General features: G+C 51.4%; 7 protein-coding genes and 1 pseudogene across 9 annotated transcripts; 5 read left to right on the top strand and 3 right to left on the bottom strand.

Annotated features, from left to right (window-relative positions):
• Positions 1–9,125: 9,125 nt before the first annotated feature.
• LOC120692196 (zinc finger AN1 and C2H2 domain-containing stress-associated protein 16) lies at positions 9,126–12,095 on the bottom strand. Its single transcript, XM_039975443.1, has 2 exons — positions 11,811–12,095; positions 9,126–10,119 (listed from the first exon to the last, which is right to left on the bottom strand). The coding sequence occupies exons 1-2, from the start codon at positions 11,907–11,909 to the stop codon at positions 9,346–9,348; spliced, it is 873 nt and encodes a 290-aa protein (XP_039831377.1). The 5' UTR covers positions 11,910–12,095; the 3' UTR covers positions 9,126–9,345.
• Positions 12,096–20,344: 8,249 nt separating this feature from the next.
• Positions 20,345–22,015, top strand: LOC120692182 (chaperonin-like RbcX protein 2, chloroplastic). Its single transcript, XM_039975428.1, has 5 exons — positions 20,345–20,726; positions 20,956–21,047; positions 21,143–21,200; positions 21,317–21,382; positions 21,488–22,015. The coding sequence occupies exons 1-5, from the start codon at positions 20,442–20,444 to the stop codon at positions 21,611–21,613; spliced, it is 627 nt and encodes a 208-aa protein (XP_039831362.1). The 5' UTR covers positions 20,345–20,441; the 3' UTR covers positions 21,614–22,015.
• Positions 22,016–22,171: 156 nt separating this feature from the next.
• Positions 22,172–28,405, bottom strand: LOC120692189 (annotated as a pseudogene).
• Positions 22,638–25,266, top strand: LOC120692174 (L-type lectin-domain containing receptor kinase IX.1-like). The gene has a single exon (XM_039975416.1). The coding sequence runs from the start codon at positions 22,759–22,761 to the stop codon at positions 24,946–24,948; it is 2,190 nt and encodes a 729-aa protein (XP_039831350.1). The 5' UTR covers positions 22,638–22,758; the 3' UTR covers positions 24,949–25,266.
• Positions 28,406–39,982: 11,577 nt separating the features above from the next.
• On the top strand, positions 39,983–41,744 carry LOC120692164 (remorin 4.1-like). Its single transcript, XM_039975405.1, has 2 exons — positions 39,983–41,032; positions 41,133–41,744. The coding sequence occupies exons 1-2, from the start codon at positions 39,992–39,994 to the stop codon at positions 41,325–41,327; spliced, it is 1,236 nt and encodes a 411-aa protein (XP_039831339.1). The 5' UTR covers positions 39,983–39,991; the 3' UTR covers positions 41,328–41,744.
• Positions 41,745–44,665: 2,921 nt separating this feature from the next.
• Positions 44,666–50,497, bottom strand: LOC120692134. 3 transcript variants are annotated; one of them, XM_039975389.1, is made up of 4 exons: positions 50,160–50,497; positions 48,842–49,191; positions 45,457–47,838; positions 44,666–45,339 (listed from the first exon to the last, which is right to left on the bottom strand). In XM_039975389.1, exons 1-4 carry the CDS (start codon positions 50,368–50,370, stop codon positions 44,863–44,865), a joined length of 3,420 nt encoding a protein of 1,139 aa, XP_039831323.1. In that variant the 5' UTR covers positions 50,371–50,497; the 3' UTR covers positions 44,666–44,862. The 3 variants fall into 3 exon arrangements, with proteins under 3 accessions (XP_039831323.1, XP_039831315.1, XP_039831306.1); XM_039975381.1 differs by having other exon boundaries at positions 44,666–45,054; positions 45,118–47,838; positions 50,160–50,496; XM_039975372.1 differs by having other exon boundaries at positions 44,666–47,838; positions 50,160–50,495.
• A 158-nt stretch (positions 50,498–50,655) lies between these two features.
• LOC120692155 lies at positions 50,656–52,221 on the top strand. The gene is made up of 2 exons (XM_039975395.1): positions 50,656–51,001; positions 51,798–52,221. Exons 1-2 carry the CDS (start codon positions 50,734–50,736, stop codon positions 52,022–52,024), a joined length of 495 nt encoding a protein of 164 aa, XP_039831329.1. The 5' UTR covers positions 50,656–50,733; the 3' UTR covers positions 52,025–52,221.
• Positions 52,222–59,993: 7,772 nt separating this feature from the next.
• On the top strand, positions 59,994–61,444 carry LOC120692127 (polygalacturonase inhibitor 1-like). The gene has a single exon (XM_039975360.1). The coding sequence runs from the start codon at positions 60,122–60,124 to the stop codon at positions 61,124–61,126; it is 1,005 nt and encodes a 334-aa protein (XP_039831294.1). The 5' UTR covers positions 59,994–60,121; the 3' UTR covers positions 61,127–61,444.
• The last annotated feature ends 3,758 nt before the right edge of the window (positions 61,445–65,202 follow it).

Genomic DNA, 65,202 nt, shown 5'->3' with positions numbered 1-65,202 from the left:
GGAGAAAAGGTTTCGTTATAGTCTATCCCTTCTCTTTGCGTAAAGCCTTTTGCCACGAGTCGTGCTTTGAACCTTTCTACATTCCCTTTGGAGTCATGTTTTATCTTGTAAATCCATTTACAGCCTACTGTTTTGGCTCCTTTAGGAATTTCCTCTAAGTCCCAAACACCATTGGAACTCATTGATTTCATCTCATCCTTTATAGCTTCCAGCCATTTAGATGAGTGAATACTTCTCATGGCTTCTTCATATGAAGTGGGATCACCCTCCATATGAACCTCTTCTATATTATAAACTTCATAGTCGCTAGAAATAGCCGACCTTCTTTCTCTTTGTGACCTTCTAAGGGCCACTGCTTGTGGCACATTTTGTGACTCAACTTCTGGCACATTTTCCATAGGGGGCTGTAGCTCCTCCTCCTCATATCCAACCGCGGGTTCAAGCAGTTCCTGGATGACAGGTTCCAAACCTTCGCTCACTGTTGGTATGGGTGGAGTTGCGACAGGTGTTGACACCGTAATAATTGGAATAGTTGGCGCAGCAACAATCGAAGAAGGTACTGGCGTCACTATTTCAGGAACTTTTGGTGCAGCATCAATAGGTAGTGAGAAAAATGGCTCTTGAATCATAGGAGTAGGCACATACACCCGCTTCTCCTCAAGGTCAATTTCTCTTGGTACCATACTCCCCCTTATCATTTCACTTTCTAGAAAGACAGCATGTCTCGTTTCTACAAACTTTGTATGTCTGTCTGGGCAGTAGAAACGAAAACCTTTCGACTTTTCAGGATAGCCCATAAAATGGCAGCTTACAGTTTTGGGATCCAGTTTTCCAATATTTGGATTAAACACTTTGGCCTCAGCTGGGCTCCCCCAGACCTGTAGGTGAGTCAGTGAGGGTTCTCTTCCTGTCCATAGCTCATACGGCATTTTGGGCACCGATTTGCTTGGCACTCTGTTGAGAATATGGATGGCGGTTTTTAACGCCTCCATCCACAGACTCAATGGCAATGTGGAATAACTCATCATACTGCGCACCATATCCATTAGTGTACGGTTGCGCCTTTCAGCTACTCCATTTTGCTGAGGCTCCCCCGGTGTAGAGTATTGGGCAACTATACCATTTTCCTGTAAAAACCTCGCAAAAGGTCCAGGAACTTGTCCATAACGGGTATGTCGACCGTAGTACTCCCCTCCACGGTCTGATCTTACTATTTTAATTCTTTTGTCAAGCTGATTTTCAACCTCAGCTTTGAATATTTTAAATTTATCCAATGCTTCAGATCTTTCTTTAATTGGATAAATGTAACCATAGCGGGAGTAATCGTCTGTGAATGTTATGAACGAATCATAGCCATCCACACTTTTCACAGGAAACGGTCCACATATATCAGTGTGGATTATTTCTAATGTTCCTGCACTTCGTGTGGCACCCTTTTTGATTTGCTTTACAAATTTTCCTTTAATGCATTCAACGCATTGTTCAAGATCAGAGAACTCTAACTGTGGAAGAATTTCACTCTTCACTAATCTTTCAATTCTCCCCCTCGAAATATGGATTAAATGACAGTGCCATAATTTCGATGAAGTATCTTGAGTTCTCTTTCTTTTTTTTTTGTTTCTTTCTCTGACAAGGATTCATGCACATTCACATTACATACAGAATGCATTTTATCACGCATAGATAATAAATAAAGATCATTGTAAAGGACAGCATCACCAATACAATTATTATCAAACCATAGTTCACATTTGCCATTCGCAAAATGACAACCAAAACCATCTGTGTCTAAGCGTGATACACTTATCAAGTTTCTTTGAAGCGAAGGAACAAATAAAACATCTTTTAATACAAGCATGAAACCATTAACTAGCTCGATGGAGACATCGCCAACAGCTTCAACATCTGCTTGTACTCCGTTCGCGACTTTAATGTGTCTTTCGCTTCTTTGCGTAGTCCTTGTCGAACGGAATCCCTGTAAAGAATTTGCAACATGCACAGTTGCACCAGAATCAATCCACCAAGTAGATTTAGAAAACTGTAAATACAGGGATTCATTAACAAATGAAATTACATTCTCACCATTCTTTGCCATTATCATCTTTAAGTAAGCGGGACAATCTGCTTTACGATGCCTCTTGTCAAAACAGTGGAATCACTCATCTTGTGCTAGAGGGCGCTGTTGCTAACGCTGTTGCTGATACTTCTGTGGCATAGGGGCTTTGTCTTTAGCTTTAGAGGAAGAAGCAGCATGGAAAGGCATTTTCTTGTTATTATGCACAAAATTGACAGACCCACCATTCTGTTTCTTGAGTCTATCTTCCTCTTGTGCACACATGGCAATTGCATTTTCCATGTTCCACTTCTCTGGCTGTGAGTTATAGTTTACAACGAACATTGCAAACTCTTTTGGCAGAGAGGCGAACACCAGGTGCACCATAAACTCTTCCTTGAGATCCAAGTTCATTGGTTTGAGCTTGGAGTTCAAGGCGCACATCCCCATGATATGATCTCTTATAGTACCGGCATTGCCATAGTATCTCTTTGTGACCAACTGCTCTATGATCTATGTGGCATATGTCTTTGAAGAACCAGTAAACTGGTTCTTTATCTTTTCAAAGTACTCTGCAGCTGAATCACACTCTCCAATTGAACCCAAAATGTTAGGATCAATTGTGTTCTTTATCACTGCCACACATTTCTTGTTGGCATTATTCCACTTTATCTTTTGGAGATCATAAGCCATCTTTAAAGGGGCATAGTCCCTTTGCTTTTCCTGCCACTCAGCATCAGTGTCAGATTCCCCTCTCACTGGAGCCGGTGGCTCAGTGGGCTTTGGAGTGGTGATCATCTCATCCACCTCTCCACAGACGAAAGCAAGATCAACCTTCTTGATCCATTCGCCATAGTTGTCTCCTTTTAGAGTCGGGATGTGACTGATGAATCCCACCAAGTTCATCCCCGCTGAAAATTTCAAAAAATAGTGAGAACATAATAACAACAATTGCATGTAATAATTCCAACGTTGGTCAAAAATAGAACATACAACTATTTATACAATTAAATCTATATCACCGTTGGGCAGAAATAGAAATAAATGCACAAAAACTATAAAATTACAGTATTGTAATTAACAACGTTGGTCAGAAAATTAACAATACCATAATCCTCAAAATAACCTTTTAACCATGCTCTTAAACTTTAATTGTCTCGTTGGTTCGAATTAAAGTATAAAAGCAACTATATAAACTTGGCAGCGGAAACATGTAAGAATTTCTATTTCTAGAAGCAAAACTATAAACTTTTATCTCTAAACAATAAACACGTTGGTGCAAAATTGAATAGAGATCAAACTATATTCAAAATACTATGAAAAAGCTTCTGAAAAATAGAAAAAACAATTTAATATGTCACTGTTTAAACGGCCCGGACGAGAAATCGGCCCGAGGCCCACACTCTCGCGCGTTGTCCGCGCATTTCCCTTTTGGGCCGGCGGCAGCACTCCACGGCGGCCCAGCAGGAGCCCTGCCTGCCAGCACGCGCGCGGCGCCCCCGCGCCCAGGCCGCAGCGTGGGCCTGGGCCGCCAAATCGGCCTGTGCGTAGCACCCACCTGGGCCTAAAACGGCCTGCTCGCTGGCGAGCGCTGTGAGCCGTCGGGTTAAATCCGACGGCCCTCCGCCCTTTTCGGCGGATCAAAAATGGCGAGCGCCGGCTGCCCCCCGAACCCTAGTTTCATTCTCCCCCCCCCCCTCTTCTCTCTTCCAAGAAAAAGGCAGCAGCCACGAGGTGGACGCCGGGAAGGTAGCAGCGGCGCCGCCGCCGGCCCTCTCGCCGGCGTGCGTGCTCCCCGGTGTGGGAGCACGCCGCCGTCGAGCGGCTTGACGGTGGTGCCCTTTCCGAGCCCGTGCGTGGAGAAGGCGTCCCAAGTCCACTAGCAGTGGCTCCGATCTGTTTGCCGGTGAGCCAGCCCTCTGTTGGGCTCCCACGCAGCCGGTGGCCGGCGGTGGAGCCGGCGGTTGGACCCAGGTAAAGCCCCGCCACCCTTTTTCCCTTAGGGTTAGGGTTAGGGTTTCGACTTTTCTTTTCTTTTTCGATTTGCATCGATTTGCCTTTGCTGTCTCTTGATTCTTTGATTCGTGACCGAATCAACATTTCCTATCTCGATCTACACTTAGTGTAGGTGACTGATACCATTGATAGAACTTCTAGGATCGACTAGTGCACGGATCGAGTAGGATTTCTCTCTCTTTCCTTGATCTGAGTACAACAAAATACTAGATCTACAACGATAACACAGAGAAAAGAGAGAGAGGAGCGAGATTGAGGACCTTCAGTGCCTGCAGCAGAACTTGGTCCGGCCATCACAGGTTCGTTGATGGAGATCCGCTCAAAGGCGGCGACGAGCAGTGCAGAGGCGTCGTGGGCGTAGCGTCGGAGTCGAGGACGGTGACAGCGACGCCGATGGATCAGCGTTGATGGCGGTGGCGGTGCTTCCCGCTGCTCCAGCGCCCCCTCTAGATCGGCTAGGGTTTAGGATGTGGGAGAGGGTACTGGCGGCGCGACCAACCTCGTATCGTGTGCCCGGCCCCTCACCCCCTTTTAATCTAGCGCTGTACAGCGGGGGCCCACCAACCATTAAGGGTTGGACGCCCCCGATCAGGGCGCAGATCAAGGGCCTAATAGACCGTTGGATCTATTAGGAAAGAGATCAATCCAACACTCCGCACCTTCAAGCACAGCCAAACCCATCAACCATTCAACAAACGGTCAATCGCAAGACAGTCAGATTCCAAGGATAACAGTACGTCATGTGCAGATTTCGATGGATTGGGTGAACTCACTCACCACAGGTCATGAGGAGCAAGCACAGGGCAGCAGTTGTCGCTGCGATCTTCCCATTAAATGGTTGAACTGAAACTATGTGAACTTTGCTTTGTTGGGCGAGGAGGAAGAGATGAGCACAAGTGCCAATTCATACTGTTTCTGAGTACCTGTACCTCTATTAATTACCACCATGGGTCGGAAAAAGATCTGGATACTCTCCTACCTGCATACTCCATATCTGTGTGCATTACTGCATAGATTTATTTATGAGCATTATTATATTTTATAGTATCTTGGTATCAAGTAGTAGAAAAATTAAATGATGTGTGCATAGCATATCCATCCATGTCCAACAAGAAGCCCAAGGATGAGAAGGGCCATAATCCAGATCACAATATCCTTTTGTAGAATCGTGTCCTCGAGACGCCACCGTCTTCGTTGCAGATAGACGCCACGACATCCTTCTTGGGAATACAGGAGTAGGTTTAGAGAGTGATTTACCTCTGCCCATTCTAGCAGCTGCAGGGCAAAAGGGCTGATTGATTCTGCAACTCCAGGAGCTCAAGAAGGCGAACATGTATCATTGTATCCTGACACTGACACTGTATGTATAAGGGAAGATCTGAACAGAAGCCATGTCATGGGGAAATCAGGATTTATTGTTTCGAGAGCTAGTGATTCTGCACAAGGCTTAAAAATGAAAACTGAACTACTGATGATCTGCATGCATTGTAATGCTTCACCATATTATTTGCCAACAAAAATGAAGTGATAGAGTCCATGTCATCTTTTTATGAATTGGTGAATGCTACACGGAAACATATATATTTAGTGGAGCAAACAACAGAGATCGAACCAACACCGGCTCTGGAGCTCGCCGGAGGCCGGCCAAGCAGCGCCGCGGGATCACGACTTAGCACTCCGATGAGCGTCCGCGGGATGGCGCTCTGTTCGCTCAGCTAGAGTCCGTATTGGTTGTATCCTGGCCTTCGGTTGCAGATTCAACAGCTCTCAGCTGCCCAGATACCGTCCACCCCCTGGCCACTGTATGCGGCGGCGAGTCCACCCGCCGGCGAGCCGAGAGCTGGCAAGCGAGGCCAGGAAGGGGAAAACGACCTGGAAAAAATGCTAGGAGCTCCGTCGAGGCACCCGCCATCGCCATCGTGAGTACAAAGCACTGCGGCCTGCGCCGTTGCGCACGCTCGCGTTGCCGCTCGGCAGTGCGCCAGCAGATAGCCGGCCGCCATGGCGTTCCGTCGCAAGGTCTGTGAGAACCGATGAGCGCGCAGCACTCCGGACGCGGCGCCACGGCCTCTGTCTGCCCCCATTGTGCTCGCGCCGTGGCGCTCCGCGGTGCGCCAGGCGCTCCTGCAGGTGTCCGGTCGGCCGCCGTGGCGTTCCATCGCAAGGTATGTGTGCTCCGGGTAGCGTTCCACATGCGGGAACGCGGCCGCGTCCTCGTCGGACGCGGCACGGTGGCCGAGGGCGGCGCGGTGATGTTGGACGGGCGTCGGGCGAGCGTGGACGGCGTCTGCCTGCTGCTTGCTGATGGTAGGTTTTGCCAAGAACACACGAGATTTTTTCGGCCAGGTCGAAAGAACTCTGCCTTGACGCTCGTGTAAGCAAGGTTTGGGGGTTCACCGGAGTTCGGCGGGGCAGGATGCCGGGATCACGGCCTCGAGCCCTCGACGAGGGGGCGCGGCCGCGCGGGGAAGAGACCCGTTCGTCTGTCCCCTTCCCTGCAGTCCGAGTCCGTATATTCTAGCCATCGGATGTAGATTGGACGGCCCTCAGCTACCTGGGGTGGACGGTAAATGAAATACCGTCCGCCCCGGACGGTAATTGGAATACCGTCCACCCCCAGGTCGTCGTCTCCATTGGCAGCCTCTACATCCGGGAGCCGGGAGCCTGCTAGAGAGGCTGGGAAGGACACTGCTCTGGGGTTAACGCTAAGAGCGCCGGCGTGCGACCCGCCGTACATCTCCATTGGCAGCCTCTCTCTGCCCCGTTGTGTGCGGGCCGTGTTGCTCCGCGGTGCGCTAGGCGCGCCTGCAGATGGAAGCCCGGCCGGCAGCCGCCATGGCGTAGTGTCGCACGGTGCGTGTGCTCCGAGTATGGCACCACATGCTGGAGTGCGGCGGCGTCTACACCAGACGTGGGGCGGCGGCCGTGGGAGAAATTGGCGGCGCGGTGACGTTTGACTGGCGTCGGGCGGCCAGCGGGCCGTGGACGGTGGCTGCCTGCTGGTGCCACCAGGTTGCTTGGGAGGAGGGGAGGCGGCGAGCTGGGCCATTGCCGGCCGTGTCCGTGACGTGGTGAGGTGCGGCGCGATGCAGAGCGCTGCCATGGTGGGGCTGGCGCCGGACTACCAGAGTTTCATGTTGGGCTGCGTAGCGCCTTCTTGCTCTCCTCGGCCGAGCTGAGATGCGTGGGAGGTCCAAGAGAAGAACACGATGCATCCAATCAGACATACAAAAGAATTGAAGAACCGTGGAGATTTTAAGGCCAAATCGGACGAACTCCAGCCTGACGCTCGTGCATGCAAGGCTGGGGAAAGCTCGCCGGAGGCCGGCGAGGCAGCTGGCCGCGCCGTGCGGTGATGGACTTGACGAGGGGGCGCGGGAAGAGACTGAATCGGGCGAATCTTGGCCGTCAGTTGCGGATTGGACGGCCCTCGGCAGCCCAGGGGGTGGACGGTAAATGAAATACCGTCCACCCCGGACGGTAACCGTCCATCCTCTGGGTCGCTGGATGCGGCGGCAAGGCCACCCGCCGGCGAGCCGAGAGCCGGCAAGCGAGGCCACGAAGAGGCCACGGCTCAGGAACAGAAGCGGAGAGCGCCGGCGAGGCATCCGCCGCCGGCTGCGTCGGCACCAAGCACCACAGCCTCTGCCTGCCCCGTTGCGCCCCCGTCGTGCCGCTCGCCCGCTCTGCAGTACGCCCGGCGCGCCGCGCCTGCAGGTGAACTCCGGCCAGCGGCCATGGCATGTGCTCGGAGTGAAGTGCCGCGAGCGGGGATGCGGCCGCGTCCACGACGGAACGCGACGCCGTGGTGGAGGGAGAAGTCGGCGGCGGTGACGTTCGACGGGCGGCCGAACGCGAACGGAGCGCGGTGGCTGCGTTTTGGTGTCAGGCTGCTTCGAAGGAGGGGAGGCGGCGAGCTGGGCCGTCGCCGGCTGTGTCCGTACTGTGATAAGGCGCGACGCGATGCAGAGCGCGGCGAGGGTGGGCCTGGCGGCATGGAGCCTTCTTGCTCTCCTCTGCTTCAAGGAGAAGTGAACCAATAAACCATGCTGAAATAATTTGAGTTGGCACACGCCTTGATGGCTTCATCTCTCAGACTGTGCTGTGCAATCGTAATAGTAAATCTGCTAAATCGAATAATAGAAGTAAAAATGACGAATCTGTTCAATTAGACATGGATTATTCAGATGTGATGCCACTCTGAATATTTTTCTCCGGAAATGCTGAAAAACAATACCCTACTGTATACACCGACACCTTCTTCCCTTGTTTTTTTATTTCTTGCAGCAAACGAACTTGGTGATTTCGAGAGGCTACTCTATGAAATGTAGCACCGGAGAACTTTCTGAATCATGTGGGCTATGGTCCGTGTAACCTTTCAGCAGAGTGAACTAGGCCGGCATGCTGTGTGGTAATATAAATTCACATGCATGGATGATTCCTTGTTTAATCATCCAAACATGCATGATTTGCAATTTGATTTCTGGAAAAAGACTCCACGTATAGGGGGTTGTAACAAAATAATTGAAATGAATCAGATTCTCAGTAATTGAATTCCTGTTGAACTAATTTCAAGAATTTAAATCTTGGAATGGGTGTTGTAACTCCCATGAACCAAACAGGTCATTATTATGATTGCTATCAAATTTGAATTCCTGTAGGATTTTAACTTCCTCCTTTTTTTTGCGAGGATTTTAACTTCCTCCTAACTCCAATGCTTTGTTTTTTTACAATTCTACGATGTACAAGAATGTTACGTTTCAAAGAGGCCTAAATTGGACGATAATGCTTATGCCCTTACATCCGACTAGCAAGTGGTCTGTGCAAATTGCTTTGGCAACGCAGGACTGGTATAGCTTTGGCTACCATTACGAACCCAATTTTACGTTCTACTAGGTGATTATGCTCCTTAAGTGTCTGCTGATGCTGTTGGGGGGTCGGGGAGTTGTAAGGAAAACATAATAATCTTCGCTACATATAAATGGCGTCCCGTCTTGAGAAGATGGGACACTTTTGATCAAGAAAACCGCTCCACCAGTTGCAACAGGCATTACCATTACCGTAACAAAACCATACTTTAATCTCTATTAGAATCTGGAATGACAGGAGTACTAACGTAGCTTCAATGGAATGGACAACGGCTTTGCCTTCAATCGAACATCCTATACTTGTTGCAATGGGCAGATTTCAAGCCCAAAGGAGTAAAGAAAATGGATGAAAAGAGAAGAAAAAAACAAGCTGCAAGTACACACAGCATACATCACACACGAGAAGCTTTATGCTCTTGACGTTCCTCCATGGTCCCTCTCAACATGCTCCACCAGCAACACCGGATCTCGAAACGCCTTGCTACATTTCGGGCAAACATCGACAGTCACATGGCCACGACTTGGTTGCTGGTTCTTCTGGTGGGATTTCTCGACATGTTCAATTAAGGCGCCCACGGTGGAAAATCTTGCTGGGCAATGAACACATTCCTCCACAAGGTCGCCACTGCTGCCACTGCTGTTTGGGGAGATCCCATCCTTAGCCTTCTGGAAGGCTTGGCTAGTCGCAATGCTCAGTTTCTGCATTCTAGCTTCAGCCGACGATTTGAAATTTGTTGCTGCATTCACAAGGCTGGAGCTCCACCAGGAAGAACCATTCTTGCTGCTGCTGTTCGGACGTGTCTCTGCTTTCTGACTTCTCCTTAGCATATTTACAAAGGGGAAGCCCGAATCCACTGTTCTTGGTCCTGGGCATTTGTGATCAGGTCCGAATCTATGCTTCAAGCAGTGTTCTTTGGTGCAGTCTTTGCATCTGATCGTGTTGGAAAACGTCAGCGTCTCTTTGCACCCAGGAACAGGGCATTTCTGTTTCTTTGTTACTTTCTGGTAGTTTGATGGATCACAATCAGTGTTGACATGAGTATCCCAGGTGATATTTGGGTCTTCGCTTGGATTAAGGCGAACCCCTTGAGCACAGAGTGGGCAGATGAGGACAGTGACATCCTTCATATTTGCATTTGGACATTGGTGTGTTGTATAACTTCTGTGCTGAAGACAAAAGACCTAAACAATGGTCCAACAACCCAATCAGTACCTGGTTGACAGTATTAGCGATGATATAACTATATATATAGACACTAAATATGGACATTAAGCCTTCATGCAGTACATAAGTTGTGCTTTAAATTATCTCAGTAACAACAAATATAGATATTAATTTTTCTATAGAAACATGAAAATGACCTCAGGTACTATCCTTCCATATAACTGTTTATATGGACCTCCCATTATTGCCATCTCATTCAAAAAGCATCAAAAGGGTTGAATAAATTCTGGAAAGGAAAAAAAGAGAGAAAGAACTAAAGCCTTGTTATCTGCTTACATTTAAACCTTACGATAAAGAGGATATGGTACCAGTAATTATATTTGTCAATTCAAAGCTCTGCCACACAAATAATTATGTCCAGTAACAACACATAATCTAGGATTGCAAGCTGCAATGTCATTTACAGAAACTGAATATCAAAAGAGGAGAAGAACCTACAGAAAATTTGAGGCATCCTAAGTGATTGCTGCATACAGGATTCCAGGCATGTGACCAACATATGTGTTTGTGTGAATCATGTACTGCGAGTGGGTATTATCATCCTTATCATACAATGCATTCAATGTTCAATTATCATCGCTATCACGCAAAGTTAACATATAGTCATCGTCATCGACTAGGACATCCTTTTTTCATGTACCCCATGTTTTTGGTTTTTGTGTCTGACAATGGCTTGTAACTGTGAAAAGAAGTCGTTCCAATAATTCCTTTTTTAAAAAAAAAGACGTTCCAAGAGAAGACACATTATGTTTGCAGCTAGCAACCAGTCATAGACATTAAAATATTGATAACATTTCCTTACTAAGTGCTTCTTTTTGTGTGAGATATTAAGTCTGCTTCATGCAATCCGTATGGCAAAGCTGGTAGACTTTGAGATTGAAGGAAAAGACTGAATTTCACGAGGAAATGTTTGGATAATATGATTCTGGAAAAAAAAACAAAAAATACTTTGCTATGCGGCAAGGGGAACTAGCAGGGTAATTTGGACCCCAAACATGATGGTGCCTGAATCGCTGACCACTGTAATGGTTTCTAGTGATACAATAAACAATTGATCAAATGAACAACTTGTTTCTTGAACATCTTGATTCTTAATTGGGTTCTAGGTTCAACCAAGTGGATCAAATCGTCGTATAGAATGTCACTATGTCAGCAATAGATTGTACACCAATGGTAAGGGGTGCCACAAGAACTCTGCCTCACCAACACATGGAGCAAAGCGGAAGCACTACCTAAAGATGTGTATAGGATCATTTTTCTGGTCAACGGTTAGATACACCAACTCTACCTCACCGAAAAGCGACCCTCTGGTGTCGCCCGGTCACTAACATGAGTGGTTAAGGTTTCCTTTTACATCTCCCCAGGTCCGTGCCTACTGCCTACTGCCCAGGAGGCTGCCATTCGGATAATAACTATCCTATTTGCCCCCAAACTACAGCTGCTCCCAAGATCTATCTCGAGATACCGCACGCATCTACTAGATTCCCATGGGGAAATCAGTTCTCGTGCTCCACAGTCCACAGAAGAACGATTCAGCACACAAGCTCGCTTGCAGCAACAGTCCAATTCAGAGCAAGTAACCAGAGCATCACCGTATCCACACACAGAAAAAAAAAACTCTAACGGGAGAAAGTTGCAGGAAACGTACGTGGTCGCAGCGGTCGCAGGTGAAGGGGAGGAAGTCGATCTGGTTGCAGTCGCCGACGCTGCAGTGCTTCCCCAGGTTGGGGAACTCCGGCGTGCCCATACCGGCCGCAGAGCCGCGCACGCGCCCCTCCGGTAGAGCCGAGCCGGTAACCGCGTCCGCCGCCGCCGCCGCCGCGCGCGAGATGCTACCGGCGCCGCGGCACCGGCAGGCAGGCAGGGGAAGGGAGGAGGAAATCGGGGGCGGGCGGCTCGGTCGTCCAGCGGACTGGGCACGAAATCGAATAAAACTGGTAACGTTTTCGACGGGGAGGTTTTGCGGCAAGGCCCTCTGAGAGCCCGTTTAATTACCAAAAATTTTCAACCAAAAATTTTTGCCTCACCTTTAGACACATGCATAGAGCATTAAATATAGTTAAAAAATAAAACTAATTGCACAGTTTAGATGTATACGACGAGACGAATCTTTTGAATCTAATTAGTGTATAATTAGCCATAAGTGCTACAGTAATCCACATGTGCTAATGATGCGGTCAAAGGCCTCAAAAGATTCGTCTCGCAGTTTCCAAGTGAGTTCTGAAATTAGTTTTTTAATTAGTACCCGAAAATATATTCAACATCTGGTCAAATATTTGATGTGACATTTGTACCAAAAATTTTCATCAACTAAACACCCCCTGATTTATTGGGAGTTCGTTTTGAGGTCCTGGAATATCTGTGGGCCCCGGATTAGTTAGTTGTTAACAATCCCCTTTTTATTTTTATTTTTATATTTTTGATTCGAAAGGAAGCCGACGATCCCTTTTTCTCGGGCGGGTGAAGTCGGTGAGACGGTGCGGGCAGGTATCGCCGTATCGGCGAAACTTTGGGCGTGGACGCTATTGTAGATGATACGATTAGCACTAATAGAGTCAGAGATTAGAGATGTTCGAGTCCGGGTATCTTGGTGGTATCCGACTACAACTTTGGATGCAATTATCGACATGTGTTTGGTTTGGCCAATTGGCACGAGCTTCTCCAAGTCTGGAAACAGTTGGGAGCCGATTGAATTTGGCTTCAGCTTGAAGAATCCAAGATTATTAGGAACACATTTGTACTTGTACATTACGGTAGCGTTAGTTGGGGTTTGGGCGAAAAACATGGGCGGGTATACGTGCTCGGTACTCCGCTTCCACCAAACCGTCTCGACGCGTTACGCGCAAGCGCGAGATGCGATAATGATGGCGACCCCGGCGGACACGAACCCACCACCAGGCCGCGGGTTCGTTGAGAGCGCGGGGCCGTGCCGGCGCCGGCGCGGACTGCGCAATCCACGGGGGCGCCGGCGCGGACTGCGCAATCCACGGGTGCTCGGCCACGAGATCTCGCGCGCGTCCAGTGGGGGCGGAGGCGACGACCAGCGAGCTGGTCCGTGTCCACCCGGCAGGCAGGTCCGCGGCTTTTCCCTGACCCAGGCCTCGGCGTACGTCGCGCGCCACGGCTCGGCCGGCGGCGTGGTTGACGCGGCCGCGGCCTCGGCCTCGTTTCCGTTTCGCGTTGGTGGTTTTGCTCATCCGGGTTCCGTGGACACGCCCGTGCCGCCCGCACGTTCGGCGTGGGAATGGGAGGAGCGTCCGGGGAACGCGACGAAAATTCTCTGGTTTTTCGGGGACGCGAGGGTGACCGTGACCACCACGACGACGACGACGACTGCGTGTGGATGGGAGCTCACGCTCGTGGGGCCGAGATGGACGCCGCGGGGCGATCGGCTCCCATGTTCGGCTGTAGATGGACGCCTTCGGGGTGTTCGGCTGTAGTCTCTTTGGTGACTAGTGAGAGTCACTGTAATTAAGAAAAAAATGAACCATCAAGGTGGCATACATGATCCATCAGAGCATTCTTCTCTGCACTTCACGCCTGGGACATCGGTGAAAGTCAAGAAATAAGATTCTGTGAAAGGATCATCTAGAGAACGCCAAAAGGACAAAAGCCCAACTCTGAATCACAAGAGTCTCATCCCCCCGTTCCTTCTTCACCAGTCAGTAGCCCACGGCGCTCGCAAGAAAAAGCCCAAGAAATGCGCTGCCTTCGCGCGCGAGGGAAAGCTCCACCACAGAAATCGAACGACCACTCTGTCCCTCGCGTTGCCCCGGGACGACCACTCTGTCTCTTCTGCTGGGCAATGCCGTCCCGGGCGCCGGTCAGGACGACAGGCGGGTTCAGGTGGCTACGGCGGCGCTCGTTGGTGTGAGTGCCTCGTTGTCTCTTGCTCTCCAAACCATGGAGTGCCAGTTTCTCAGCGTTCGATCTGGCTCGGCGAGGTGAGGAACAGGGCCTGCACCTGCGAGGTTCAGAAAAAGGGACGGCGAAGAAATACTGAGACAGAAGAAACGAACGTCATGGTTCTGTAATTCAGTTCCCCTCCTGTGGATTGAGCATGGGAATGAAACTTGGTGTGGTGATTGTTCGTTGAACCCAAGCCTCCATGAATGTTTTTCAGGTGTAGTGGTTCTCCGATGAACCCTCAGCCTCCATGAATTTTCTCAGGATTTTTGGGTCTCAATTTGGCTACGAATGAACTGAAATACAATGAGACAGAGGCTGGATGGTATTTGACCGCGTTGGATTTTCTCGCTTCGATTTCTCCTTCCACGAGCCGAGGATGAGACTGAAATTTTGTGCGATCTTTCGCCATTTCCTCCTACATTTGTGGGATTTTTTTCAGAATTTTTCATCCCGATTTGGATCGGGAAATGGAAGGAGATTGGAGAGTGGGGGTGGACGGTATTTGAAATACCGTTCACCCCCCGTCCCCAACAGGGTCGGCCAATCACCGCCCGCGCTGCCGTTTCTTCACGTCTCGCTGCCTCAGGGGCCCGCCTGTGTTGCCTTCTGCCACCTTGGTGCATTTCGGCGTTCCCAGACGTGGAGCTCGCATTGGCCGGCGAACCGACGTGCCGTCGATGGCGTATCCGGCATGGGCGGCCTGTGGCCCCGTGCCGCTCGCACCCGAAAAAAGGAGTCCACGCATGGGTCGGCGACGCCGAGCCGGAGGCCCAGAGTCCGGGCTGCCGAGTCTCCGGCCCCTGGGCGGCGCCTCCCCTCGTGCTCGAGGATGCCGGCACGGCGAGGGGACGGGTAGCTGCGCGCCTGCGCCGGGCAACGCACGGAGCAGCGGCCTGGCGGCACGTCGGCGCACATGTCGCCGACACGCGGGAACATCGATTGCTCCAGTTGATAATGGACCTCGTCATGGGAAAACAGCAGCAAGTTCAAGCTCCAGTTGTAGGATCACAAATGAATAAACTCGTTCTTGGTGTAAACATTTCAAGCCATATACAGTTCAAGAGTTCCAAAGGAAACACTTTGAACGATTAGGCCCATTACTTGGCTCAACCTCTAGATCATGAAGGTCACCTGGGGACCATGGAGGGTGAGCTTCTCTGCGTGTAGTCTGGCTCGGTGACGACGGCGAGGTGAACAGACTGAATGAGGAACAGGGCACCTGCACCTGCCAGGTTGAGAAACAGGGACGGAAAATGAAGAAAGACTGAAATAGAACGAAAGACACCATGGTTTTGTAATTTTGTTCCCCTGCAATGGGATCGAGCCTGGGACTGAAACCTGGTGTAGTGGTTCTCCGCTGAAACCTCAGCCTCCATGAATTTTCTCAGGATTTTTGGGTCTCAATTTGGCTGCGAATGAACTGAAACACAATGACACAGAGGGTGGACGGTATTTCAAATACCGTCCACCCCGCGTTAGATTTTCCCCCTTCGATTTCTCCTTCGACAAGTCAAGGATGGGGGACTGAAATTTTGTGCGTTCTTTTGCCATTTCCTCCTCAATCTGTGAGATTTTTTTCAGAATTTTTCATCCCGATTTGGATCGAGAAATGGAAGGAGAATGGAGAGTGGGGGTGGACGGTATTTCAAATACCGTCCACCCCGCCTCCAGATTTTCTCGATTTAATTTCTCCCTCCACATGTCGAGAATGAGATCAAAATTCAGTCTGTTGTTTCTCCATCTCCTCCTCAGTCTCTGTGATTTTTTTTAGAATTTTTCGTCGCGATTTGGATTGGAAATCGGAGGGAGACAGGAGATCGGGGGTGGACGGTATTTCAAATACCGTCCACCCCCGTCCCCAACGGGCTCGACCAATCACCGCCCGAGGAACCGCGTCTTCCTCGCGCAGCCATTTCTCCTCGTCTCGCTGCATCCAGGCCCGCCCCCTTGGTGCTTTGCGGCGCGCCCAGACGTGGAGTTCGCACTGGCCGGCGATCAGTCGATGGCGCCTCCGGCATGGGCTGGCGTGGCCCCGTGCGCTGTCCACCAGGTAAAAGGAGGCCGTCGCACTGGTTCGTGCTCAATGCCGTCGTCACGCCGCCTAGTGCCACTCACGGATTGGCAACGGCTAGCTGGAGGCCCGGCGTCCGGCGGCCAAACCTCTGGCCCCTGGGCGGCGCCTCCGTCCGAGCTGGTGGACGCGTGCACGGCGAGGCACCTCACTGAGCAGCGCGCGGCGGCACGCCGGCGCACTGGCCGCGGATACGCGGCGCGCAGTGCCTTGCTTTAGTTTCCTATTATGGAGCTTGTGACGGGAAAACAAAAGTTATATGCTCCAGTTGTAGAATCACAAATAAATGAACTCGTTGGTGTATACAGTTCCAGAGTTCCAAAGGAAACGCATAGCTAAAACCCTTTTTCTGACAGTCAAAAGTATCGAAGTACTGCTTTAAGCCTTTCTTATCAGGGATTATGAGGAATAATCCCATACTTTTCTGATATAAGTTCATTGTACCAAGTAATCTCAATTACTGTAGTTTAATGTTTTGCTGAAACCATGTTAGTCATTAGCACACTAATGTCATAGTTCCAGCGAGGAACACAAAGTAAATCCAACGAGGCGTATATATTTGGTAAAATCAGAAAAGTGAATGCAAGAACCATTTCCACATTACCTGGCAGAATACGACGCAGTTGAAGTTGATTGTGTTTAAGACTAGATCGGAGTTGTCGCCCTCGATTCCGAAGAGCCATTTCCCTTCAGCACGCAGATACCAAATCACAAGGAACTGGTAGATGGACAATCCCATGATGTTCATCCACATGAAGTTGTTGATGAAGTTCCCTTCTTCCAACAGGAGTTCTCTTCATCAGGTCATTATTTGGAGATTCTGTGGCAATGCCAGTGCGCCTAGTGTGTCCATGATCATGTTGACCCAGAGCAATTGCACAGCAGTGAGAGGAGCACTCCCTTCATCAACAAGCTGAAGTACAGGACAAAGACACGAGGGAATTCAAAGAGTTGCAATATTAGTATAGAACATAAGTTTGGATTATCCGGAACATTGGGCAGATATAAAGGGGCCTTTCCTATTTTCTGTAAGAAAAATAAATTTCCATAAAGTAACTATCAAGCAAGCCGAGGAGAAGTTCACAATGAGAGCAACAACATTGACTGTCAGCTGAAACTACACAAACCTCTGAATACTGATGTACACTGATCGACCTCATTTAGCAACAGTGACTATAGTGGAGAAGTTATCATCAAGAATGATAACATCCGCACTCTCTTTTGCCACCTTCACATAAAAGATAAGGAATCATATCAGAGCTGTGCAATGAATGGCATTGGGAGCACAGGAAAATGATGGTTCAACTCACAATATTGATCATTGTTATAGCTGTTTGCATGCTGATGTCAAGAATAGCACATGCCGAAAAATATAGCTAAGATTTACATTATTGCTTGTTTGCTAGAAAGTTCCAGTATTTAACTTATGAAAATGGTATAAATAATAGTACCTCAGTTCCAGCAATGTCTTGCCAACCAAACATCAGCTTCATGGGAAGTCACCTCGAGACCATGGAGGGCGAGATTCTGTGTGTGTAATCTGGCTCGGTGACGACGGCGAGGTGAACAGACTGAATGAGGAACAGGGCACCTGCACCTGCCAGGTTGAGAAACAGGGACGGAAAATGAAGAAAGACTGAAATAGAACGAAAGACACCATGGTTTTGTAATTTTGTTCCCCTGCAATGGGATCGAGCCTGGGACTGAAACCTGGTGTAGTGGTTCTCCGCTGAAACCTCAGCCTCCATGAATTTTCTCAGGATTTTCGGCTCTCAATTTGGCTTCGAATGAACTGAATTACAAGGACACGGGTGGACGGTATTTCAAATACCGTCCACCCCGCGTTAGATTTTCTCGCTTCGATTTCTCCTTCCACAGGTCGAGAATGAGGCTGAAATTTTGTGCGTTCTTTCGCCATTTCCTCCTCAATCTGTGTGATTTTTTTCAGAATTTTTAACCCCGATTTGGATCGGGAAATTGACAAAGATTGGAGAGTGGGGTGGACGGTATTTGAAATACCGTCCACCCCCCGTCCCCAACAGGGTCGGCGAATCACCGCCCGCGCCCACCCGGGGAATGGCGTCTTCCTCGCGCTCCCGTTTCTCCTCGTCTCTCTGCCTCAGGGGCCTGCCTGGGTTGCCTTCTGCCACCTTGGTGCTTTGCGGCGTGCCCAGACGTGGAGCTCGCATTGGCCGGCGAGCCGACGTGCCATGCCGGTGATCAGTCGATGGCGCCTCCGCCATGGGCGGCCTGTGGCACCGTGCCATGCGCACCCGGAAAAAGGAGGTTGGCGCACTAGTTCACGCCGCCGTCACACCGCCTAGCGCCACGCAATGGGTCGGCGACGGCGAGCCGGAGGCCCAGAGTCCGGGCTGCCGAGCCTCTGGCCCCTGGGCGGCGCCTCCCCTTGCGCTGGAGGATGCGTGCACGGCGAGGGGACGGGCAGCATACTGCGCGGGTAGCCGCACGCCTGCGCCGGGCATCGCACGGAGCAGAGGCCTGGTGGCACGTCGGCGCACAGTTCGCCAACGAGCGGGGAACATCGCTTGGTCCAGTTGATAATGGACCTCGTGACGGGAAAACAGCAGCAAATTCAAGCTCCAGTTATAGGATCACACAAATGAATGAACTCGTTCTTGGTTTAAACATTTCGAGCCATATGCAGTTCGAGAGTTCCAAAGGGAACACTTTGAACGATCAGGCCCATTACCTGCCTCAACCTCCAGATCATGAGCAATGAAAATGGCTAGGACTCACCTATGCTGTGTAAACGACAATGGCCAAAATTTGCCAGGCCTCAGTTTCTGACAGGAATTAGACCAAGACCATCTTCCTCACAACAGCGATCGGCATGCCTATGAAGCCGATGAAGACGCTGGACCATGGAGGTATGCATGTGATCTGGCTCGGCAACAGCGGCGAGGTGAATAGACCGAACGAGGAATTGAGGCCTGCACCTGCGAGGTTCAGAAAAAGGTGCAGCGAGGAAAGACTGAAACAGAAGAAACGGACGCCATGATTTTGTAATTTTGTTCCCCTGCTAAGGGATCGAGGCTAGGTCTGAAACCAGGAGCAGAGATTCTCCATTGAATCCCCAGCCTCCATGATTTTTTGCTGTTTTTTTAGATCTCAGTTTGGCTGCAAATGAACTGAAATACAGGAACACAGGGGGTGGACGGTGTTTCAAATACCATCCACCCCGCCTCCAGATTTTCTCGATTTAGTTTCTCCCTCCACAGGTCGAGGACGGCACCAAAATTTGGTACGATGTTTCTCCATCTCCTCCTCAGTGGCTGAGATTTTTTTCAGAATTTTTCGTCGCGAGATCTATCGGAAATCAGGGTAGATAGGAGACCGGGGGTGGACGGTATTTCAAATACCGTCCACCCCCCGTCCCCTCGGAGTGCGTCGAGGGCGCAGCGCGGTGCCAGTGCCGGCGCGGATCACGCCATCCAGGGGGTGGCGACCGCGACCGAGCCCCAGCCCCCGCGAGGCCACAACATCTTGCTCGTGCGCATTCGGAGCAGGAGCAGACGACGGCCGGCGAGGTTCGCGGCTTGTACGCGGCGCCGGCCTCGGCGAACGTCGCGCCACGGCGCGGCCGGCGGCGTTGGTTGACGCGGCCGCGACCTCCTTTCCGTTTCGCGTTGGTGGTTTTGATCTTCGGGGTTGCGGGGGCGGGCCCCTGCCGCCCGCACGGTTGGCGTGGGAATGCCGGAATGGGAGGGCGTCCGCCGTCCGGGGAACGCAACGAAGATTCTCTGTTTTTTTCGGGGAGGCGAGGGTGACGACGACGACGACGACTGCGTGTGGATTGGAGGTCACGCTCGTCGGGCCGAGATGGACGCCTTCGGTTGATCGGTGTAGATTTGCCGATGACGGTGCAACCCGATTTCCTGCTGCCTCCGCGTATTCTCGATTTAGTCTCTTTGGTGACTAGTGAGAGTCGCTGTAATTAAGAAAAAAATGAACCATCAAGGTGACATACATCAGAGCATTTTACTCTGCACTTCACACTGGCAACATCGGTAAAGGTCCAGAAATAAGATTCTCTGAAAGGATCAAGAGAACACCAAAAGGACAAAAGCCCAACTCTGAATCACAAGAATCTCATCACCGTTCCTTCCTGACCAGAAATATCAGGCCCACGGCGCTCTGCCGCTGCGCTCGCAAGAAGAGAAATGCGCTGCTTCCGCGCGCGAGGAAAAGCTCCTCCACAGAAAAGAAATCGCAGCGACTTCACACCTGCGACGCCAGCCGACGAGAAAAATATCTGGCCGCTATCCTTCTCCACGAACGATGGCAGTCGCCCAGGCCGCAGCGGTCGCCGCGCCGGTGGTGGCTGCGGCGTCAGCGCACGCCGCCGCCTGCGTTTCCGCCGCGTGCCGCCGGGGCACCTCGCGCTGGGCATTGCCGTCCCGGCCGCCGGTCGGGACGACGGCCGGGTTCAGGTGGCTACGGCGGCGCGCGCCGACCCGGGCACGGCCGCGGCGCGCGTCGCGGGCCACCGGCCGCGGCCGCGGCCACGTGGTCGTGGCCGAGTTCGGCGGGACGTACGAGGACGGATTCGAGGACGTGCACAAGGTACAGTGCGCCTCACTGACAGCCTCAACGTGCCAAGCATGGCACTGAAAAAAAAATTGTTGCTCTTTGAACGTGAACAGTTACTGTTATATTGTTGGGTCTGATCTTTTAGCATTGTCTCATACTCTCATCACTACCAGAAGATGAACTGGTACGCTTAGCTCTGGTTATGTGAATTGGTTAATCTACGAGACGTTTCATCAGTTGCCATTGTTCTGATGATGCGCAGAACATCATCAACTACTTCACCTACAAGGCCACGCACACTGTCCTCCATCAGCTCTACGAGATGAACCCGCCGTCCTACACTTGGCTCTACAAGTGAGCAAACAGCCATCCTCTTCGGTCCGAATTCATACCTACATTTGCATACTTGTTCGTCTGCCTTTCGAAATTAACGCTGCTGCTTTTGTCAGCTACGTTCTCGTCAACGATCCATTAGATGGCGATTATTTCCTTCGTCTGCTCGCGAAGGTATTTTATCTACTTATCTCCTTTGCTTCTGCTTGTTCTGACAAAACTGACAAAAAAAAAACGAGTCTCAACATTGTGCTAGGGTTCATTTCTTTGGCTTGGTTCATATCTGACAGGAGAGGCAGGACCTGGCCGAGAGAGTGATGATCACACGCCTTCACCTGTACGGCAAATGGATCAAGGTAGTAATTCAGATATCAGTTCATCAGATGAGTCTGAAAGAAATACAAAGTTAAGGCACAAATTAAACTTACCTTTCTGTGTGAAACAAACCTGCGCCTGAGCAGAAGTGCGACCATGCGATGATGTACGAGCGGATCTCCAAAGAGAACCTGGATATCATGCGCCAGAGACTGCTGGAGACGGTGGTCTGGCCGACCGATGACACCAGCGCCGGCGAGTCCAAGGGTTAACGGCGAGATTGGAGCTCGCGCCGAGCAACGAGTATGACTGCTTCACTCGACAGGGTGTTGTGTTCATTCTCTTCAGGGGTTGGATTTGACCTGCGCATTTCTGTATACTACAGCCCTGCCCTGCATGGATACAACAGAACACCGATGTATATTCTCTTCTAGGGGTTTGTGGTTTAGTCATTAGTGGAGTGGACCCTTTTTGTCCTCACAATACAACTCAGCAAAGCATCTTCTAGGGGTTTATGGTTTAGTCATTAGTGGAATGGACCATTTTTGTCCTCACAATACAACTCAGCAAAGCATCGTAACAATGGGTATTTCTTTGTTTTTTCTTTTTCTTTTTGAAGACCTGGATATTTTGTCTTGTGCCTAGATTTCAAGATGAAGGTACAAGTTCCCCCAGCCTGTCTTTTTTTTTATAAAAAAACAAATCTCGATTTTGAAGGATTTTTTGGGGCGCAATACATATTGACACAGATTGATAAATAAGCCTCATTTAACTGCAGTTGCAAAGATTAAGTACTTAGAATCCTAGTTCTGAATTCTGAACACATCAGATAGTAATAAGTCGTCCTACTACTAAATGTGATCTTATTTGGCGACAGATGTCTGTAAACATTGATTTTACACTATTTTGACCTGATATTAGGACCAGGTAAACTGTCATTCAGATGAATGACATGATTTGTCATTGAACTATATGAAAAAAAAGAAAATACACCTGGATCCAGTGTGGTAAGCACAGATGCCAGAGGGAAAGGAAACTCTGAGCTCCAAGCCTCCAGGGATATCACTAAAGATACCTTCTCCATTTGTTGAAAGAAGCAAAGATCTTGCTTTGGCCGGCAATCAACAAACTCTGTGTGGACGGACTATACTTGACCTCGTTTCATGTCACTATCTGTGTTTTATCTGTGATCTAGGACGGCAATGGCGATAGAAACCAAGCATCCTCTCTCCTGTTGAAAAATTCAATTCATAGTTCAACATCATACCATTATTATACATCCTCCTCCCTCAGGTACCACCAATATATACTTCAAATTTGAGCTGCTTCTCCTGTGGCTTACATCTGTCTTTTCAAGGCGACAGGCCGGCCGTACTGATACGCAAAAAACAAGCATGTCTGCACTGTGAAGTAATCGATGGCTGACCAAGTTGGGAACTCATTTACATCAGCATACATAGGAAACAACCTCAGTTCCCCAGAAGCTGTGATGCTTTGCCTCTCCTCCCTTGCTCCCTTCCTGCCTCCAGCTTTCTCAACAGCCATGAGATCAAGAAGCACAGTTACTAGCTTCTTGGCACTCCACTTATTCCTATTTCAGAATATCAGCTGCGTCAGTCCTCTGTACTTCAAGCTGAATTTCACTGAATCGAACCACAATGGAGAGGCCACAATCCAGTTCCAGGAGGATGCCTTCTACAACAAGGCGGTCAGGCTTACCAAGGAAGAGATGGATGGCCAGATTGCTCACAGTGTTGGCCGAGCAGTCTTCAAGGATCCGGTAACCCTCTGGGATAGCACCACTGGTCAGTTAGCTGACTTCACAACCCGCTTCACATTCATGATAAAAGCTAACGTTACCGATGGCTCATATGGTGAGGGGCTTGCCTTTTTCCTCTCACCATTCCCTTCTGTTGTCCCTAATAATTCCACGGATGGTAACCTTGGCCTCTTCAGTAGCAGTGCTGATCAGACTGGGACATCCAACCAGATCTTGGCCGTCGAGTTTGACAGCCACAAGAACACATGGGATCCAGACGACAACCATGTAGGTATCGACATCAATTCGATCGTATCTGCAGCCAATGTAACATGGAAAAGTAGCATCAAGGACGGTAAGATAGCAAATGCATGGGTAACTTACCAGGCCAGCTCCAAGAACCTGAGTGTCTTCTTGACCTACAAGGACAACCCACAATTCAGTGGCAACTCCACCCTATCTTATTCAGTTGATCTCAGAGAATATCTCCCAGACAAAGTGGCAATTGGCTTCTCAGCTGCCACTGGTAAATTGGTAGAGACTCATCGGATACTTTACTGGGAATTCAATTCTACTGATGTGCAGCTGAGGAGTAAGAAGATCAAAAGCGTACTAGTCATAAGCTTGGCTACTAGCATAAGTGGCATAGTCTGCTCTATGGGATTGGTTTGGTGCTTCCTGAGGTTTAGAAAGACTAGGAGGTTAAGAAAGGAGGAAGAAGAGAAGCTAGAATTTGATGAGTCCATTGACGGTGAATTTGAGAAAGGGAGGGGTCCAAGAAGATTTCAATACAATGAACTTGTGGCTGCTACAAAGAATTTTGCATTGGAGAGAAAACTTGGAGAAGGAGGATTTGGAGCAGTTTACCAGGGTTTCTTGAAGGATCAAAACCTCAACATTGCCATTAAGCGAGTTGCCAAAGGTTCAACGCAGGGGAAGAAGGAGTACATCTCTGAGGTCAAGATCATCAGCAGGCTGAGGCATAGGAACCTTGTGCAACTTGTGGGCTGGTGTCATGAGCATGGAGAGTTCTTGCTCGTGTACGAGTTCATGCCGAACAGGAGCTTGGACACACACCTCTATGACAATAGTAACATCCTAACATGGCCGTTGCGGTTCAGGATCACCATCAGCGTTGCATCTGCCCTCCTGTACCTTCACGAGGAGTGGGAGCAATGTGTTGTGCACCGTGATGTCAAGCCAAGCAATGTGATGCTTGATTCTTCATTCAACGCTAAGCTTGGGGACTTTGGGCTGGCACGTCTTGTTGATCATGACCGGGGCTCACAAACTACAGTGATAGCTGGTACAATGGGTTACTTGGCTCCAGAGTGCGTCACCACTGGCAAAGCAAGCAAAGAATCTGATGTATACAGCTTTGGCATTCTTGCATTGGAGGTTGCCTGCGGAAGGAGGCCTGTTGTGCTAAAGGAAGATGATGAGAAGATCAAGCTGGTTCAATGGGTGTGGGATCTCTATGGAAGAAATGAGATACTTAATGCAGTTGATGGAAGGCTTGATGGTGCATTGGATGAGCGTGAAGCTGTGTGCTTGATGGTTGTGGGGCTCTGGTGTGCACACCCAGACTATAATTTCCGACCTTCAATCCGCCAGGTCATAAGTGTATTGAAGTTTGAGGCACCATTGCCAAGCCTTCCACCAAAGATGCCTGTGGCAATGTACTTTGCACCACCAATCCATCTTTGCAAGTTTTCATACACCTCATCTGATGGAACACTGAAGGAGCTGGAGGGGTCCAAAATTTATGGGAAGACAACAAGCTCCTCTAGTGCAACCAATGCTTCTAGTTCACCTCCCTCTATTCATTTACCACAGATGGGTTACTAGGTCTGTCAGCTTTCTTTTTATATGCTAAATGTGTTTACAATCGACGGCTCGACGCTATTCAAAAGACACCTTAAGTTACAGCCAAAATACCTTTATTGAGTTCATCTGCATGTTGTAAACAGTATTAATTCAACTACTTCTGTATAGACTGGCTACCTGTAGGATGTAAGTATATTGTGTATTGAAATGCTCTTGGTAAAGACTAGTTTTATATAAACAATTCTCCTAAGTGAAGCTCTGACATTCATCTAACACCTAAACTTCCGTGATGGTATTGTTCATCAATACGAGTCAACTGCTTTTATTTTGAATATTTCATCAATTGTGCTTGTCAATGCATACCGAGATCAATTTTCCTCTTTTTCTCTTTTTTTTTGTTTTTTCCTTTTTCTGGGTATGGGCAAGCTCTACTGTTGTCCTATATCAGGTGAAGGCCAGCTCTGGCATGCCTAGTACCTACTGATCAATGAACACACACTAAATCTTTTCTACTTATCATTGGTTCTAAGATATCCTTTCCAGATTTGCCCTGCATGCAAGTGTTTGACATCTTCCCTCTTTAAAAGCCATACAGCATAACTTAAGGTATAAGGCATCAGAGACATTGAGTAATGAGATGCTGGGTTCCATGTAAACACGCAAATGGACCTTTTATATGAGAGGATTCAAATGTATCCCCGAGAGAAAATATGGTTTAAGCTAGAGTTGTAGTTTTGCTTCAGATGCATGCACAAAGAAAAATAGTGCAAGAGAAGTCCTCCAAGAAGAACGAGGTTAGCATGCCATACGGACAAAGCGTTACAAAGTTGACAACCTTCTATGGCAATTTAACAAATGGATAAATTCATACTACTTAACAGTGAAGCAAACATTTGTTGAGGGATAGAAGTGGTGTTGAAAAATTCATAATTCTATTTTAAGTCAATGGTGTAGGTGAAGCAGACATTTGTTTAGAAAGCACAATGACCTAGAAGCGGGTTGGAAAGTTAAAGTAGAAATTACGTCACCCAAACAATAGTGTGGATACATTTCTACTCACACAACACAACACAACCCAAATCAATCTGTGAGCAAACTTAACCAAGTTCCAGTCCTGAGTTGCACAATGTTACATTGTTTTTGTTCACAGGAACTATTTTCTGTTGCCGACATTGGGATCTAAATTTCGTTACCTACCCATCAACTGCGGTAGCAATACAACAGCTTGAACACAAGGCAAGCAGGCAGCCATTACCTTGAGGCAGCTTCATCACTTCTTGCAGTGCTGCTTCTTCGCGGTGAACAGGTAAACCACCGGCCCGTGGCGCCAACCTTCGAGCGGTGGGTCCTCGTGCACCACCTCGATGTTGAACAGCTTCCTCGCTTTCCCAAAGAACTTCTTGTCGGTGTGCTTCCACCGCCTCATGTGCGCCATCAGGAACACCACCTCCCCCTTGACGAAGAACCGCAGCGTCTCGATCAAGGGGTCAACCAGCGCCTCGTAGTACACCACGTCCGACGCCACGACGAGGTCGAACGGTGCCTCCGCCCGCGCCGCTGCCACCTCCCGCATCGCCGCGGCGTCGCCCCAGGGGAGCGGCACGACGGAGGCGGCGCCGCCGGCGGAGGCGAGGAGGGGCACGTTGAGGTCGGCGTTGTGGCGCTGGTTGGGGAGCGCGCCGGGGAGGTCGGACAGGACGGCGCGGGCCGGGAGCGCCGCGGCCAGCGCGAGCCCCGCGGCGCCGTTGCCGGAGCCGAGCTCGAGGACGCTGAGCGGCGGGCCCCCCGGGGCGGGCGCGCGCGGGAGGAGGTGCGGGGAGGCCGGGAGGACGCGGAGGAGCGTGGATGCGGAGGGCCAGAGCTGGAACGACAGGCCCCGCAAGGGGTTTTTTTTTACATTTTTACCATTATAACAAATGACACTCATCAAATTATCATCTTTAGATTGGCACCTACAACTATACCAGCAGAGAGAAGTTTAACTTACAATTTTACCACTTTTGCACATGTGGCAAGCCACGCAGGCATGACACGCAGGCACCCAGTCAGCTCGCTGGTGTCAAATGTCCTTCCTACTCCTAACCTCCTCTCTCTCACTCCCTCTCCAACAGCTGGGTCACGCAGATCGTCTCACTGACAGGTGGACCCCACTCGTCAGATTCATCCCCCACGACACCGACCACGACACCATGGTGGCCACCAAGCGCGACACCATGGTGGCCGCCCTTGTGACGCGCGCGCTGCTGCCGTCCGCCCTCCCCTTCTCCCCAATCACCTTGGTCGTCGCCGCTCACCATGGCCCCCGCGCGGACGCGCGCACGCCACCGCTCGCCGCCGTACGCCGCGGACGCGCGCACGCCGTCGCGGACGCGCGCCACGAGGCCTTGCAGGGGCCCTGCGCGCGCGCCGTCCTCTGCCGGTGCGAGGAGGGCCGCCGTGGAGGGGCGGTTCCTCCGCGTGAGGCCGACGTGCGCAGGCCGCCGCGGTCGCACGCTCGCCCCGCGGCCTGGCCGCCTCCATGGCCTGGCCGCTGCGCGCCGCCATGGCCGCCGTCACCGGCCGCCGCCATAGCCACGAGAGAGGGGCACCAGAGAGGGAGGAACGAGGGAGTACAAGCACGCCGAGCCGCCGCCGCCGCCGCGCGCGTGGGCCGCCCCGAGCCGCTGCGGACGCCGTGCGGGCCGTCCGCCGCGCCGCTCCTCGCACTGCCCGGCCGGCCTCCGCTCCGCCTCGCGAGTCGCTCTGCCGCAGCCGAGCGCCGCCGTGGTCCCTCCGCCGCCGGGAGGGAAAAGGCGCCATCGAGGAGGGCCGGAGGGGCGCGCCGGCAAGGAAGGTCTGAGGAGGGCCGGAGGGGCGCGCCGCGGGCCGAGGAGGCGAGGCCGGCGGAGCGGCTGCAGGTCTGGGAGGACGCGACACCATGGTGGCCGCCGAGCGCGAGGCCATCGCGCGCAGCTGGCGGCCGCGCTCGCCATGGCCGCCGCCTTCGAGGTGTCTCCTACCATAGGTGGGAGATGAATCTGATGAGTGGGGTCCACCTGCCAGTGAGACGATGTGTAGGACCAGATGTCAGAGAGGGAGAGAGAGGAGCAAGTCAGGGGTAGGAAGGACATTTGACACCAGCGAGCTGACTGGGTGCCAGCGTGTCATGCCTGCGTGGCTTGCCACATGTGCAAAAGTGGTAAAATTGTAAGTTAAACTTCTCTCTGCTGGTATAGTTGTAGGTGCCAATCTAAAGATGATAATCTGATGAGTGCCATTCGTTATAATGGTAAAAATGTAAAAAACCCCCGCAAGGGGAGCGCGCGCACGGTGATGGGGGACGGGAGGGACGGGACGTGGAAGTGGTGGAGCTGCGCGTGCGACGGGGAGAGGGTGCGGCGGCGGAAGGGAGGAGGTTCGGAAGGAGGAGGAGGTCTTCGGAGTCGGAGTCCGACGAGGCGGTGGAGGGGAACGCGCCGGCGGCTTCGGCGGCGGCCATCGGGTAAGTGTACTCCCTCCGTCCCAAAATAAATGCACATCTCGCACTTCCAGGAGTCAAACACTCTAAATTTGACCAAATATATATTAAAAAAATATTAACAATTATGATATTAAATAAATATCATTAGATTAATCACATCATATATTTTCAGGACAAACTTATTTAGAGACACAAATGTTAATATTATTTTTTATATATACAGTCAAATTTAAAATTTGTTGACTTCTCGAAATACGAGATGAATACTTATTTTGGGATGGAGGGAGTAAGTGATTATGCCGGGGGGGGGTTACTAGGCGCCTGTTTGGGAGGGCTCCATGGGCGGCTCCGCGAGCGGCTCCAGGTGAAGCCCTCCCAAACGAATGTATTTGCTGCGGCTCCAAATCAGAAGCCGGACGTAAAGCCCAAACTGGCTTCTATACGGGAGGCGGAGCCACGAAAACGTGGCTCCAACCGGCTCCGCCCCCTCTTCGTCCAGCAATACCCCTGACCCCAGCGCACGGAAAAGGAAAAAAAACTCGCCCGCTCTCTCTCCCTGCCGACTCCCCACGCAACAGGGGCGGAGCCATGAATCCCCCCTGGCGACCGGCAGCGGCGGCACGTCGGGAGGGCACTCCGAGCGGCGAAATCGACGGATCCACTCCGGTGGAGGCCGATCCAGGGATTGGGGACGGCGGAGGATCCCCGTACGGGCCGGATGGGAGGCTACGCCCGGGAGGAGCTTCGGCGGGCGGCCAAGGCGCGCCGACGCACGGGGTGCAGGCTCCGAGGGGGAGGGGCGTCGATGCGCCGTGGACGAGCTCCCCGGCGGCCGGCCCGACTGCCATCCCAACTTCAGGGGCCGGCGTCCCGGCCTCCGGTGTGGGCGCCGGCGGGCTGGGCATGGTAGCCATGGCGGCGGACGGGGACGGCGACGGGGAGGCGAGGCCGCGCCGGCCGGGAGGCAGTCGACGACGAGCCGCGAGCAAGGGCCGCGAGGAGAGGAGGATGGGGTCAGGCGGCTGCAGGTGCTTGGAAGGAGGAGGAAGAAAGCGACGGGGAGATAAGGAGGAAAGATAAAGAGGGAAAGAAAAATAAAAATAAATGGGAAAATGAAAAAAATAGAAAAGGAATGGTATTATGGACATTTTACCTTTCATATGTATTTTAAACAACCTGGAGGAGCCATTTTGCCAAATGTTTTTCAAAACGGCTCCAACTTCACCAAAAAAGCCACTCCACCAGAGAAGCCAGAGCCGGAACTGTTTTTGGAGGAGCTGGAGCTGTGCCAAACAGACCTAAGTCAAAGCCTTGGATTGTGGGTTCATCGGAGACCTATGTATTGCCATTTTGCCATATTTTTGGAAGGGGCTTCCTGTCTCCGCAAACGGGGCAACTGATTACACAGATTCATGACCAGAAGTTCATCGGCAGGCCAGTTATAGTTGTTGATTTCATTCGTTGTCAGTGTTTTTTTTTTGAAGGTCACCGGGAGGGGAGAGAATCCCCCACCTGAATTTCATTCATTAGCCATGGTATGGCCCATCAAATGGGTTAAGAAATTTTACAGCATTTTGATCTTGTGGTTACATTGCGGATTCAAAGGTAGCACACCAGGACACGCCAACAGCAAGATCACGCTGCAGTAGGCGAAAACTCCATTTCGTTGTCAGTCTTTCCTTCGGTGTACATCTCACCAAGGCGATCAACGTGGCTTACCATAACACTTGTAGAAGTATGTAACCATCTATCATTTCCTAATTGAGAGCCTCTCTTATTATCGTCTTCCCTAGATGTGTCTGATTGTATTTATCGTCTCCTAAATAATATGATTTTAACTCTTAAACCATATGATTGACCACTCTTAGTTGAAAACTATTCTAGTACGGTTCATCCAAACAATATATATGGATCACCATCCATATGGAACAATTCCATGTATGAACAAATGGCACATGCAACCAAACAGGGAGCGACCAGTGCACATTAACCCCTCTTCTAACATTTTCTTGTGCCTTGCACCATTACCACTCTATGTCTCTACCATGAACTCAAGGCTAACGATGCCATCACCACTTCGTTGCCATCACCGGTCATTCTGTGCAACTTTTCTACCTAATAAGAATAAGAATAGAATATATATGATGATGATATCACTTATCTACTTTCTAATTTAGGATGCTTTTTTGCGGGTAATTATTTACGATGCTTAATACTCCCTCCGTTCCAAATTATAAGACATCCCAAGAATCTTGAAGAGTCAAAACAATCTCAAGTTTGACAAATATTATAGAGAGAAATATAAATATTTTTTATATCAAATTAATGTACTATGAAAATATAACTAATAAAGAATCTAATGGTACTTAGTTTATATAATAAATGTCATTATTCTATTATATAAATTTTATCAAACATAAAAAAAACTTTGACTCTTAAAGATTGTTAAAATGTCTTATAATTTGGAATGGAGGGAGCAGAGGACACTAGAGAAAGGTATTTTTTACCCGAAAAAAAGGATAGGTATTTTTCAGAACTCACGAAAGCCCAGTAACACCCTTATCACGGCCCATTTAAAACTGTAATGGGCCGAAGTGCCTGCTGCTATTTTCGGCCGAAAAAATTGACTACGACAAGCGACGACCATCCAGCGGTCCAGCCGGCCCCAAAAAACTGGGGAAAGCTATTCATCGCGCGCGCGGGTGGGAGCGGAGCTATCGCAGAAGCCCGGCGGCGGCCCTGTTCATCTTCCCCGGCGAGCTCCGCCAGGGTTCGGGCCCTTCGGGGTTCCGGGTTGCCGGGTCCTGTGGCCTCCGGCGGCCTTAGAAGAGGGGGGAGGGGGGTAGGGAAGCCCGGCGGCGGAGGCGGGTTGTGGGCGGCGGCGGTCGGCGGCGGGGACGCCGCCGGCCGGGGGCGGCGGGGAGACATGCGGTGGGCCAGGCATCGGGCGGGGGAGCGCGGGTCCGAGCTGATTAGTGTCGGCGGCGGCGGAGGGCAGCGGCGGAGGCGCCGGCGGCGGCGCCGGAGCCGTGGGAGGCGGGGGAAGGCGGGGGCGCGGCACCGGAAGCTTCTGCGATGGATCGACGGCAAATCGCACAAAGTGATGAATAGACACCCCAAAAAACTCCCACGGCACATTTTCCGGGGCCCAGCCGCATCCCGGAAAAGACTGTCTCAGCCCACCCTCGGCATCGCGTTGCGGCTGCGGATAGCGGTGGGCCGAAAGGATCTTGTCATGGGCTCGTGGCTTGCGCGCGAACGGTGGAAATTGGCTAGAGGTGGACGGTCAATGTAGAAGCGCAGTCCAAGCAACTTCAGCTGACGGTCGCCGTGTCAAAAGAAAAAAAAAACATTGAAAAGACAAAAAAACTACCCGCCGTTTTACGCCACGACTCAGACTCACCAGTACAGTACTGTACTGGTTAGTGGTTAACTGGTTTCCAGTTTCCACGTGCAGTTTCGCTGCGGCCCTGCTACCGGCCTACCGCAAAGCTGAACCGTGAGGAAGAACGCGACGTTATCGTTCAGCGGAATGCAGGGAATAAACAACGGATGGGTTGGTGAACTGCTGCAAGATCAGCCACGTGTGCAGCGTTGTACCATCAAGGCATGAAAATTTATATACTACATGTGGATCGATCACAGGACTAGATAGAGAGTACGCGTTCAAATTAAGCACGTTTTCTCGTGTAGGTCACTGCAACAAAAAAAACACTAGACGATTTTTGCAAATGCCTCGGACTCGCCACCACGGTTAATGTGACATTAACCGAGACGGTTTGGTGCCCGCCTCGGTTAATCAAATAATAAAAAAAACGACGAGCCCGCCAAGCCCATCACGGGCCCGCCAAGCCCATCGCCGCTACCGGCCGCACCGCGCCGCCGCTATGGCTGGCTGCTCTGCGCTCCACCACCGCCGCTAGCCGGGCCGCCACCGGCACGCCGCTCCGCCCCGCGGAGCCCGCGCCATCGCTGTAGAAGCGCTGGATCTCCACCGCGCCGCCGCCGTGGGCTGCTCCGGCCTGCCCTTGACCGCTCCGCCCCGTAGATCCGGGCCGGCGGCGGCGGATCCGGTGCTGCCCCCACGCGCCCGCTCCGCCATGCCCACAAGCTCGGGCCGAGGAAGAAGGGGACAGCAGTGGGGGGCGACCGCCCGCCCCGCCCCGCCGCCGCCGCGGGCCGCTGCCCCCAGCGTCCGCCGCGCCCGCCGCCGCTGGCCACAGCGCCCGCCCGGATCCGGCCACCCCAGCTCGGGATACGGCCAGTCGCCGCCGGATCCGGCCACCCCCGCTCGGGTTCCGACGGCAGGGCAGGCGGAGGAGCCGGTAGCAGGGCAGGTGGCTCGGAGGCCCGACGCGACCGCGGCGTCGGAGGCCCGACACGACCGCTGCGAGGAAGGCCCGATGCCGCGGCTCCGGGCGGCGGCTCGGAGGCCCGACGCCGAGGCACGGGGTGGCGGGAGAGGGGTGGTGGAGAGGGGAGCGAGGGGAGGCGGCGGCGTTTGGAGACTGGAGAGAGAGGAGGAGAGGCGGCAGTGCGGGAAAATAGTGGAGTGAACCCTAACTCCGCAATATATACGAAAGTCTCTTATTGGGCCTTTTGGGCTTGTCTGGGCCTTAGCATTTTCCAAAACGGGCTTCGTTGTGCGTCCGCCTCGGTTAATCTATTAACCGAGGCATTTTTTTATAATAACCGTCTCGGTTAATCAATATTAACCGAGGCGGATATTTTAAGTGTGACCGCCTCAATTAATTGATTTTGAGAGGCGGTTTTTTTACAACCGCATCGGTTAATGCTGACTATTAACCGATGTGGTTTTTTTTTCCTGCCCGCCTTCGAGCTAATTTTTAAGTGCTTCGCAATAGAATTTTGTAGTAGCGGGTGTAAGCCAATCAAAACGATCGGTCGTGGGATTATACAATAAGAAGAATCTGGTTCCTTTTGCATTTGTATAATCCTTTTCGTCCCGGTAGCCGCTGCTGCTTGCTTTCCAAACCGTCCGGTCCAGATGCTCTAGAGGTGGATAGATAATCCAAGACGGTCGGTTGTATCAACCAGAAGTACTCATATATTTCTGCATACTCTTCTCTAAAACTGAACGCAATCTACCTGACCTGACCTGATAAGCCAGATCAGTAAAACACTAAAGGCTTGTGCTAAAAGGTGCTCCTCGCTCGCCGTCCTTGAGTGCATGCGTAGCACCCCAAAGCTCGACAGCTCCTCCTTCATTGGACGGGACCGGATCGGACAAGCAAGAGCTGGTAGCCTTTTCTTCACGGAAGCTAGTATCTCCACGGTCACCTACATCTATCACGGGCGGGAACATTCACTCTGTTCTGATTGCGAGCAGCAGTGTTTTTCTTTTACACCAAATTAACACCAGCTACCAAAAACCAGTCAGCCAGCAATACTTTTCCCTCCCAGCAAATCCTTCCTCCTTCCTCTCCACCATGCACCGTACCCAACCCACCCAGGAAGAGACGACGATGCATCATCATATCATGACATGCACCTTCGCTTTGTCTATTGTATTAATGATTTTTTTAAAAAAAAGAAATTATATTATGATGTTCGCTCGACGGTTTCCTTGCTCCTGACTGAACTGACGTAGCATTGGTGTTTCTTTCTTTCTTTAAAAATCGTCCTTAAAAAAAACTGACCGACCGATCGATCTGTGTAACATTAGTTGCCATCATCCGCAGCCGTAAAACAGCTAGCTAGAGTAGGTCACAAATTTCCCACCGAAAGCCGCGTTGATGCAAGCAAGCCAGCGGGCCACGGCGATCGGATCGATCGATTCGGTCTCACCGCGCGCTGGCCCGGACGCGACCACGTCGTAGTACGAACAGCGGGCAAAAGCGACAGCAGAGCGGGCCGGGCCCCGTGTCGTCCCCGGGACGTCCAGCCAGCAGCGCGCCCTGACGACGCGACGCCCGGCCGGCCACGCCCGCGGGCGATCGAAAAGGATCCGTGCGTCGATCGGTGTTGCGGCCGGTGCATGCACCGCCCGGCACGCGGGGGTCCGGGGCGGAGGACGACGACGGAAACGGAAGCTTCGTCCCGGGCCGGATGGCGCCGTCCGGCCGGGGTGGTCGCCGGACGGCCGCTGTCGCGGCGTCGCTCTCGCCGCCCCCGGCCCGGGCTTCTCCGATCGCTTTTACCTTTGGATGGGTACGCGGTTCGTGCGCCATGCGTTTGTCTGCATGTGCGGCGGACCGGACGGGCCCACCGCATCTGGCTGCTGCTGGCTTCTCCTCGTCGTCGATCGGGAGCTCGCGGTTTGGGCGCTTCTGCCCCGGCTTTTCTTCCGCTCCTTTCTCGTGCTCCCTCCATCAGGCGCCCGGTCGCTCTCTCCGCCTGTGGAGTAGAGAGATCAGACTTGTTTGCCGACAGGCTTAGCGAGTGAGGGAGGGGGGCGAATCGGGTTCCAATTCTCCTCCTACTACTCCTCGGACATTTGTCGATCAGTGCGTGGTTACTCCCAATACTACGTATCTAGCTGCAGATTCCCCATTATTACGAGGAAGGAAAACACTCGAGCAGCGTGCGCTGAACGTCGCAAAAGATTCAGATTCTCCGCCCTCCATGTATCCTGCGACTGAATCTGGAGGTGATCGATGCGACGCCAGGCCATGTGCTGCAAGTGCAAAGCACTGGTCCGTGGGCTGTGGCATGGGCTCATGGCTCACGCATGCATGGATAGACATGGTCGTTGGAGCAGCAGCAGTGCCGATGGATGACACATATACTAGACGACTCTGCCATTTGACGCGAGGGCCGACGTCACGGCGCGTTCCCACGTATTACTATATCGCGGCCACTATATATACCGAGCCAGCATCGTGCACGGCGAACACGTGTCCACACAAACGTCAGCGTCGAGAATAGGCTCCGATCCGCGGAGCATATGCGCGATCTAGTCATCCCTCCGCCAGTCGTCTGGGGCTCTGGGCCCCGGCCAGTCATCCACCCGTAACCCGTTCAAAAGGAAGCGAGCCGGCAGCAGCGGTCGCCGTGGGCCGGGACTGACTGACCCCATTGCCCATGTCTAGCTCATCGCGATGCCCCAGCATGTTGGCATGGCGCAGCAGATTCGCTTTTGTTTTCGGCACGCGAGGCCTGTATGTGTGTGTAGTAACCAGCCCGCCACATGGACCAGGTCCGATCGCCTTGGCATCTTGCTTCCATGCGCTGGCGTTGCTACGTGTACTGTGTGCCCATAACCGGGCGTTGAGTTCTGATCATCAGATTCTGCTAGCAGCCTCTTGCTGATCGAACAAGCTAAGGGAAATTGGATTAGGCGTCCAGCACTAGATGTATGTAACCACACGTAAACAAGCACACTATTGGCACTGACCATCCTGAATTCCCAACCAGGAAAAGCAATATGATCGAAACACTAATAAAAGAGATGCCTCAGCAGAAAGAGCATATCATGAGCAGCAGCGGGCCGGGGCAGCGCCACCAAGCGAAAGGGAGAGTGATCCGCGCACCAGGCCAATCCCTCGCCCTCCCTCCCCTCACCTCTTCATGTTGCCCTTTCCATGGAGCCGCGCGCATGCATCCATCAACCATAACATTAATACGATAATAATCTTGTCACCCGGAACGAAAGATTACGCGAAAGCAAGCAAAGCCCCCCGCCGGCCGGCCGGCCTGCTCTGCTCGTCGCGGACTCGCGGTGCATGGCGATTGGCGAGGCGCCCCAGCAGCGGTCTCCATCGGCGAGGGAGGGGAGGGGTCACGACTCACGTCGCGGAACGAGCCGCGCGCTCGCCCCCGGCCCACGGCGTGGCCGCGGCAGCGATCGATCGTGAATTCGTGATGGCCTCTGCCTGATGGATGCCGCCGCGGCGAGGGTGGAGGGCGCTGGCGGCCTCGAGCTCCGGCCGCAGCGCCGCCGGGCCCCGCGGGGCACGGGCGCTGTCGGTAACCCACGTGTCTGGCCGCCCGCCCCGCCCGACAATCGCGTCTGACCCGCCATGGCTGCCCATGACGTGGTGGGGCCGTGGGGCGCCCCTCGCCTTTTCAGTTCTCTTGTGCGCGGCACACCGGACCGCCGGTATCCAGTAGGTTTGCCGTGGTAGGGTACGTTAAGGTTGACCTCGACCTGGCTCGCGTCCGTGGACGTGCCGCGAGGGGGGCTGCTCGGCTCAGGGATCTTCTGCGCGGATCGGATCAGCAACGACACCACCAGAGCGCATTACGCTGCTGCGCCATTTGTTCACGTGCTTGGTTTGACAGCAGGAAACAGATGCACGTTGCGGTGTGCCTCCGCAGTTCATACCACGGTAAAATTTGGATGAAACTTCGGGGTAAGTTTCTCGCGTTTATATATACTTTCTATACTTCTGTTTTTGTAGATTTTGTATGGTGCTTTGATGTAGAGTTATTAAGCCACCCCGCCTTCGCATTATTAGTACGAGTGACGATTTACCAATGGGTCCTAGGAGAAGACAGTACATGGTGTTTACAGAGGATCCCGGCCTGGTAGCTCGAGCGATCTTTTCCGTTGTCTATTCCCTGCTGCGTCAAGGGCTCTGTTTGGTTTGAAGTACCACAAATAGCACAAAAATTTTGACCAATAATTAGGGGCACTAAATAAAGTCAATTTACAAAACTAACTCCACAATCCTGTGCTACTTCGCGAGACGAACCTAATGAAGCTTTTGACCAATAATTAGGGGCACTAAATAAAGTCAATTTACAAAACTAACTCCACAATCCTGTGCTACTTCGCGAGACGAACCTAATGAAGCCTTTAACCGCACGATTAGAGGATAGTTACTGTAGCATCACTGTAGCCAATCATCGATTAATTACTGTCATTAGATTCGTCGTGAAAAGTTACACCCATCCGTGAATTTTTTTGCAAATAAACTTCATTTAGTACTTCATGCATGTGAGATTCTTTTCTCGGAAATCGTGTGCGCTACTCGTGCTACGCAAACCAAACTGGGCCAAGCTCGGGACCCACGTGCCCGTATAATCCAAGTCGATCCATAGACCGAGGCCGATTTCGCATTTGGCGTTTCTACGGGGCCTCGTCATCTCCTGTCCCTTCGTAATCTCCCCGACGCCTGTCCGGTCCTTGTCACTGAAGCTTCGTGTTTCTTCACTTTCTCCCATCACACAAAATAAAAAGAACCCGGGAAATTTAAAAAGAAAATGTGATTTCGAGAGATTCGCCGTGTCCTCTGGTCTGGCCGCGTCAAAGATAATCATAAGCACTTTCAAACACTCTTCTTAATTAAACTTCTAGCTGTAAAGTAATTAAAGTAAGTTGGCTCCAGCTTTCGTTGATTCGATGCGCGCGCGGTAACGTCGTCGTGCATGTCATGGCGGGGTCACCCCCGGGTTCCGGTGAGCCAGATGCCACGACCAATATCGGCGCCATGCACGCACCGTGTGGCACGCTGCGCAGCTACTACTAGTACCAGTAGTAGCTTTCAGGTGGCGGGAAAAGTACAGACGCATGGTACAGCAGCTAGGGAGAGAGGCGCCGCGTCGAAAGGTGAAAGTGAAAGAGGAACACACGGGGCCACCCCCCACGTCCGGGTGCCAGCGACTCGATCAGCGTGCAGCGCAGCGAGTTGGTAGGACACTGCCCCCAGCTTGCTCGACCGACCGACCAATCGCCATTTCTCACCTTGGATCCTAACGCTCGCTCCAGGGCAGAGCTGTTCCTGCCGGCCGCGGTCTCATGATTCATCGATCGGGTCGTGTGAGTACGTGGGCAGCCCTGCTGCGCAACGAGAGAGCATCCTTGAACAAATTATGGCACCGATCATTTTTTTTCACCCCGAGGACGACGGGCGATCGCAGGAAATTCGATCGCCCTGTACTAAGCTGTGATGAGATTTCTCTCGTCGCAAACCTTTTCGATTCCATCGGAGCACCACTAGCTAGAAATTGAACTTCGAAGTAGAAAGCTTGGCAGCATGCCACGTGGCGTGTCGCTCTCGCGCTGACACGAGCCGGCCATGGCTGCACGCTGCAGCGCGATAGATGATGGGCACAGCGTACGGTACCGTCCAGCGGTGAGCCGTGGTCCATGTCCATCACGGGACGTGGGTTTGCGCACACAGTGGCCGGACGCCGACGGCCATCCCGTACCTTATCCCCGGCCTGCTGTCTCTCTAACGGCTGACGGGTTTGTTCGTTTCGTTTCCCTCCCCTTTCGTCTGACAGCCAACAACTCTACTCTCCTCTCCTCTCCACATTCCTACCGTCCTACAGGCCCACAAGGAGGAAGAAGAAGATGCTTCCACCAAACGCATCTCCCGCCGATATTGCGCCGGGCCCACTAGCGGGAGACGGGAAGGGCCCAGGCCCACCTTGTCTGCGCCTACCGGGGGTTCAATAAAATAAATAAATCAGGGGTGCGATTTATATTAATTAGTGGAGCTATCTGGGAGCCGGGCCCACGCGGGGTTAACGCTAATTCCCTCAACCGCCTCTGTCCGTCAGTCTCTCCCTCGCGCGCGCGCGTCAGTGCCCTGTGCGGTCAATTTCATCTCGCTGGGCGGCCAAGGCTACTTTGATTTGATCATGCGAGGGCGACCTGTGTTACCACGGCCGACCACGTGGATCTTATCCCCATGGTAACGGAATATCTCTTTCTAATATCTCTTTTTACGTGAGCGGAAGTAAAAAGCGGAATCGCGCAACTACCCTCCACGTTAGAGTGAAGCTTTTTTTTTAGCTTCACAAGGAAGTCATATATATACTCCTAACTACTAGTTAAAATTCATACTAGCCAAGCTACTGTGTGTCATACTAGTCTCTGATGGCTCCAGAGACGCCGAGGGCCTAGTAATAGTTACTGAAATCCATTCGATAACACAAATCATTTGCAAAACCGGCCTCAGCTGTGCACTTATGCTCCGGTCCCTCAGTTTTCTTGGATTGTCCTACTGAATGAATTACTGGTGATAGCTCAGCACCGCCGTGACCGGAGCACCGCCGCTGGAAATGTTCGCCAATGATACCTACCCGTCGCACGCCGATAACGAAAACAATTCGCCCTGCGCGCGCGAGCGTATCTAGCCCCCGAGCCCGTAAAGAAACGGAGGAGAGAAAAAAACAATCAAATCCTGGGGCTTGAGAGCACTGGAATTAGCAGTGGTGGATGGTATGGTAGTGTGAGTCAGCGCACTCTGGGCACGCGACCCTTGCTTGCGCGTTTAGTTCCAAAAATTTTCACCTCGAAATTTGTGATTTTTTTTTTGACACATACATGGAGTACTAAATATAATTAAATAACAAAACTAATTATACAGTTTGAATGTACACGACGAGAGGAATCTTTTGAGCCTAATTAGTGCATGATTAGTCATAAAGTGCTACAGTAACCCCACATGTGTTAATGATGCGGCCAAAGTCCTCAAAAGATTCGTCTCGCGGTTTCCAATGAGTTCTGAAATTAGTTTTTTAATTAGTGTCCGAAAAACTCTTCCGACATCCGGTCAAACCGTTGACGTGACACCTAAATTTTTTTTTGTTTAGTAACTAAACGGCCCCTCCAAAAAAAAATAAACATTCGCCTCCTCCATCCATCCGGTTCTGAGAAAGCGAGACGAAGGCGCCCAAAAGCCGCGAGAAATGGGGCATCCGAGTACTCTTCGGGAAATATCCCGGCCCGGCCGGCCTGGTGCCTGCTGGTGTCGCTTCCCCTCGGCTGGTGGGCGCCCCACGCGGCCACGGCTGCCACCGCCTCCGGGGCTATTTAAGAAGGCGCCCCCCGCCACCATCCTACTCACCGCTCACCACCAGTCCACCGCAAGCTCGAGGGGTCTGCACTGCAGGGGAAGCGCGAGCTCATCAGGTGAGCCTGAGCTGAGCCGCAGATGGTTCCGCGGCCGCGGGAGGCTTAGCGTCGGCGATCGAGGACAGGACGCGACGTGCCACATGTTGAGCGCGCAGACGGCGGCTAGCACCAGCAGCAGCGGCGTCGTCGTCGAGCGGGAGAGGAGCGTCGTCGTCGAGCAGGAGAGGCGGCGGCAGCCGGTGGGGGAGGACGAGGACGAGGAGGAGGAGGAGGAGGAGCCGGAGTTCAGGGACATCCACGCGCTGAGCCCGCCGCCGAGCCAGCCGCCGTCGTACCGCAGGGGGCGCGGGGAGTCGTGGGGGTCCGCCGCGGGCGGGAGCAGGCACACGTCGATCCGCTCCGTCGGGAGCGACACCGCCCCCAGCGAGCCCTTCCCGACTATGAGCAGGGAGTTCTCGGCCATGGTCGCCGCAGCAGCCACCGCCAACGCCGCCAACGCCGCCAGCGCCAACGGGGCCGGGAGCGATGCCGAGAGGGACGCCGACGCGATGGGCAGGATCGGGGAGGGCGAGGAGCTGGAGGAGACCAACCCGCTGGCCATCGTGCCGGACAGCAACCCCATCCCGTCGCCGCGCCGGGGCCTGCCGACCCCCGGCGCGGACGTGGCGCTGGCCGGCGCCGGTGCCCACGGCCACGGCCAGGCCGGGGTGTCGGTCGGGCAGGTGAAGAAGGAGGAGGTGGAGTCCAAGATCGCCGCGTGGCAGATCGCCGAGGTGGCCAAGGTCAACAACCGCTTCAAGCGCGAGGAGGTCGTCATCAACGGATGGGAGGGCGACCAGGTCGAGAAGGCCAGCGCCTGGCTCAAGAAGTACGAGGTAATTGGTCACCGACCAAACCCCCTCACTTAATCCGGCTCGCGCGCCATTCCCGACCCGATCGATCGGCTCTGAATTTCTGCTGCGCGCGCGCGTGCAGAGGAAGCTGGAGGAGAAGCGCGCCAAGGCGATGGAGAAGGCGCAGAACGAGGTGGCCAAGGCGCGGCGGAAGGCGGAGGAGAAGCGCGCGTCGGCGGAGGCCAAGCGGGGCACCAAGGTGGCGCGCGTGCTGGAGCTCGCCAACTTCATGAGGGCCGTCGGGAGGGCGCCCTCCACCAAGCGCTCCTTCTTCTGAATCCCTCCCGGCCCCGATCGTCGTCTTCAGACCTTCCTTCCTCCGCCTGGTGCTCGTCGCCGCCGGCGCACCCGTTTTGTTGGATTGGATCGTTCACCGCTTCACTACACGGGATCAGCAGACAGAGTGATCAGTGCCGTGCTAGCTGTGTGGAACGCTTGTTTTAGTGTTGTGTCCACATGTATGATCTGTAATCTTATCCCCCCCCCCCCCCTGTTCTGTGCTTGATATGGTGTTGCAAAGTCGATGGCAAGTACAGACAGGGAACAGTACACATGTCATAAGAAGGATGTGCTCTGCTTGAGTCTTGAGGGCAAGAGCTGCCTGTGTTTTCTTGGATTTTTCTTTTCATTTAGGATCGTGTATGTCAATATGAACAAGATATCGAGTGAATTACCGCTGTGTAAATTTGCTTTACATGCTTCTTTTTTTTTAACGAACTTTACATGCTTCTTTTGAGCAAAGAAGTATAGAATTCCGTGAACATGGGGGCAGTGTTGAACTCCATGAAGAGTATAAATTTTGTGATTAGTATATATTTAATACTTTAAATATTGAAGATTTCTGGACAAAAACGTAAAATGCAAAGTGATCTAAACACACCCTAATTGAGGCCCTGTTTAGTTCCAACGCAAAAAAATTTTGCGTTGGAATCTTACTAATTTGAAGTACTAAATGAAGTCTATTTACAAAACTTTTTGCACAGATGAGTTGTAAATCGCGAGACGAATCTAATGATGCTAATTAATCCATAATTAATCAATAATTAGCGGATGGTTACTATAGCATCACTGTTGCAAATCATGGATTAAGTATGCTCATTAGATTCGTCTCGCGATTTACATCACATCTATGCAAAAAATTTTATAAATAGACTTCATTTAGTACTCCATGCATGTGTCGAAACATTTGATGTGATGTTTTTTTTTTTTTACGTTTACGGGGTGGGAAAGACCCTGAACATAGTACTCTGCTTCCACCTCTGGGCGTGTCAACTGTTAACTGACCAGCTTCGGTGGGCACATCAGTGTATCAGTCGTGTGGTGAAGCTGTTCGTGCCCAGTCGAATGTGACTTCAACTCACAGTCACGTTGACATGGTGAGATTTTGAGAGGAACAGCACTCATCAGCATTAAACGCATACATATACTGTATCCGAAAGTGCCGTTTGCAACAGGAGAGCCTGATGGTAGGTCGTCTCCATCTCGTCAAATAAATTCTGACCCATACTTCCAATTGGCATGATCATAGTTTAAGAAAAGCAGGTATACACTAGGACAGGTTTGCTAAACAATATCCGTGACAGGAAAGTGACGTTCAACTTAATTTTCAATCGAAGTGTAGCATAGTGTACAGTACCCCACCAAAGATGACATGCAGTACCTTGCATGCAGCATGGTTAGGCAACTTTGGATTTGGAGTGTAGACGCAACATTTCCCTTTTATTGTTTGACTCGGTATAACCCTATAGCTCAAATTAGTCTCGTGGGATACATGCTTTTTTTTGTAAATGATTGCATATAAGTGAAGTGTGAATAAATGTTAATGTAATGCATGATGATTGTTAAAAGTTAGGACATTTGTGGTACGATAAAACCTGAGAATTGAGCCGACTGTTTTTTGAGGTAGAAAATAGTGTCTCCCATATCCCCTTTTCCTTTTGGACTGCAGCGAGAGACCGGCGGCGGATGCGAATCCGTGGATTCCTTGCACCTAGACGGAGTAAAGACGGCCACGGACCCACTAGTGGGCCGTGCCCTCGTATTGAATGCTGCATCTTTCGGGGGACGACTTCGGAGTTTTTTATATTTTTTAAAATTATTTTTTACATAAATATATTTTCAGTTTCATAATTTATAGTTTTGTATCCCTACCGCCCGGTTGCGGGGCGGCAGGCCCCCTGCCGCCCTCCTACAGGGCGGTAGGGACCTGAATGTAAATAAAATTTATTTTTAATCGTATTTTGATCTCTAGGGGAGCCTGCCGCCCCTCTGCCGCCCGGCAGGTACCTGCCGCCCGGTGGCGGGGCGGTAGGGCAAGCAAAAGTTTATTTCTTTTTTAGTTTCCAAAACAGTGAACTTCTAAATTCAATTAAAAATCATAGAAAAATCAGAAAAATACAAACTAAATTTTGTTAGGTTTCTTAAATCAAGATCTACAGAGTAAAAATACTCATGCATGTGAAATGTCAATTTTACCCTTGCTAAAATTTTAGGTTGTGTTTAATCTAGTTTGTTTTGTATCTGTTGTTCTGTTTGTCTAAAAATTCTGAAAATTTTGTGGTAACCTACTCTTTGTATGTGTATTCCACTGGAAAATTTTCAGGTGCATAGCCTAGGTGTATGTTTGTGGATCTATTATTGTTGGATTTCCATCATAGGGCTAAATGATGGAAATCCAACAATAATAGATCCACAAATATGCACCTAGGCTATGCACATGAAAATTTTCCAGTGGAATACACATGCTAAGAGTAGGGTACCACAAAATTTTTAGGATTTTTAGACAAACAGAACAACAGATACAAAATAAACTAGATTAAACACAACCTAAAATTTTAGCAGGGGAAAAAATTGACATTTCGCATGCATGAGTATTTTTCCTCTGTATATCTTGATTTAAGAAACCTAAAAAAATTTAGTTTGTATTTTTTTGATTTTTCTATGATTTTTAATTAAATTTAGAATTTCACTGTTTTGGAAATTAAAAAGGAAATAAACTTTTGCCTGCCCTACCGCCCTGCCACCGGGCGGCAGGTACCTGGCAGGCACCCACCAAAGACCTCTGCGCAAAAAAAATATTTTTATTTACATATAGGTCCCCACCGCCCCCCTGCCGGGCGGTAGGGGTATAAAACTGTAAAATCTAAAACTAAAAATATATTTCTGTAAATTTTTTTTGAAAATATAAAAATAAAGAAGACGCACGACTTCGCCAGGCCCATGGACAGGACTAGCCCATGTGCATATACTGAGCGCAGGCGCGCAGCAAGGCGGCAGGTGAGCAAGCTCACATGTGAACAGAATGCCGCCTGTTCTTCTGTTCGCTTGTGGAACATGGTGTGTTCCAGGGCCTTCGCCTGTCAGCAATAAGTGGTTACGAGCTCACGAGATTAGTGTAAGAAATCACACAGGTAACAGAGCAGCCTCCAGAGATAACGTAACCCTCCAAATCATGCTCGGGTACCAGAGATGGAAAGGCTCGAAGTTATGCCATACTGTGTGTGTGTATCTATGCTTTTTCCTGAAAGGCCTTAAAACGAACGACCAACAGTAAATAGTTACATCGGCGGGTGTTCGGTTGTAAAAAGGATAATGTACTACACGAACAGCAGAACAGCAACCCAAAACCAAAGGCACTCTGCTCGGTATCATAGTATTTAGTAAACTGTTGCTGACATGAACATTATTTATGTACAGAAACTACTGTGCGACCTTGGACTTAAAACGATTGTCACTGTACAGGACAAACCAACTAGTGCAGCAAGAATATGCTTCACTTTTCTCTGACAAGTAGATCAGTATTGCATAGCCCCCTATATAAGACTGCCAGGATGTTCTCCACTGGTCCCACCAGATAACGTCTCCAGAGCTTTTGGCAGATCATCCACACTGGCCAACGGCTCGTCGTTCACGTCAGAAGCAGATGTCTCCGAAGGGTTTGGCAGGTCAACAGCTGCCAAAGGCTCGTTCACAGAAGCAGCTTTTGTCCCAGAAGGGTTGGTCAGATCAGTGACATCAACCAAAGGCTCGTTGAAGGCAGAAGCACATGGTTCGGATGGTGTGGTAAGGTCAGCAACATCAACTAAAGGCACGTCCGCAGCAGAAGCATCATCATCCGAAGATGAGAATGTACTGAACAATTGAGCTGAGCCCCCAGCGCCATTGTCAATGACCTCCAGATCAGAAATTTGCGCTTCAGAGTCAGATGAATTCCTAAACTCATAAAGCAAGTCACAAACCTTTTGCAGCTCTTCCCCAGAAATCCGTGTTGCCGTAGGACAATCTCCAATGTCTTCAAGATCCATGGAGGTCAGGCCCAACATATCATCCTTAAACTCATAAAGCAAGTCACAAACCTTTTGCAGCTCTTCCCCAGAAATCCGTGTTGCCGTAGGACAATCTCCAATGTCTTCAAGATCCTCCACGTAATTTCTCGATGTGGCATTCGCTGAAACAGCAGGTTCTTTGGCAGGTGCCACACTAAACGGCTCCATACTACTCAAATTTAACCAGGAACACATCACATTTGGTTTTGAGAAGGTATCATCTGGGCTCAAGTCTGAGCTGCAGTTCTCAATCCATTCTTTCATGGAATCAGTAGCAGGATACTGAGAAAATATGGAGTCCATCCCAACAGAGAGCTTAAAGCCACTCTCTGCATTCTTTAGGACACAGGCCTTATCTGAGACAGCTTCTTTTGTAATGATATTGTGCCCACTAGCAGCATTTCCCGGATCTACACTGCTTGACCCATAAAAATTTGCCCCAATGGATACACTAGAATAATGCTTCCCCTCATCCGCATCAACCTCAAGTGCTGTCTTCACTAGAAGTTGACTGATATTTTTTAAGCTTTTATCAGCTCCAGCCAATGTTCTCTCAGAGGACAGTTTTTTAGGCCTGTCATTACCGCTGCATACCTCAGAAGTAACATTCTTACCAGAGCTAGCATTTCTTGCAGCAAGAAACTCTGCTAAGGATATGGCAGGTCTATTTTCATTAACATGAACTTCACTATCAACAGCTTCAAAAACTGCAGGAGGCTTAGGAGGTCCCATAGGTCCAGTGCTTATGGCATATGGCATTGTGTCCAAACTAGGACAATTGTTTTGTCCATCTACCTGACTTCCACTATCAATGGATTGCTCAACAGTATCAGGCTGTGAAGCGACATCCAATGATTCTGTGCTTGCAACAAATGACACCTTTTCTGCATTAAGATCAGCGTTCTGTTCATTTATCTCAACCTTGCTATCCAACATTTTCTTTGAGAGAGAAGTATGTGGAGTTGCATCAATTTCCTGAGAAGATCTGAAGGTACCAGCCAAATTTGCATCACATGTACCCAGAAATTGGTCGGCTGAATCATATTTAGTGGACTTCTCGCCCATGTTTTCAGGAGAAAGAGAACAACTCAAGGAATCATTAGTAATTTCAGCACTTAAATTACTGGCAGTGGAAACAACAGGTTTCAAAGATGATGTTCCTTTGCTGGAAGTGAGTAATGCCTCTAATGCGGAAGCCAATGCACCATTGATAGATAAAGGTTTTTTGCTCTTGGTGCCATCAAGAGTGCCTTTGCTCCGAGCATCATCATATTGTGTGTTACCATCATTATTATCCCCAACTTCTGCTTCTTTCTCTTCCTCCACTTCTTCGTCATAATCATCATCGTCATCTAGGAATTCAGGAACCTTGACAACTAAACCTGGGGAAATCTTACGCTCCTTTTCAGAAGATGGAGCACAACAGACAGGCGAGGAAGGCCCATCATGAACGTCTCCACCAGTTAACTCAGGTTGAGCAATAAAATCAGGGACCTTCACAAGTAGCCTTGGCACCACATTAGACTGGTGAATATTAACTTGGTTTTCACTGGTGGGGTCGTAAGAATGGGCATCATTAGAAGAAAAATCTGGCGCCTTGAAAGCTAAACCAAGCTTCCTGTCAGTTACAGGAGCAGGAGCACATGTTTCCTCCTGTGAGTTAGTCATATTAGATATACCATCTGATGCTGATCTAACTGCGGGAGAACCTCGCAAAGACTGCATCTCCACAGAGAATGAACTAAACTGTTCCTCCAGTCGCTGAAGCCGTGCCTCAATGCTACCGAGGGGCTTTATCATGTTGTCTTCAAACCTGGAGCAGTATAATTCCATCTTCTCAACCTTAGATAGCAGAGTATCCAGCTTTCTCTCAATATTATGATTATAATAAGGAGTAAATTCATTCACAAGGGGATTAGAAAGATGACCCGCGCCTGATGCTTGCTGGTCCTTCACTGATGGCGCTTGTGTGCTTTCTGCTGTTTGCACAGGCAAAGGCAATGGTAGAGAATTGGTGTCCTTCAACTGGAACTCACTTTGGTTGCTTTTTTCATTAGATATTGTTCCACTGTCTGCAGAATTTATTACACTTTCTATCCCTGATGGCTTATGATTATCTGTGCTACTTAGCCCTGTTTCCTGCATAATCTTTTCAGATGGGTTGCTCTCTTTATCTTGGGCAAGTTGAGTCCTTGATCCATCAGAAAAGTATCTCTCATCAAATTTCAAATTTCTTGATTTAGACATTTGCATAAGTCCAGGAACAAGCATAGCCATCAAAGAACTACCACCCATGTTTCCAGGACCTTTTACTGAATTATCATTGGTAGATTCAACAGGGTCAGCAAATATGCAGATCTCCTCAATGTGCACTGATGTTTTTGACTGAAGTGACAGAAGACGGACAGTGAGAGACACACATGGGCTCACATCAGTCATCTCAGCAGTAGCTTCATAGTGTGCCTGCATTACAAATAGAAAACAGAAGGTTAGAAAGACAACTTTACTACCGTATAAGGCTCAGCTGGTTGTAACTTTTTAAGTCCTGCTGCTCATCATTCCCACTTCTCTATAATATTTCCACTTTAAAAACATAAAAATTTGGGAAAGAACTCTACATCTCTATCTCTACTATTCCTAAAGCAAGCAATGATTCCTTGGTCCGTCAATCAGAGTTCTAATCAGAATCCGGGTGACCGTATGTTAAGTTAGGAGTCTGAAACCATTTAGAATTAGCGCCTGGTGAGTAAAACAGAAACAAATAGAAGTCCTCGACCGACACACACTATATTATTATAAAAATACATATGATGTACAATATATAAATTTTTATCTCTATCTCTATCTCTACTTATATATAAGCAAGCAATGATTCCTTGGTCCGTCAATCGGATGTTGAGTTAAGTTAGGAGTCTGAAACCATTTAGAATTAGCACTTGGCGAGTAAAATAGAAACAAATAGAAGTCCTTGACCGACAAGCACTATATTATTATAAAAATACATATGACATATAATACATATATTTTTATATGCTAATCAATATTTATATGCCTTCCCGTAGCAACGCACGGGAATATTTGCTAGGTACTTCCTAACCAAGAAACACACTCCTTATCTTAGCCGACAAACTCACACAAGAACAGATCTAGTTGATTTTCTCTGGCATTCACTGCAGCCAAATCTCATGTATTTCCAATAGTTGTCACCCAGCACCACCTCCTTTCATTTAAAACATATAGCTAACATTTGATATCTCCCAGTTCAGCAAATCTACAATGTGCATTTGAATCTCTACATGCTGTTGCCTCATTGCCTGTTGGGTATTGGAATGATTCAGCAGGTCTATGTCGCAAAAATGTGCAGGCGCCCAGCTAGTAAGAATGTTGCAGTTGAAGCCACACCCAGCAGAAATTTATGGTCTGAATACTACACAATATTTGTTGTGAAGAACAAAAAAGGAATTACCAGAGTATTTTCTTGGCAGATTCTGATTGCATGCCTTTCTTGAGCTTCTGGCGAGTTATTTCCTGTAGGAGATTCTGGAATTTTGACATCAACCCAACTCTCTTCATCACTACTACTGCTTACACTTTTGGTCTCCTGTTCACGCTTGTCACTAGTTGGAGCACTGCCACTCCGCTGAGACATACTTTCTTCACCACAGGGCTGTGGTTCTTTAACAGCAAGTCCACAACGGGCAGTGCATAGATAATCCTTGCTGGTACCCTTTGCATCAGTAGAATGGTACAGTTCATAAATCCGAGCTGTGCTTCGCACATATACCCAGTGAATCTCATACTTTCCCCTGAAACTAACTGAATAACATCCTTGAATTAGTCTTGCAATAACAAAATGACTTGAAATTTATCCATGAAAGGTACAGAATGAAATGGAAACCAACTGGAAATATGTATACAGAATGGGATGCAACCGTCTACCAATTTCACACTATAATTATAGGCTTCCATGGAAATTCAACGGTTCAATAGTAAATGGCAAAATCAGGTATGACGCTACCAAAGTGGAATTAGGAACTTCACCATACAAGTGTTAGGTAGGCATTCCATGATGAAGTAGAGTACAATCCAAAACTGCCAAAAACTGTTCATATGATCATGGTCCGATTAGCACAAGACAGTCATATATAATTATAAGCTCCACTACTCCAATAGAAAATAGCATTGTTCGCCTAAACTCACATTTAGGCCAATTACAGGGCATATAAGTGCTACACAGCGGCCAGTCGTATTCAACTAAATGACCATTTGGCTGATTAGTTGGCTAATCAACCTTTTTTTTCTGACTAATTGGCTAAAAATTGATTGACCGACTTGGCCGCTTAAATGTCTAGGAGAACAAAATGGGCCGCTATATCTCACACAGCGATCATTCATCAATTTTCTAATATCATTCCAAACAGGGTTTGGGCATCTCAACGTCTCGTTATAGTTTATTAGTAAAAACAAACAGTGTGTAAAACTAACAAAGGAGACCCAAAGCATTCATATGCTACTCCAATGGAATCACAGCAATAGAACTTCAGAACCCGAACAGAGTTGGCCAGTTCAGTTTAGCTAGTACCAGCCTAGTAGGGTTTGACCCACTCAGACGCTGTCCAACGCAGGTAGCAACACAGCAAGTCAGAAATTCCCAACAACGCCCGCATCTGCACCCGATCAACGACCCGACTAGCGCAAACACAGCAATTCACAACAAAACCTCGCAAAATTTTGACTAAGCTAAAGCTAGTAGTAGTCCTATCGAAGGCAAAGCGAGGACTCACCAGTGACCTCGCAGGGAGGGGCGTCCCCGTCCCCATCAGGCAGCGGACGTGAGAGTACGATGCCCGCGGGGGTGGCCTCGGCGTCCTCGTCGGAGGTCTCCAACGAGATGGCGTCCTCCACGGCCCCGCCGCCGGGGCCCGGCGCCCACGTGCTGATCGCCGTCCAGGGCCGGCCGCCGGGCCCGGCGCCCCCCGATCCCGACGCCGCCATCTCGCGCTTCCAAGCGCTGGGTGGTGGTGGTGGAGCTGGGTCGCTGGCAACGGCGGTGTTGCGCCGGTGCTCGCGCTCGCGGCTCGCCTGTGGCTTCCGCGGATTCGGTCGGGCGATCTAGCTTTCACTACACGCGAATCTGGCGACTGTGGTCTGTGGATCTCGTTTCATGGGCCCATGTGGTCTTGTGGTTTTCTATGAGGCCCGTGAACTGTCTCGAAATAACATGGGCCATGAGGCCTGAAAACTCCGTTTGGCCCATTTACTTCGTCAAATCGTTATCCACACCCACGCGCTCGATCCACCGCAGGTCCTCAGCCCTCTGCTGACGCTTCCGTGTACGGCCTCTGGCAAGCGGCGACGATGCAGCAGCCAGTCCGGCCGCTCGCCGTGAGCGCCGCCGGAGGAGGCGGAGGGTTCTCGGCGGTTCGTCCCCGTTCCTTGCGCGAGTGGAGGGGGAGGATGTGTCGCAAGGTTGTCAGCTTCTCGTCTTCGGGGAAGGGGGGCGAGGAGAAGGCGGCGCCGGGCGAGACGCCGGAGGAGGCGCGGCGGCGGCTGGCGGATCTTGACGCGCTGCTGGAGGGGCTGGTCGAGCCCAAGATGCGCCCGCCGACGCCACCTCCTCCTCCAGGTAATTCCAGCCTCTCTGCCTACCCTGCTCTGCTCATATCGACATGTCCTGTGCTAGTAGCCTCTGTACGTGTCCAGTTTCTTGATCGTAGTCTGTGCAGGTAGACGAATTCAGTTGAATCAGTGCATATATATGCAGAACAAGATCTTCATCATGGCAAACAGTAGATGCTACATGCTAGTGTTTGTTTACACTAATCTATATCCACTAAAACGATTAGATTTATTTTGTGAAGTGTTAAGGCGTTAAGCTGCCTAAGCTATTCAGTGAATCGGAAGAGATGGACCGGTCCTCTGTAGTCTGTACTGAAACTTCGGTTGAAAGTACCCTGAATTTTGTGAAAGGTCATACGAGCCTCTAACATTGATAGACGATTCAGTACTCGGTTTGCACTTTGCAGTACTACCCGTGCCCGTTCTAGCAGCGGCACATGAGTGCAGATGAACCTATACTGTAAGAAGTTTGTATAGAAGCACCCTTCACTTGTGCTCTAAAATTCTAATAATGCCTAGTAAGTGTAGAAGAGTCGCTATTTTTTTTTAAAAAATCATGTGAAACATTTCCTTTATGAATTTCAGCCAAGAAACTGTGCTGATTTTCAACCATCTGCAGTTCCCTATGATTGCACACAGGCTCGCTTGTTTGAAGCCAGTTCGATGTTCTTATGAGAGCCAGAGAGAGGACATTTGTAGCGAAATGCATTTTTCCTGTTCCAAGAAATGCACAGTTCTTGCTCATTCACATCGTTTGACAATCCACAACATCTAATATACCCACTGTTATTTGCTTGAAACAGACCCGTACTTGGACCGAGACATGATAATGGGGCGGGGATCCAGTGATGAACTACCGGAGATATCTCCAACATACGTAGCATTCTCGACGCTGGCACTTGTTATCCTCACGGTATTCACCAACGTCATGTTCAATCTGTACATCAAACCTTCTGTTGACGGCGTCGATCAACCCGCAAGAATTCAGAGAGTGCCTCTAGTAAATCCAGCAGATCAGCAATTCGAGTAGCTTCCGCACAGGATACAGTTCTATTATGGTGAGAGAAGATAAATGCTTTTTGTAAATGGAAACGATGGAATGTTAAATTGTGTGTCTCCCCTGACTCTAGCTTCTTACTAGTTTTCTCAAATGAACTCCCCTGTCCAAAGATGCATCAGCCCAGAAAGCTTTTAATACATGCTGACTGGTAGCTTTGACGTGTCTTCTATGACCCTCCATTTCTGCTTTCAACTGCAAGCTTGCATGTGGATGTGGATCAACCATGCCATTTCTGAGTCCTGAAAACCAGCATCCTTGATCTAGCACACCAAACGCAGCTGATTTATCAGTTAGAATAATCAGGGGATCAAGGGTGAACATGGATCCGCAGTTCCCTTATTTTTAGTTGGAAGAATTGCAGGAAAATTTATGATTGCAACTGCTGCAGTAACCACACTGGGGGTGGGGGACACCAGAAACACTGACACGAATTAGGCGTCAACGGTGGTCAAGTTTTTTTTTTTTGAGTGGCGGTGGACCGGTGGTCAAGTGAGAGGGGTAGGGTTGCTCTGGTCCCCCGAGATCCGAAGTCTTCTAATATGCCCTGACTGATTTTTTTTTTTGCATCAGTTGCTGATTTTGGCTTACATTACATTACGATTTTTTCTCCTCCCTTTCTTTGATTTGGCTTCCCCCCCTTCTTTTAAATACTGCATCTATTGTTGGCTTGTGGAATTCCTTTGCTTGTCGGCATTTTTTGTGCTCCGATAGAGATGGAGCTTTCTCGTTCACACAGCTTTCATTAGAAATGCTTTCCTAAATATCTCAGATACTAGATACAGCATCTACGTATCTTTTTGTCACGTATTTTGTCTCGGCGATAACAGTAGTAGTACCAGCACACTCTGGCTTCATCGTGGCTACAGAACAGAACACGTTCGCTTTGCCTCCAACCTTTTTCTTTCGCGGACGACAGCACACTTTTCCTCTCTATAAACCAGTCTTCATTTCTTTTTTTAAAAAAAAGGTCTTCCCTCGCCCCCGTGATTACCCGTTGTTTATTCCGTCCTCCTGGCCGGTCGAAATGGCGCAGGCCTTTCTCTTATTTTTGTGCTTATATTAACCTGTCGCCGATCCATCGTCATTCAAAGCGGAATCTGGTAACATGCCGACTAATCCAGCCGGAGTGCCGGACGACGAACATGCTTCATCGTCCTCCCTCGGGCTCCGCGACGGCCGCGGACACCCTGCGGCCCAGCTGCCGGCACCGCATGTGCGGCGTGCCCGGTTTTTTCAGTTAAAAGTACCCGCCTCCTGTGGCCGAGCCGAATCTACATGCCACGGGTACGTGTCCGTGTCCGGCGTCCGCCGGCGCCTCCTCCGCGGAAGCTGCGGCGATGGCGGGGAGGGTCAGTTGACTGCAGATCGGAGGCGTGGCCTGACCTCTCCCGTCACGCTAGGTGCAACCGGTTCTGGCAGCAAGATCTGGAGCCGGAACCGACGTCCACGTCGCCATTAATTTGGAAGCCCCAAGAAGGCAAGCGCTGCCCACCGCGCCCGCGAGCGCGTCGCCTCGCGCCCCCAGATCCATGCACCTTATCGGGAGGCCGCCCGGGCCGCGGGACAAGTGTCCGGCCCCTCCGTTGGGACAGCCCCCCAAACCGCAAGTCGCCGCGCCTACGCGAGACCACCGCGCTCGTCGGCACTCGGCGGTCGTCGCCTCGTCGGCGCGCATGACCGGGCGGCGGGCGGGCGGCCCATGCGCGCGCGCCCCTCGCTTCGCCAGACCCGGGCGGGCGGGCGGGCGGGCGCGCCCTGCGGCCGCGTGATGGGTCTCGGCGTCTCGGGGTGCAGGCGCGCCGCGCTCACACCGGCGGGCAGGATCGGGGCGACGATCCGCCCGGCGTCTTCCGGGGATCACACGTCGCGGTCGCCGTTGCTGTCACGAACTCATCATGCGCCCCGGGGGCCCCGGGGAGGGCCGGCCGGGATCGCACTGCCCGCGCTACCAAGCAAACGTTTTCCACGCTGTCGGGATCAGCGAGCGAGCTTGCATTGCATGCATATGCATGAATGTGCGCCTGCGTGGCTCGAATCAGACGGTAATAATTCGGCCGGGCTGGCGTCCGGCCACGGCCTGCCGGCCTGCCCTTGGCCTACCCCTCTGCCGCGCGGCGAGCCACCACCATACACGGGCACCGGCAGGCACGGGGCCTGCAAATCGCGCAGGCCGGGTTGGGTGATCGGCGCTGACGATGACGTGTCCGCGTTCCAGCCCGGCCACCCAGTACGCGTATCTTTCACCGTTGCCGGCTGTCGATCCTTGGCGGCTAGCAGCCGCTACTGTATTGTAGCGGTAACCTTTTCTGTTTTCTCCCGGCGCCCACGTGACGGTTGCCTGACAACCGGCTGGCGGTCTGTCATCCACTCACCCCGGTTACTTGTAACACCTAACAGCGGACGGTCCAAAGGGGGCGGTGAACGGTCCGTCCGAGGTGACGTCTAGATATTTATTTTTTTTGGGACCCATCTATCATATCTTTCTCCTCCCTCTACTCACTCCGTCCCGAAACGAGCAGAGCTCGACCCCTCGCCTCAACGTCGCCCCCTCCCCTCGATCTCCCTCCTCCGGCCATCCTACCTCGATTCCTTGCGTGAGTACCTTCCATAGCCCCTCCTCCTCCATCTCCGACCCCTAGCCCCACTCCTCCCCGGCCGGAATCGTCTCAACCACCGCGGGTCACCATTGGAGCCCCCTTGAAGATTGCTCCACTGTCGATCCGCCTCTCTAGTTGTCCTCCGCTCCAACCAACCGCGGGAACGGGTTTGTGGTGAGTTGCTTGTGCTCCCTAGCCTCTGTTCCCCTTCCGTTGAGTGTCGCTGGCATCGGTGAGCGACCGCCGCCGCCGTCGCCGCGCTCGCTGCCGCCTGGTGCGCGGTGTCAAAGATAGGAGTTGCGGACGGTCCGCCCAGGGGGGCCGGACAGTCCGCAGGCCAAGTTAGGATTTGTCCAGAGACGATGTTGTCTCTGGTGGTCTCGTAAAATAGAACTGCGGACGGTCCGCTATTAGAGAGCGGACAGTCCGCCGTATAGCTCGAAATTTGTCCAGAGACGATGTCGTCTCTGGTGGGTTTGCAGAGTTGAACTGCGAACAGTCCGCTATGGGAGAGCGGACAGTCCGTCATTGGGTCTAAAATGTTGTCCAGAGACGTTTTCGTCTCTGGTGGGTTGGCAGGGTGCACGGCGGACGGTCCGCCAAGTACTTTAGCGAGTTAACCTGCGGACGGTCCGCTGTTTGAGTGCGGACAGTCCGCAGTTTAGGGTTGAGTTTTGTCCAGAGACGTTGGGGGTTCTGGTGGGACTGCGTAGTTGAACTGCGGATAGTCCGCTGGGCTTTACATTTTGGGTGTAGTGAGTACATAGTTTGAGTTGCACTCAATCATTTCATATGCATTCGTGTAGCGTCCGCAGCTGAGGGCGTCGTGTTTGAGGCGATCGCGACTCCGCAGGAGCAGCCGGAGCAAGCCCAGGAGGAGATGCGAGAGAACCCGGCCCAAGGCCCGCCTGACCCTAGCACTGAGCAGCAGACGCAAGGCAAGCCCCGGTGCATGTCCCATTACTTTTAAATTTATGACACCTACTTATGTTTCTAATACTTGTGCAGTAGGTTCAGGAATTGGTTGGAACCCTAGTTGCATGATCCTTAGGTTCCCCTGAGTTATACTAGTATGTATAGGACGATAGCAGTGCTATGCTTAATGGTTCCTGATAGAAGACGAGTGATCTCTTGTCACTCGCGAGACATAGGATGTTAGAAGTCGAGTAATTTCCGGTTACTCGCGACATATAAGATATATATATATATATATTCCAGTACATGAGTTATTATTTTTGATATGGAAATTGAGACCGGACAGGGAATGATGAGAATGTTTAGGGTTGGCAGCAGAACAGGGTTTCTGGGTGCCTTAGCCCCGTCTGTGTCGTTTAACGACCGGTCGTTGTGGCAGTGCTGATCGGGGATTGAATTGTACTAACCGCATGCCGGGAGTAGGAGGTAGTCGAAACCGGTAAGCCTAGTACTGCCTTGCTTCAAAAGTACAGGACTCCATCTCACCTCCTGGGGTGGTCAAGTAGTCGCAGAGAAATGGGGATGCATGTATTATTTTTGGTGGTCTCATGTTGAGCTCGGCTGACCATATGATGGTGGGGCGGTCCTATAGTTCGAGGCGGGGAGGGGAAGGCTTGGTGCGTGTGGTCCGACGGGGCTTATGCGTGCCGTGTCGGTTAGGTCCACCTTGCAAGGTTAAATTGGATCGATTCGCCGTGTCTCGCGGATATGAGGGCCCTGATCTGTTTGTCACCTCGTAGCAAATGAGTTAGATGGTAGAGATATGAAAAATGAATACTATTCTGAATCTTAAATTGGGTGCTTCAACATGCGTGTGTAGATAGGCGAACATTAGTGAGAGTCTATCCATATGAAATATGCGGTTAAAACTTTGAAGGTAAGGATACACCTCTAGTCGCTATTTCTGCAAAACAAACCACCAGCCAAATGTCGTGCATGCCTAGATATGTGGGCTAAGTTATACCCACTGGTCGGGTAAGTCTTGTTGAGTATTAGTATACTCAGGGTTTGTTGCCAATATTATTTCAGGACACGCAGACGTAGACTTCTGTCCCTGCTGCGCCAAGTTCATCCGCCGTGATGCAGAGGGATGGGAGGTTGTGGAGCCAAATGTCTAGATAGGGATCTCTCTAGGGCATACTTTTGGTAGTTGTATGCCCTTTCCTCTAGTTGAACCCGGATTTCAGTAATGCAAAGTTTGTAAATTATGTATTTATTCAAACTTGGTTTGTAAAACTTAAGGTAAAGTCTTATATATATTTGTTGTATGTTTCAAGTATGTGTCGTGCTTGTACCATCTGCGCCCACCTTCGCATGGGACTATCGGTGATGTTTCGATCGGGACGTGGGTTGAGAAAGGATCGCCAAATTAAGTCGTTAAATTAATGAGCCCGATGTGTTCAAATGACGACCATTACGCTTAATTAGAATTTTAATTTGGCGGTTCCGTCACGTCACTTACCCGCGGTGGAATCCTATACTCCTGCAGTTCTTCAATCGGATCTCGACACCGGGCGGAAGAAAGTCTGCGTTCACAACAACGCTGCTCGGTGCCCGGCCTGGCCGGTGCGTGCTTTTGAGCTTGTCTCAGCTTGGATCGGAGGATTGTTGGATTGGACCCTCGTGTTGATGAGACCAATCACTGGCCATTTACGAAGATGCCCACCCCGCCTCACTAATCACGACGACAGGAACGGGTCGGGGCCCAGCCGGCAACCGTGCTTTCAAGTCACTGTGCGCCGGAGCAGCAGAGTGATTGCGAGCTTATCCTCCATGGGTTCGCAGGAGCGGAGCGGTGGACGCCCCTTGTGTGCCCTCGGGGCAGTCATCATGATCCACGCAGCATCTGGTCCTGCGAACAATTCTCCCCCCACCGTGCATCGCGGCACAGCGACACACACAGCCCCCCTGCTCGTTACACGATCCGATCCAGCCAGCTCGAGCCGCAGCGTTTAAATGGTCAGCATTCATCACGGCGCTGCTACGCAACGTGCACGCTTGCCGAACTGGTGGGTGAACAGAGCGCAGAGCACCAGCAGGAGCAGAGCAGGGGGTGATGGGCATCTCCAGGCTCGAGGCCATGTGGTGCGCAGCTGGGTGATATCGATCAGGCGCGAGCATCAAGCAAAGCCAGCCGGCAGCTCTCGCCTGCCCGCCCCGCCCCGCGCCCCGGCCAGGCCAGCCCGGAAAGAAAGGTGGCCGAAGGAATCCTCTTCCTTTTCTCGCATCGCCACCACACGCGCGACGATCACTCGATCAGGATTCAGGCCCGCCTTCCCTCCCTCTCTGGCGCTCTCTCTCTCTCTCTCTCCTCCACATGCGCTCTCGTGTGCGGCCTGAACCCTGTCGGACGCATCCATGCCCCACTATTCGTCACATGGGGGGGACTGCCATCCCCTGCCGCGAAATAGCATTAACAAATCCGTAATGCTCTTCGCCTCTTCAGAAATCAAAGCTCGAGGTGATACGGAGGCGATCGAGCTCTGTATGTTGCGGGTAACAGATTCAGAGATAAGGGTGAACTGAGCCGCCGCATGCGTGGGCGGTTCTGACGCCAGAAAACGTTTCGTCGCGTGGCTACGTGGCGGCACGGGGTGGCCGTGTTTGCTAGCAGTACTACTGCTCGTGGCCTTCACGTTTATCGCGTACTACGTCCTGTCCTGGCCATGCGCCGTCGCGGACCGGACCCTAGCTGCGGGTCACAGCCTCACAGTGCATGCATGCATGCACCGAATGTTGCGTCCGCGACCGGACGTGTCGCCCTCACTGTGACACTGTACCCGGGGATTACTCCCGTGAAGAGTAAGTAGTAGTACGTGCGTGCTATTCACAGTCCCAAGCCGAGAACCAAAAGAGTTAAGCACGCGTACAAAGCTGTCCTTGCTCATTGGAGAGAGTATAAATTGAGCCTCGCAACTGTTTTCCCGGTAAAATAAGGCCCAAATGTGGTGTCCATCTATTATTAGTACAAAATCGGCAAGCAAAGGCATGCGGTGATGGTATAAGCTGATGATCGACAGGCTACTCCATCTTTCTGAGGCTTGGCTTCTCCGCGCCATAGGGCCCTTGTGTTGTGTGTTTCTAGCAAGTCTTGTTTCGTGCTGCGATTGTAATCCTTCGTGGCTCCCTCCCTTTTTCTTCTGTGGCTTTTAGCCCATGTATTCTGATCACTGTTCGCTAGTTTTCCGGCAGATAGTCACTTGATCTTGTAATTTTGCTGGCTAACTAACGACTCACCGCGTTAGTCTCTATGCAATGAAAGGTTCAGGTGTGCGTAGGGGTGGTAAAGGGCCCAACATTTTGAACTAGAAAATCTAAGGATCGGGCCCTAAAAGAGCCGGACTCTAAACATATGTATTTTTGAATTAAAAAATTTAAGGGCTTTATTGGGCTGTGAAGAGGCCATTAGGGCCATGGCCCATTACCACCCCTAGGTGTGCGAGCTCCGCCCCACGTCGTTCTTTCAAGAAAAAAAAGGCCCAATTGCTCTCATGTTGACCGATAAATTAAACAAACAATCCCGACGAGGAAACAGGGCATCCCTTAATTGTCCCCATTAATCCTGCTCCTGCTGAGCATAACCAGGACAAGCGAATCCAGGGCGGGTGCTAGCTAGGCGACGCTCATCTCGGTTCTCGGAGATCGCCACGCACATGTACGCGAGTTACTACCGCGCCATGCCATGCCGCCCACCCAATAATGCCCACGCCGGAGAGCGCGGCGGACGAAAGCCGCAGCTCCCACATGCTGATCGCGCAAGCGCCAATCGCGCGACGCCGGCGAACGGCGAACCCACTCGGATCCTTCCCTCGCGGCCCGGCCGGGTGCCGCCGGGCCGGACCCCCCGGCACGGGGCGCCTTTGCCCGGTTGCAGTCAGGGATTCATGGGGGTGTTTAGATTCAGAGACTTCAAAAAAGTCATAGGGACTTTTTAGTATTTAGAAGTATTAAATAAATATTAATTATAAAACTAACTGCAGAACCCTGGGGCTAAACTGCGAGACGAATCTAATGAGATATCTTAATCTATGATTAGCGAATGGTTACTGTAGCATCATTGTAGCCAATTATGAATTAATTAGGCTCATTAGATTCGTCTCGCAAAAAAGCACTCAGCTGTCAAAAAACATTTATAAACAGATTTTATTTAATACTATAAAATAGTAAGATTCCTTTTGATGTGATAGAGACTTCTGCAAAAAGTCCTGGAACCAAACAAGGCCTGGCGATGCACTCGGCTGGCGGCCTCGGTGTCCGCGCACGCCCCCCGGTCCGGTGGTGGGTGGTCAAAAAAACCGGGGCGAGGTGGGGCCAGGAGAAAAGAAAGCGTTTATCCCGTCACGCCGGCGGCCTTTTTATAGCGGCCTCGGGCGCGCCTCACTTCCGCACACTTCCATTCCACACACTCGAGACTCGAGAGCTAGCCAGGCAGCCAGCTTCCAGCAGCGCACGAGCTGGGCTGAGCCTGAGAGCCGCCGCCGCCGCCACCAGGGATATGATGATGGCGCCCACCGCCTCATCCTTCCTCGCCGTCTTCCTGCTCGTGGCGGCGGCCGCGTCGACGCCGGCGCGGTCGTGCGCACCGAGCGACCTGCGCGCGCTGCTGAGCATGAAGCAGGCGCTGGGCAACCCGGCGACGCTGTCGTCGTGGAGCCCGTCGTCGCCCAACTGCTGCGCGTGGGACCACCTCCGGTGCGACGACGCCGGGCGCGTGAACAACGTGTTCATCGACGGCGCCGCCGACGTGCACGGGCAGATCCCGTCGGCGGTGGCGGGGCTGACGGCGCTCATGTCGCTGTCCCTGTTCCGCCTGCCGGGGCTCACGGGCGCCATCCCGCCCTGCCTCGCGGGGCTCTCCAACCTGCAGTTCCTCACCATCTCCCACACCAACGTGTCGGGCCCCATCCCGGAGGCCCTGGCGCGGCTCCGCACCCTGGACTCGGTCGACCTCTCCAGCAACAAGCTGTGCGGCCGCATCCCGGCGGCGTTCGCCGACCTGCCCAACCTCCGGTCGCTGGACCTCCAGCACAACCAGCTGACGGGCCCCATCCCGGCGGGGCTCGTGCAGGGGCAGTTCCGGTCGCTGATCCTGTCCTACAACCAGCTGAGCGGGCCGATCCCGCGCGACGACGCGCAGGACGAGATCAACACGGTGGACCTCTCCCACAACAAGCTCACCGGCGACCCATCCCACCTGTTCGTTCCCGGCCGGCCCATCGGTAAGGTGGACCTGTCGTGGAACTACCTCGACTTCGACCTCAGCAAGCTGGTGTTCCCGCCGGAGCTCACGTACCTGGACCTGTCCCACAACCGCATCCGGGGCACCGTGCCGGCGTCGCTGGAGCGCCTGTCCACGCTGCAGAAGCTGGACCTCAGCTACAACAACCTGTGCGGGCCGCTGCCCAGGGGGCACGGCGTCATCAAGCACGGGTGCAAGCCGTACGCGCACAACCAGTGCCGCCACGGGACGCCGCTCGCCGGCTGCCAGGACCTGTCGTGAGCGCGCCCCGGTCGGATCGCCGGTGCTTTTATGCGGTCGTGATGTGTGGTGAGCTGAGCACGACGGTGCCTGGTGTTCTTCTTTAGCTATAGACGACAAGAGTGCGCTGCGTGGCGGCAATGCCGATCTCGAGCAGTTAAAAGCGTGTACGTACGAAACGACAGCTGTGGACGTGTGCTGTACTGGAGCGTGTGTTATGTACTGTGTATTTGGTATGGATCCGATCGGCCCCATGTATCAAAAGAATGTTACTAAATGGAAATTATGTGTGTTTGGCTTCTTTTTAAAAAAAAGAAAATAAACTTTGCTCGAGAACCAGCGTCGTGTGCAACAGCAGTTCTACTCTACTATCATTCTATCAAAGCTGCCATTGGCGCAAGGACAGACACCGAGGACAGAGTAGCTCGGGCTTCACACAGGAGAACATCCTATGCCTTGTGCACAAGGGCGGAGCTAGAGATAAATAGAAGGGGGTGTGACACTTTAGTACATATATAAAATTGAAGCAAATATGATTAAAATCTAGCTCCAGCCCAATAGTATTTTTCTATCACACCACTACAGCCTGCAGCTCCAGCCAGCCCAACAGTATTTTTCTCTCACACTATTCCAAGTCCAGCCTCCAGCTCCAGCCTGCCGAACGGAGTGAATATAAGTGATTGCGAAAATTTTGTGGGTGCAGCCGCACCACACACCATCAACGTGGCTCCGCGCCCTGTTGTGCACGGTGTCCTCCATCCAGCTTGTACAATGTACATCGAGTAGTATATATTATGCATGCCTTGGCGCATGGTGCTTGGTAGTACAGTGTGAAGCTGCCATTGGCGTTGCCAAGGCGCACCCGATGCCATCGGGCATGTCTCTCTGTGTTTCCAACGGTAAGAAAACGCTAGTCGTCATGTATGGCCGTAGGTTCACGATTTGAAATGCGACAGGAGCGTGTTTCAGGCAGGCCGTTGCGCTTGCGCGGCTCCAGCAAGGCAAGCCAGGCCAGAAGCAAGCCAGCGACAACGGGCAACTCAATTCAAATCCTGTCCTTCCTTTTTTTTACCTTTGCCCTTTTACCAATTCTACCTTTTCACCCGCGGCCATCCGTTGCTGAATTTATGACGCGAGGGAAAAATGACGATGCAAGGATCTTCACTTCTTCGGTGGAAGTGGTTCACGCCCCAGGGGCAGCACCGCAGCACCGGAGTAATTCCACCTATAAGACCGACCTCAGCAGCCTACGGTGCTCTTGTGAAAGTTGTGCACGTCAACAGGTAAGAAGATAAGCAACGCAGGCTTCCGCCGGACGTTTTCAAATTTGGGCCGCTCCACTTCCATTCCGTCGTTGACGAGGGCTGCTAGCATGGACAATATACACGCCTGCTAGGTAACCTGCTGAGGTCAGTCTAACACCTATCGCAAAAAAGAAATCTTGTATGTATGAAGTATTAAACAAAATTTATTTGTAATTTTTTTTGAATGGATATAACTTTTCGTGAACGAATCTAATGACGGTAAGTAATCGATGATTGGCTACAGTAATACTACAGCAACTAACCTCTAATCATGTGGTCAAAGAACTCTTTAGATTTGTCTCGCGAAGTAGTGTAAGATTGGCTGAGCACGACGGTGCCTGGTGTTCTTCTTTAGCTATAGACGATAAGAGTGCGCAGCGTGGCGGCAATGCCGATCTCGAGCAGTTAAAAGCGTGTACGTACGAAACGACAGCTGTGGACGTGTGCTGTCCTGGAGCGTGTGTTATGTACTGTGTATTTGGTATGGATCCGATCGGCCCCATGTATGGAAAGAATGTTTGTCGGCGTTCCGGCCTGGGTCCGAATCCCAACTAATAAATGTTATGTGTTTTCTCGTCCCAGATGTTGTTGCAAGAGGCAACACAGTAACACACGAGTTTATCCTAGTTCCGGCCACGGGGCCGTACGTCCAGCAAGAGAGTGTGCGAGGGCACTGTATTATCTTGCACCCGGAGTGCTTGTAGTAGGGGGTACAAGTGAGACGAGAGAGGGAGGGAGGCTCCCAAGTCTCTGCTAGAAGAGGAGTCAGTTGTGGTGAGTGCCCAGTGGTGCTGAGAATGTAACGATGATCGCGAGTGTAGGTGACCGTGGTTGCTGATGTCCAGAACGTCCCTCTAAAGGAAGTCCGCCTCCTCCTTTTATAGTTATAAGGAGGGGCGAAGTACATGAGTAGGGGAACGTGAAAGTCGTCGTCTTTCCCCGAATCGCGGGGTGCAGTGGTCGAACACTGTAGAAAGTACACTGTGGGGCATGGTGTCGGGCTTGGCAGTCGTCCGTGGTCTTGCGGAGATTGCGCCGGCGTCCTGCCAACTCAAGTAGGCGGCGTGGTCGTCACTGTAGGATGTTCAGTCCTTCAGATGTGGCGTTTTGTGGGGCCGTGCTAGTCAGGGCCCTGCGTGCTCCAGCGGTGGCGGGGCATGCGGCGGTCCCGGACCCCCCGGATAAAGTACTGGTGCGCGCACCAAGGAGGTCCGAAGGTTGCGTGGAGGTCCCGGACCCCTCGAGGGGGAGGTCCGGGACTCCGGCTGCGTGTGCTGTGCATCCCTCTCGGAGGGGCACGTGGCGTCGCCGGACCCCTTCCCAAGCAGGAGGGTGGTCCGGGGCCATATGTGTGATGAGGTGGAGTCCGGTCGGCCGGAGTTGGCGGAATAGTATGAGAACAGTGCCGAGTGCGTCTCATCCTGCGTCGCACTTCTCACAGTGCTGCCACAGCGTCCGGGATGGCGGAGCAGTGACCAGAGTTGGCGGATGGGACTGCGGTCACTGCCACTGTGGGGAATGGCGGCCTGACGCCGTCTGTCATGAGCACTGTGGAGGAGTGGTTGGCATTCAATGCCTCCGTACGACGGGCGGTCGAGCGGCAGGGCCGTTTGTCCCTTGCGCCGAGGAGTGGTCTCGAGCGAGGCGGAGTTGAGCTACCTGCTCGAGGTGGTTCGCTGCCTTCGAGCGAGGCGGAGATGATTTGTCCGCTCGAGGGTAGATTCGCTACCCTCGACGGCTGCGGAGACGCGGGGCGCAGTCGAGGGTCCCGATGGGAGCCCTCGAGTGAGGCGGAGATTGTCCTGCGGGCCCAAGAGGGGTGCGAATGGGCCACATGCTGGGCTTCTTTGAGTCCTTTACTTTCTTCCAGATTGGAAGGAGGTCGTGGGCTTTCGTGGGCCCAGTTGCCTTAACATGTGTTTGTGTTTTTTAGAGTGATTTTAGTATCACGATTAGTGTGTCCCTAATCATTGTACCCGATAGTAGCCCCCGAGGCCTTGGTCGAGTCAAGGGATTCGGCCAAAGGGTAATTCGGCAATTTCCCTCTTGACGTGATCGGTCAATGCCGTGCACCCGCCAGGCGCGCCTGAGCGCCAGCCCGGCGGATGTGACAACTCATCGGTCGGGGTAGTGCGCCTGCGGGGGGAGTATTTCAAGGCGCGCACCTTTTTTTATTTGTTCCGGGGACAAGACGTGTCCGCGCGCTGAGGGGGCCAGGGCAATGATGGCGCCTGCTGCTCGGCAGCTGGCGCTTTCATCGCGCTGTCCCGCGGTCAGGGCCTTGGCCCTGGTTTCCCTGGTCGCCTTGCGGCGCGCCGTTCGAGGGCGGTCGGCCTGAGCCGATGCTGCGCCGCTTAGCGTCCAGGGGCTCAGCTTCGCTTTATTTCGTTCGGTCACGTCTCGGCGCGGGAATCGAGGGCATCCTTTGCTCGTTGTCAGCATCTAGGCCCTCAAGGTATGTTTCGGTGATTAATGACAACCATTATTGTGACTAATGAGTTTGTGCAGCTTAATAGATCATTATCGCTCATTTGGTCATATGTCAAAAGAGGCCCCTCAATTTCATTATTCAAAAAGGCGATCTCGGTATTCAACTCAATTTTATGTCAAGACTAAGGATCTTTCTAGTCCTAAGTGTCATAAGGTTGAGAAGGACACTTAGGTTAGTATAGGTTTTATAGTTTTGTAGTGATCGCACTATTAAGAGGGGTTAAGGCTAAGTAACTTGAGCATGGACATGATCATTTGAAAATGGATGCACACTATGGTCACTCAGGTTTCTAGAAGTTCAAA

This window comes from Panicum virgatum, chromosome 2K, assembly GCF_016808335.1.
Source record: "Panicum virgatum strain AP13 chromosome 2K, P.virgatum_v5, whole genome shotgun sequence".
NCBI lineage: Eukaryota > Viridiplantae > Streptophyta > Magnoliopsida > Poales > Poaceae > Panicum > Panicum virgatum.
The sequence above is the reverse complement of the archived record's forward strand: the minus strand, read 5'-3'. Positions and strand labels throughout refer to the sequence as shown.

Excerpts from the sequence above, each read along its gene's own strand:
- LOC120692196 (XM_039975443.1), bottom strand. The coding sequence starts at position 11,909 with ATGGGCACGCCGGAGTTCCCCAACCTGGGGAAGCACTGCAGCGTCGGC. Across the intron at positions 10,120-11,810 it reads CCTGCGACCGCTGCGACCAC|GTCTTTTGTCTTCAGCACAG; the intron begins GTACGTTTCCTG and ends ACCATTGTTTAG.
- LOC120692182 (XM_039975428.1), top strand. The coding sequence starts at position 20,442 with ATGGCAGTCGCCCAGGCCGCAGCGGTCGCCGCGCCGGTGGTGGCTGCG. Across the intron at positions 21,201-21,316 it reads TCCTTCGTCTGCTCGCGAAG|GAGAGGCAGGACCTGGCCGA; the intron begins GTATTTTATCTA and ends CATATCTGACAG. Across the intron at positions 21,383-21,487 it reads TGTACGGCAAATGGATCAAG|AAGTGCGACCATGCGATGAT; the intron begins GTAGTAATTCAG and ends GCGCCTGAGCAG.
- LOC120692174 (XM_039975416.1), top strand. The coding sequence starts at position 22,759 with ATGGCTGACCAAGTTGGGAACTCATTTACATCAGCATACATAGGAAAC.
- LOC120692164 (XM_039975405.1), top strand. The coding sequence starts at position 39,992 with ATGGGGCATCCGAGTACTCTTCGGGAAATATCCCGGCCCGGCCGGCCT. Across the intron at positions 41,033-41,132 it reads CCTGGCTCAAGAAGTACGAG|AGGAAGCTGGAGGAGAAGCG; the intron begins GTAATTGGTCAC and ends GCGCGCGTGCAG.
- LOC120692134 (XM_039975372.1), bottom strand. The coding sequence starts at position 50,370 with ATGGCGGCGTCGGGATCGGGGGGCGCCGGGCCCGGCGGCCGGCCCTGG. Across the intron at positions 49,192-50,159 it reads CCCTCCCTGCGAGGTCACTG|TTAGTTTCAGGGGAAAGTAT; the intron begins GTGAGTCCTCGC and ends GATGTTATTCAG. Across the intron at positions 47,839-48,841 it reads TCTGCCAAGAAAATACTCTG|GCACACTATGAAGCTACTGC; the intron begins GTAATTCCTTTT and ends TTTGTAATGCAG.
- LOC120692155 (XM_039975395.1), top strand. The coding sequence starts at position 50,734 with ATGCAGCAGCCAGTCCGGCCGCTCGCCGTGAGCGCCGCCGGAGGAGGC. Across the intron at positions 51,002-51,797 it reads GACGCCACCTCCTCCTCCAG|ACCCGTACTTGGACCGAGAC; the intron begins GTAATTCCAGCC and ends TGCTTGAAACAG.
- LOC120692127 (XM_039975360.1), top strand. The coding sequence starts at position 60,122 with ATGATGATGGCGCCCACCGCCTCATCCTTCCTCGCCGTCTTCCTGCTC.